The 71,922-nt window shown below is 39.0% G+C and overlaps 3 protein-coding genes across 4 annotated transcripts in view; all 3 read left to right on the top strand.

Annotated features, from left to right (window-relative positions):
* Positions 1–11,408, top strand: part of POGLUT2 (protein O-glucosyltransferase 2) — an 18,147-nt gene extending 6,739 nt beyond the window's left edge. Inside the window, exons 5-10 of the mRNA XM_036758109.1 lie at positions 1,548–1,720; positions 1,901–2,138; positions 4,305–4,514; positions 6,222–6,311; positions 7,706–7,813; positions 11,157–11,408. Coding sequence (XP_036614004.1) covers positions 1,548–1,720; positions 1,901–2,138; positions 4,305–4,514; positions 6,222–6,311; positions 7,706–7,813; positions 11,157–11,174 — 837 coding nt within the window. The 3' untranslated portion in view covers positions 11,175–11,408. The remainder of the gene's footprint in view (positions 1–1,547; positions 1,721–1,900; positions 2,139–4,304; positions 4,515–6,221; positions 6,312–7,705; positions 7,814–11,156) is intronic.
* Positions 11,409–20,131: 8,723 nt separating this feature from the next.
* On the top strand, positions 20,132–35,306 carry TEX30 (testis expressed 30). Its single transcript, XM_036756463.1, has 6 exons — positions 20,132–20,375; positions 28,374–28,447; positions 28,700–28,945; positions 32,721–32,772; positions 33,657–33,862; positions 34,885–35,306. The coding sequence occupies exons 2-6, from the start codon at positions 28,430–28,432 to the stop codon at positions 35,056–35,058; spliced, it is 696 nt and encodes a 231-aa protein (XP_036612358.1). The 5' UTR covers positions 20,132–20,375; positions 28,374–28,429; the 3' UTR covers positions 35,059–35,306.
* An 11,728-nt stretch (positions 35,307–47,034) lies between these two features.
* Positions 47,035–64,642, top strand: CCDC168 (coiled-coil domain containing 168). 2 transcript variants are annotated; one of them, XM_036757731.1, is made up of 4 exons: positions 47,035–47,439; positions 47,712–47,748; positions 47,846–47,882; positions 57,745–64,642. In XM_036757731.1, the coding sequence occupies exons 1-4, from the start codon at positions 47,248–47,250 to the stop codon at positions 64,517–64,519; spliced, it is 7,041 nt and encodes a 2,346-aa protein (XP_036613626.1). In that variant the 5' UTR covers positions 47,035–47,247; the 3' UTR covers positions 64,520–64,642. The 2 variants fall into 2 exon arrangements, with proteins under 2 accessions (XP_036613626.1, XP_036613627.1); XM_036757732.1 differs by having other exon boundaries at positions 47,035–47,124; positions 57,745–64,605.
* The last annotated feature ends 7,280 nt before the right edge of the window (positions 64,643–71,922 follow it).

The following is a 71,922-nucleotide window of genomic DNA, read 5'->3' as shown; positions in this document are numbered from 1 at the left end:
ATAATCAACAAATATATATTGAGTCAAAGGCACCTGTCCTGTTTGATTTCCTTATTGTATAATATAAATGAAATATAACCAGTCAAACAGCAAACATTTATAAAGCACCTTTTATGGGCCAGGCAAATACATTAAAGGATCACAAAGCACTCAACAAAATTTCTGCATGCATGGACCTCTATAGGAAAAATTTCCATCTTTCTTTTATAGAAGAAACATTGAAATTGTTTGCATCGGAAGAGAATCAGGAGACAGAGAGAGAGAGAGAGAGAGAGAGAGAGAGAGAGAGAGAGAGAGCAAATGGGAATAAGAGCCATGACAACAATATTCTACTCCATTGCATTGAATGCTAGGCTGAGTTTCAGTTGTCCCCTGCTACTAACTCAATGCAAATCTTGCTTGGGAAATAAATCTACTTTACAAGTAACCTAAGTATGTAATTAGATGTATCATTTATATTTCTGAGCCTGTTTCCTGATCTACAAAATGGGATTAATAATATCTGTTCTATCAACCCCACCAGAGGTGTGTTAAGGAGCTAATGACATATCTTTGGCAGTGCTTTGTAAATGCTATATAAAAGTAAACTGTTTTTATTATTGACAAAAGGCAAAAGAGAAAGAACCTCTAATTTTATCACCACTGCAAATGGTAATCCTTAATCCTTCTAAAATTTGGTAGGTAAATCTGAGAAACTCGCCTGAGGCTCACAAAAAGTTAATGCCTTGCCTAGGCTTACAGAGCTATTAAGTGTCAGAGTTCAGATTTAAACTGTGGTCCTTTTGACTTCCAAGTTCTTCATTCTATTCTGCCTCATTATTATTAGATAGAGAAAATAGGTTTATATAATGCATTGAGTATAACTTATTTTTCAGTTAGTAGGAAAAGATCAACTGGTTATTTTTTTATGATTTATAGATGAACTGCTAGATCAAAAACTAAAGTTTTAACTTGTTTTCAAAGGGATACCTATGAGTCCAATACTTCTCTCCCCACCACAGTCTCTCTTTCCCTCCCTACTCATTCCATTCCTCCTCCCTCCCTCTTCTTTCCTTCTCCCTTTCCCACTCTTCTTCCCCTGTTTCTCCATCTCCCTCTTTCTCCCTCTGCAGATAATTTTGCAATTTCTTGTTTTATTGTTTCTAAATCATTCTCATTTTTCTTTTGTAGAAGAAATGGATCTCTTTTTTTAGAGAAACATTTATCAATACAAACCAGTAATGACAACTGTGAAATGATAGGTCCCTGGGCCATGATGTGTAGGCTTAAGCAAATTTAATAAGACAAACAATTCTACCTAGCAAATGTATACTGTGCAACACTTTCCAAAATGCTTTCATACACTATATATTTGTTGAGCGGAACCATCCTTATTATGATAATCATAATAACCTGCTTGGTCTCACACATTACAGCCTGACAACCCAACATTTCATTGGATTTTCATTTCTGATTTGACTGGTAAATATTTTTTGAAGAAAGAACTATATAACACACCTAGCTACTCTAATGGCAGTCAGTCACCAGAATTATCTTTGTTTTCTTAGGTGAAAATGCCAGATGTTGAGTTTTTTGTTAATTTAGGAGATTGGCCTTTGGAGAAAAGGAAATCCAATGCAAACCTCCATCCCATATTTTCTTGGTGTGGATCTACTGATTCCAAAGATATTGTGATGCCAACCTATGACTTGACTGATTCTGTTTTAGAAACTATGGGCCGGTAAGTAGTCACTTAGAGTTTTCTCAAAGCAGGGGTTTTATTTCTCTGCTGACTTTTATCCAAATAAAATTATGATCTATGAGCCATCAGTTCTGTAATTACCTAGGATTATGTAATATTCTAATATAAAAAACCTTTGAATTTTAGAAGGGAAAATCTTTTGATTTTTCTGTCTTCTAGAGTAAGTTTGGATATGATGTCTGTCCAAGCTAACACAGGACCCCCATGGGAGAGCAAAAATACTACAGCCCTCTGGAGAGGGCGAGACAGCCGGAAAGAAAGACTTGAGCTTGTAAAACTCAGTAGAAAACACCCAGAACTCATAGATGCTGCTTTTACCAACTTTTTCTTTTTTAAACATGATGAAAGTTTATATGGTCCTATTGTGAAGCACATTTCATTTTTTGATTTCTTTAAGGTAAGACATCAAAAGTTTTTATAACTTCTCAGTGTTTTAATTTTTGTAATTAACCTTCATAAGTCCCAAGCTTTTGCTCTTGTTTAAATTCTGTATTCTGTTTTATTAAAGCATTTTGCCCACAAAGCATTTTACCCCATCCTCTATTTTTCCCAAAGCAACATACATAATATTTACAGCTAGCTCAGGATAAGAATTACTTGGCATCCGGGTGGCTATTCCCAAGCCATCTGGTCGGAAAGATATATTAGCTTCTGGCCAAATGCCACATTACCTCTGTTTTTTTAGGATCAAAAGGGGCTTCTTAGACCTAACATGTGAATTGCTTTACTACCTGGGGAATAGCCCCAACCCACCAAACCCTTTTCCAGTCTGTGGAATGCTTTGCTTCACATTAGGCTACTGCGTAATCTTTGAAAATCCTGTGGTGGTGGTAGAGGTGGGGAGGCAGATGAGCCAAGGCAAGGTAGTAGCCCTACGATTAGGAACATGAATGCATACTGGATTTTCCACTCCAACATGTCTTATTTCTATCAGATTTCTTTTTTGTGTGTGAAATTATCAGTCACCAACAAACACAACATTTTGCTATACAAAGAGTAAAGGGCTTGTATAAGAAACTGAGTTGTAACACTTTGATTATATATTAAATTTAGCAAGGTGATAACAAAACTGTTTTATTTGTATCCCCTTCCGGACTTTTTGTGTTTTCTTCTGTGCATTAAGGAAATGTTTCATTGATGTGTCTTTTTTTTTTTTTTGCATATCTATCACTATCTACTGATCAACCAGCCCCTCACAACTCCCCTATAGAATTCCATGCATATACATATACGCATACATATGCGTGTGTGTGTGTGTGTGTGTGTGTGTGTGTGTTTATTCTAGCAAAACAAATCAACATGTTGGCCATGGCTGTGAATTCCTATGTCAGTTTATTCTCTGTCAAGAGATGGAAGGTATATTTAATCATCAGTCTTTTGAAGTCATTCATTACTTTGAGCAGAGACTGGAAGTCTTTTAAACTTGTTTTCCTTGACATTTTTGCTGCCATTGAGTAAAATGTTCTCTTGATTTTTCTCATTTCATTTCACATCAATTCATTTTTATAATGAAAAATAGGTTTGTTTGGTATTTTTTAAATAGCTCTACTTCTATTTTGTTAATCATTGAATGTTTTGTTGTGTACCTCCTACCACCAACAGCTGCACAAAACATTTATGAAGCACTTTAGATTACGGTACTATGCTAGGTGCCAGGAAAACAAAGAGTTCTTACAAATCTCCTATTTTGCTGAATTCATGTTTGTCATTTCCTATAGCTGCAACATTATTCCATTATGTTCATATACCACAATTTGTTCAGCTATTTTCCAGTTGGTGGCTTCTATTTTCCAATTTTTTTAATTAGAAAAAGTGTTGTTAAAAATAGGCTCATATATATATATATGGATCCTTTATCTCTGATGTTGATCTCTGGAATATATCCCTAGAATTAGTATTTCTGGGTCAGAGGCTATAAAATTTAGTGACTTTTTTTAGTATAGTGACAAATTTTTTTTCCTCAGAGTAGTCAAACCAACTCACAGTTCCATTGGTGTACCTACTTTCCTTCTGATGACTGAGTTCTCAAAGGCCTTTGATATTTTCACATTAACTTTTTTTCTTTGTTTTAATCCAAAGCACTTTCTACATAGTGGAGGCTTCCAATTATGACAGTTCTGCAAGCATTCCAGTTTTCACGCTCTTTTGTCCCAAGGTTTGTTATTCCCAGAAGACATTTGTGTAGCCATCTGGTGTTTAAGAGAGACAGTTAACAGTACAGAACGTGATCTCATTAGGCACACAAGTGAAGTAAATAAACGACTGCAGCCATTACACTCTCACAGATAAACACAACATTCCTTATCCTATCACCTTCTGAGTAAAATCTGCAATTAAAAAAAAATTCTTTCAAAGTTAGCCGTGTTACTGATTCTGTGATCTCCAGGGCAGCATCCAAATTGAACATTTAGTTCCCAATCAGTATGCATGGAGAAATAGAACATTAACACCATAACATTAACTAAAAAGTGAAAGCAGGGAAGAAAATCAGCTGGCCAAACTGTCTCAGGGGATGAGAAGGAAACCTAATTGCAATTCTTGTCTGGTGTATGTTGTTTTACAGCACAAGTATCAGATTAATGTCGATGGTACTGTTGCGGCATACCGGCTGCCTTATCTACTAGTTGGCAACAGCGTTGTGCTAAAGCAAGACTCTATTTATTATGAACACTTTTACAAAGAGCTGCAGCCCTGGAAACATTACATACCAGTGAAAAGCAACCTGAGTGATCTCTTGGAAAAACTTCAATGGGCTAAAGACCATGATGAAGAGGTAAGGCAAAACTTTCATCAACTCAACAAATATGTATCAAGTATTGACTGTATGCATTGTGGTAGGTGAGGAGGTAGAGATTTGAAATGTAGTTAAGATGTCAGTTAACATTTATTATGTGCCAGCTACTGTGCTAAGTGCCAGGGCTACAAAGATGAAAAAGAAAGACAGTCTCTGCCCTCAAGGAGCTTACAACCTAAAGGAAGCTAAAAAGGAGTTGTGTGGGTTGATGCGGAGAAGAAAATGTACTGGCAGAGGGGCCCAATGGAGAAATCCAAAGGAGATGGCTACAAAATTGATCATTTAAATGCTCAGGATCTGGCAAGCCTTTAGGATCATATCGTATAGACCTTCTCCAGAAAAGAATAAACTTTTCCTACTTTAATTTCCCTCCTCTTCCACCCTCAGAGTTTTTACACAAGAGTGGATGCTCAATCTAATTCCCCATTATATACTTGTTTCACAAATAACACATGGAAGGCACTGGAGTTTTTGGACTCCAGCCTCTAACAGGTTCACTCTTAATCTGGTGAGACAAGAAGGACAGGAAGACAGCTTCAGAGGGATTGATAATCTTTCTTTATTCTAGTCAAGTCTTCTCAAGACGGAGTTGCTGATAATGGGAGCACCAGCTCCTACAGCATTCCCTAAATGGCGACTACCCCTATGTCTTGATGGGGTCAGTCAAGACAGGCACAGCTGGTACACTCCCCTAAATCCCCTCAAGCCTTGATGGGGGCCAGTCAAGGTACACACAGATTCCCCTATGGATTCCCCATGGTTTCCTCACTCACTCACCAGTGCCTACTTGCTTTATAGAGCAACAAACAAAGAAGGCATCTTGCCAACATTAAGCTCACAGGTTAACTTTAGCAATATCATCATTCTGTGCAAGTGTAGTAAATATCACATTATGTCACCCCATATCTTATGGAGCAGTCGCAGTAGGACTGCTTATCAGTATGATTCTAGGAATTACTATCTAGGATCCTTGGGACCATTCTGGGAGTTATTATCTAATACCTGGAAACCAGACATGCCATGGCCATGGATCCTGAGAAACTGAACTCTAAAAAGGATAACAAAATCCTCCTTGCTTACAGTACTTGTGGCTGAAAAAGTAGGTTTAGGTTGTATGTTTTTCTATCCATCAATGACTCTGTCTTCCATAAACCAGCAGCAGCTATGCCACCTAATGTAGCAAATGGATGGCTGCTAGTGGCAATAAGAAAATGAAAGGGTCATTAGGACTCCAATAGGGAGCTAGCACTCCTCTATTGTTAAGGGGGTGATTGTAGTTTTCATTAAAATGAGGAGTTTTAGGAAAGCAGCCTCTAAAATAAAAGAATTGAAATTGGATTCTTATTCATTTCATGAGGCCATTGTCTCCTCATTTATTTTATATATCCTTGGGGAGGGAGGTGAGAACTTATTTCTTCCAATTCTTTTTGGGTACTTTTCTCTCTAATTTGAATTCCCAAACCACCTTGCTTTAATATGCCTCTGCTTGGCCTGTGAGGAGAACACTCTATTAAATGTCTTCCTTACCGAATAAGAACCCCATCCATGCCATCTTCTATTTTTCTGGCTTCACCTCATTACTCCGCTGCCGTTTCAAATACACAAATAGGAACATTTTATTCACTTCAAAAAAGAAGCCTCATTGTAAAATTATATAATAATGACGGGTGTCATTTTCCTCCACAGGCGAAGGCAATAGCAAAAGCAGGGCAAGAATTTGCAAGAGACAATCTAATGGGCGATAACATATTTTGCTATTATTTCAAGCTTTTCCAGGTCAGTATTTGCAAAGGTGGTTTGAACATGACTTATGGTTGTAAATGCCTCCATGGTAAATGTGATATTCTGCTGGGTAAGTTGTAAGCACACACACACACACACACACACACACACACGCAATTGTGTAACTATATCTTTTTGCAATTGTGAATGATAGAAAATCAGGGACACGATGTAAATAATCAAAAACCAAAGTACAAATAATGGAAAAGGTCACTTTCAGTTGATAATATGTAGTTACCCAAGGGGGATAGGGGTAGGTAGTGGTCTATTTGTCAGCAAACTGGTCTATAATCACATAGCACTGTACATAGGTTCATATGTGTTCCTTATGAATTATTTCTTACAGTAAGATCTCTTTGTTTAAACACTACAAATTATGTTTTGACTTGTTGCTATGCTTCTTTAAAAAAAAAGAAGCAGAAAGGAACCTAGGAAATTGTTGCCACAGACACAAATTCTTAGGGCTAGTATTCCAAACATAACTGACAATAAAATATGACAGCATGAAATACCTTCTATAGAACAGAGGAATAATAAATAATTTGTATTTAATACTTCTCTGTGTTCAGAATTTGTTTCAGTATTGAAAAATTTGATATAACTTCACTCTAGTGTGCCCTGCTGTAGCATAAAGCTTGGCATAGCCAGGGTCTGTAAGGATGTGCTTCCCAACACCCATTTTTTCTTTGATTTAGAAGATAGTACGTCACACCTGTGGGACAAAGAGCCAGTAAATTTTCATTGTTCAGATTGTGATGGCTTATGAAAAATTGCTGTTTGGATTTCTTCTGTCTCATTCATTCATAAATGTGTGAGCTATTTATTCATTGTTTATTCTATATAGGACATTATGCTACATACTGTGCAGGATTCAAATTCACACAAGCAAACATGCCTGCCCTCAAGGAACTTATACTCAAGCAAGGGAGATAAAGTACACATATACCTATTTATAACATAAGTCAAATCAGTTCTGTGCAGTGTGTAGAGCCCTGTGCTTGCAGCTAAGAGAGATACAAAGTTTGGATAATGTACCACCTTCACCTTCATGGAATCTGTTGCCTAGTTGGAGGATATGACACATACAGAGATAAACAAAGACAAATTATGATACGTGCTAAGTGATATATCAGTGTTAACTATTCAGAGAAAGAAGGAATCAGAAACTAGTACTGTGTGCATGCTCAAAACAGTTGGAAGCTCTCCCCACTCCACACAGAGTGAAGGACCTCATCATAACAGAAGTCTGTAACATGGATCTTGTTAGCATAGGTTCAACTCAGCAAACATTTATTGTATAAAAGTAAAGCTCTAGCATTTTCAGTTCTTTAGAAGGTATTAGGAGTCCTGTATCTTATAACGGAAATGTAGTGTTCTTCTTTAACTAGGAATATGCTAATTTACAAGTGACTGAACCCAAAGTCCGAGATGGCATGGAGAAGGTGGAATCTCAGTCTGAAGATGACCTCTTTCCCTGTAACTGCCATAGAAAAAAAGTAGGTCTGATCATTGTTCTATTTCACCAAACTGTACTTCTCCTAACCTTACTCTTTACTGTTACTGGTACTACCATTCATTTAGTCTCCTGTGTTTGAAACCTTGGTGATATCCTTGACTGTTCCTTCTTATTCATTCCCAAATCCAATTTGCCAAGTCTCTTTAATTATACCTCCACAGTACCTTGTCACATCTGTCCCCTCCTCTCTATTCAAGTTACCACCCTAGGATGGGATTTCATGAATGACTCCTTGGAACATATAACTTCAATCTCTAGTTTGGCATCAGAGTATTAATCATTACATTTTAGGTACTGTTAAGAACTGGTTCTGAATTTGCCCTAAGTAAATGGTCATCTAGCACATCTTCATTTTGTCCCCAAAGAATGTGAGATTTTGTCAAATGCTGTGTAGAATTCAGCTGTGTTATGGCTATAGCATTCCCCTGACATACCTGTGTTAGTAACCCTATAATGTCAGTCTGGCATAGCAGTCATTTATTTCCCCAAAGGCCATCTCTCAGATCAATATGTGGGGTGGGGGGCAGAATCTTTGCAATAGATCAGTCTAAAAGCATAATAGGATGTTTGGGGAGATGACGGGTTTCTCATCACTGGAGATATTAAAGCAGAAGTTTAGTGATCACAATAGCTGTAACTATAATAATAGCCAGAATTTGTACAGTGCTTTAAGGTTTGCCCAAATGCTTTACATTTGTCATCCTGTTTGATTCTCTGGACAACCCTTTGACGTAGGTGCCTTTATTTCCCTATTTTACAGCTGAGGAAATCAAGGCTCACAGAGGGTGAGTGACTTAACCAGAATCACGTAATTAATATATGTCCAGTGTGGGATTTTGATTCAGGACTTCCAGATTCCAAGTCAGGCATTCTATCCAGTACAGTCTAGCTGCCTGCTTAGCTAATCATCTAACTACTTATTTGTTGGGGATGATGTGGAGGGAAGTCTGCTCAGGTTCATTTTGAGCTAGTTAATCACAGAGGTCCTGCTGAAGAGAAATAAGATGATGACTTGAAGGCATGGTATGGTCAAGGGAAATATTTGTTTGTTTTGAAGGATTCCTGAGCTGAGATCGCTTATTTTCAAAAACTGGAAAGGAAGCTAGAAGAAAGGGAGAGATTAGAGATGGTAAAGTAAGATAGAATGATAATTGATATAGAAAGATATTAGAAGGCACAAGTAGAAGGGTTAGTGTTGGCACAGAAAAGGAGTATCTTATCCTCAGAGATTAGAAGGAAGAAGAAAATAGGTAAAGAAAAGTTTTGGGGCGTAGACAAAGGGAAATAAGAAAGTTCATGATGGATGGCCTCAATCTTCTGTGTAAATAGGGCATCTATCTGGAGGGAAAAGGGTTGGACAGGGTGTTAGGGGCAATAATAGAATTAGAGCCTAGGGCTGAAAAAGCTGTGGAGAGTTCATTAGGGAATTAATCAAAGATAAATGAAAGGATTGGTATGCCCTGCTGTATACCTGGACAGCTAGGTGAAGCAGTGGATACAGTGCTGGCCCTGGAATCAGGAAGACCCATCTTCCTGAGTCCAAATCTGGCCTCAGACACTTACTAGCTGTGTGACCCTAGGCAAGTCACTTAACCCTGTTTGCCTCAGTTTCCTCATCTGTAAAATGATCTGGAGAATGAAATGGCAACCCACTCCAATATCTTTGTCAAGAAAACTAAACAAGGTCACAAAGAGTTGGAAAGAACTGAAAAGACTGAACAACAAAATCAATGACAACGAGATACCCAGTTGAAGTTGGATAAAGTGAACATGTGGTGGATCCATTCAGCATACTTTTTCAGTGATTCAGGAGATGGCCAATGATGAGGGTCCCTCATGGGTATTGAGTATCAGAAAGACAGTGTCAAGATAAAGGATTCAGTGGCAGAAGACAGGTCCTTACTGAATACACACACACACACACACACACACGTGCACACACATGCATGATTTATAGATATGGATCTTACGAAAAGGCCAAATAGACTTTATTAAAGGTCCTTGAGATAAGGAAACTGATAAGGGTGAGTTTTGCACGATCTTATGTAAAACCTATTATAGTTTTTCTTTTAATCTAGCTGTGCATATCTCATAGTCTTTTACATTTTTTAAATGAGCAGTTCAGTATACCTGAACTTTATTGAGTTAAAAGTTTATGTGTATATTCATGGAAAGCTTTTTGATATAATTGATTATAGTAAGTCCCTGGAGGTGAAATGCCAATTAATTAGTAAAACATACAAAGACTTCTATTTAAACATGCTTTGAAAGTGAGTAGGTGTCTATTAATATCTATTTTTATTATATTTTTAATGCATGAAGACTATATTTCATTTTAAAAAATAGATTAACTGATTTCCCCTATTAAGTGTTTGTAATAGTATAGAATTGATTTGGGGGGTTATATTCTTAGATTCTCCAAACTTTATTATTTTTTAAAACCTCAATTACAGCGAGAGTGTCTCCTTATGAATGAGTCTTCTATTTCTATATTAGTCTCTCCTTTAGGTCCCTAGCATAATAATAATATAAAAAAGCTGTAATACCCACATTTGCATTAGCTAGTTAATCATCCCTCTGTACTAGCATAATGAAGGACTCAGTTTTTTTAGAGATGATTTTATAATGTAAGATTATTGAAATCCACTATCTACAACTGTTATAATTATTGCATAATCTGTTCTACCACCCACCCCAACCTTCCTAGTGGCTAACTAGGCAAAGACCCAGGAGGTAATTGGTAGGAAAGAAGATAGCTCACTGCTGGTTTTTGGAAGGAAGGAAAAGAAGAAAAGCATTAGCTATTCTACATAACCAGGCTATAATTATACCCTATGTACATTACTTAGGAAAAGTAAAGACTGGGCGGTAGTACTGCCTCTCTTCCACACCCTGCCTTTTTATGATTTGAAGTAAATACAGAAAACCTTAGAGACTGTCAAGTCTGAGACCCTCTTAGAAGGTGGGAAAAGGGAATCCTATACGTTTCAGTTGCCTAAGGTCACACATCCAAGTATTTGGCAAGATTATAATCAAAGCCAGTAGTAAAACCTAGTTCCCCGTATTCCTAATCTCTCTTCCTTCTCTTTCTCTCTGCCATATTCTCTTTTCTCCTTAGTGACTGCTATTGGCATTCATTTCACCCAATTTCTCCTAAACAAAATGTGAGGGTGTCCACAACATTATTTACCTTGGTTCTAGAAACCCCATAGTGAGAGCCCTGCCTCTCCTTCCTTTGTTACACACTGATAAATAATAAAAAATAAGTAATAGGAATGAAAGGATTGTGGAGATATTAATAACTTTGTTCTTTGTAATTTCAGGCCAAAGATGAACTCTGAAGTTAAGAAATGTCTTTTCTTGGAATGTTGGTGCTCAGAATAGTTCCTTAAGGGGAAGAAAAAAGATTATTTTTATTATAATACTTAAGTGAACAAAAAAAACTTTGCGGCACAATATTTCAAATTATGAAAAGACAGTTTTTTCTTTTATTATGCAGTGTTATTCCCAGGACTTTGTTTGAAACACATTTTTACAGTTTTGTAATAAAAGAATAAAATCATCATTATGTTAAAGTCTTGTGTTATATGGAGTGAATTGTTTATTATATCTATAAAATGAAAGATTTCTTTTCCTAGATAACATTTTCAAAAGGTAGATTCAGAGTTTTTCTCAAGATGAATTTGTCATTTCAGGAGATAGACTCATTCTTTCAAGTCATTAGTGATCCATATAGTGCCAAATATTAAAAGATAATTGAATAATGGAATCTTACAATTGGAAGGAATATTTCTTAATCAAATTTAATTTTTTCAGTTAACAAACATTTATTTTTTTCTTCTTCTCAAACCTCCCACCCCCCAAATTGGTTAAAGAAAAAAGAAAGGAAAAAAAATTTTAAAATAAACCCTTGTAATAAATATGCATAGTTGAGCAAAACAAATTCCCTCATTGACAAAAAGTATATGTCTCATTCGGCATTTGAATCCATAATTTCTCTGTCACAGCAGAATTCATCATAGATCCCCTGAAATGGTGCTTGGTCATTGTATTGATTAGAGCTCTTAAGTCATTGAAAGTTTTTTCTTTACGATGTTGTTATTGTATAAATTATTTTCCTAGTTTTTCTCCCTTCACTTTGCATCAGTTCATACAAGTCTCTCCATATTTCTCTAAGCCATCCCTTTTGTCATTTCTTGTAGCATAATAATATTTCATTATGTTCATGTACTATAATTTGTTCAGTATAATAATAGTAATACTAGGTAAAAGAGTGTTTGGTGACTCTGGGGGCATAATTACAAATTGCTTTCCAAAATGGCTCTACCAATGGTGAATTAAAGTGCCTGTTTTCTCAAAGTCCTTCCATCACTTATAATTCTCTTTTGATTTCCTGTAACTCCTATCCATTAACCCAAGTTTTGCTCTCTAGTGCCACACAGTACATAATACTTAATACATTTTGTTTTGTTTTGTTTTGTTCTGTAATTGAAGGTCATGATCTGCTGGAGATAGGCTCAAAAGCTTCCACATTTCAGTTAAGACTCACTGAAACTTCTTCAGTTGCTTTGGTCATTAATCTCTTAGCCTTTTCTTAAAAATTAAATTTATTAATTTATTTTTAGTTTTCAACATTCACTTCCATAAGATTTTGTGTTCCAAATTTTCTCCCAATCTCTCCCCTGCCTTCACGGTAAGACAGTGTATAATTTAATATAGGCTGTACATATACATTCATATTAAACCTATTTTCACATTAGTCATTTTGTAAAGAAGAATTAGAACCAATGGGAGAAACTACAAGAAAGAAGAAACAAGCAAAAAAAAAAAAAGACTCCATAGTTCTTTTTCTGGATGTGGACAGCATTTTCCATCATAAGTCTTTTGGAGTTGCCTTAGATCAACTGGTCATCACACAGTATTACTGTTACTGTGTATAATGTCCTCCTCATTCTGCTCACTTCACTCAGCATCAGTTCATGTAAGTCTTTCCAGGGTTTTCTGAAATCTGCCAGCTCACCACTTCTTATGGAACAATAGTATTCCATTACATTCATATACCACAACTTGTTCAGCCACTCCCCAACTGATGAGCATTCCCTCAATGTCCAGTTCTTTGCCACCACAAAAAGGTCTGCTATATAATACCATCTCTAGGTCTGTATCCCAAAGAGATCATACAAATGGGGAAAGGACCCACATGTACAAAAATGTTCATAGCAGCTTTTTGTGGTGTCAAAGGAAAAGATTGCACATTCTCTTGGGGAGGGGGGTGGAAAAAGGAAGAGGGAGAAAATTTGAAGCTGGAATCTTGTGGAAGTGAATGTCAAAAACTAGAAATAAATTAATTGTTTCAAAAAGAGCTGCTATAAAAATTTTTGTACATGTGGGTCTTTTTCCCATTTGTATGATCTCTTTGGAATACAGACCTAGAAGTGGTATTGCTGGGTCAAAAGATATGCACAGTTTTATAGACCTTTGGTCATAATTCCAAATCACTCTCCAGAATGGTTGGATCAGTTCACAACTCCACCAACAATGCATTAGTGTTCCAATTTTCCCACACCTTCTCTAGCATTTATCATTTTCCTGTTTTGTCATGCTAGCCAATCTGTTAGGTATGATGGGGTATCTCAGAGTTGTTTTTATTTGCATTTATCTTATCAAAAGTGTTTTAGATCATTTTTCATTTGCCTATAGATAGCTTTAATTTCTTCATCTGAAAACTTCCTGTTTATATCCTTTAACCATTTATTAATTGGGGAATGACTTGTATTCTTATAAATTTGACTCAGTTCTCTATATATTTTAGAAATGAGGTCTTTATCAGAGACATTGGTTGTAAAAATTCTTTCCCAGTTTTCTGCTTCCCTCCTGATCTTGGCTGCATCTACTTTGTAAAACCTTTTCAATTTAATGTAATCAAAATTATCTATTTTGCATTTCATTATGTTCTCTACCTCTTGTCTGGTCATAAATTCTTCTGTTCTCCATAAATCTGACAGGTAAACTATACCTTGCTCTCCCAGTTTGCTTATAGTATCAGCCTTCATATCTAAATCCTGTACCCATTTTGACTTTATTTTGGTAAAGGGTGTAAGATGTTGGTCTATGTCTAGTTTCTGCCATACTCTTTTCCAGTTTTCCCAGTAGTTTTTATGAAATAGTGAGTTCTTATCCCGGAAGCTGGAATCTTTGTGTTTATCAAACCGTAGATTACTATAGTCATTGACTACTGTGTCTTATGTACCTAACCGATTCCACTGATCCACCACTCTATTTCTTAGCCAGTACCAAGTAGTTTTAATGACTGCTGCTTTATCTCTTAGCCTTTTTTTATATATAATTTATTTATTTTCAGTTTTCAACATTCACTTCCAAAAGATTTTGAATTCCAAATTTTCTCCCCAACTCTCCCCTCCCCCACCCCAGGACAGCATGCACTCTGACCACTCCTTTCCCCAATCTACCCTCAGTTCTATTACCCCACCTTCTCCCATCCCCCTTTCCTCTATTTTCCTGTAGGGCAAGATAGACTTCTATATCCCATTGCTGTACATCTCATTTCCCAGTTGCATGCAAAAACAATTTTAACATTCATTTTTTTTAAAGCTTTGAGTTCTGCATTCTCTCCCTTCCTCCCTCCCCACCCACCCTCACTGAGGAAGCAAGCAATTAGATACAAGTCATACATGTGTAGCCATGCTCATGTTGCGGAAAGACTAACCACATTTCCCTCTATCCTGTCCTTCCCTCCATTTATTCCATTCTCTCTCCCTTGACCTGTGCCACCACAAAAGTGTTTGTTTCTGATTACCCCTTCCCCCAAACTGCTGTCTCTTCTATTATCCCCCCTCTCTTATCCCCTTTCCCCTACTTTCCTGCAAGGTAAGATAGATTTCCATACCCAACTGAGTGTGTGTTATTCCCTCCTTAAGCCAAATCTAATGAGAGTAAGACTCACTTATTCCCTCTCACCTGCCCCCACTTCCCCTCCATTGTAAAATCTCTTAGACTTTTTTAATGAGATACTATGCACCTGGGCAATATTGTTGTAAGGATGGATGACTTTATATGTCTTAGGTATTATCATTAAATGTGTTTGCTGTTAAATAAGCCAGATGTTCCCCATGCCTAAATGTAACTAGAGAGCACCCCATGTGTGACTGAGACATACTTGGCGTGTTTTGGGAAGACATTTTGTGTATTTATCAGGAAACACTATTTGTTATTGAGAAACTTTGATGTATGATCAAGAAATTGCACTGTGCAACTGAGAGACGTTCCATGTGTCAATGGGAAAGGGAAAATGCCAGAGCAAAAAGAACACTGAACCTGGGAGTCAGAAGACTTGTGTTTTAATATTAGCTCTACTATGTGCTAGCTGTGTGATCTTGGGCAAGTCCTTTAGCTTCTCTGGGACTCAGTTTCTTCATCTGAAAAAACAAAGTGAAATCTTTTTTTCTTTTTTTAATTTGAAGTTAACAAATAAGCTTTCCTTATACAAAGAACAGAAAAATTGGATTGTATGATACTGTGAAATTATATTATTTTGGTTCTCAAAGTATGGTCTGTGGACCCCTGGGGACATACACACACATGTACATATATGATGAGGTTAGGGAACCATATGTTTAGGTTTAGGGTTGCTAGAGACCCCAAAATACCAACATGCCGGGTCCTGCTCAAATGAATTCTACTCAAGTCATTTCACAAAGAAAAACATAGTTTATTAAAGATTCCACCATAATGGGTAGTCTTAAGAAATCTCACCATTTGTGATGCTTGTCTGACAAGCCAGTGAGATTGAATCTGAGCACCTTCATGGAGGCAAGATGACACCTATATACACAGAGATTGTTGGAGGGATCTAAGCTGGTCCTGGGGTGATGGGAGGAAGGGTTTAGGGAGGGTCTTGAGGAGGAGTCTAGGGAGGAGCTTGATGGGACTGGGGTGAGGTCAGACTCCAGGAACCAAGAGAATGAGATTAAAGGTGGGAAGTAGCTGAATGTAGGGCTAGCCTAGTTTAAGGCTAACAGATTTGGGTGAAGACATTTTGGTATGATCAAGGGTGAGAAGTAGCCTGACATGGAGGACTAGGCTAGGTTAAGAGTAACCTAGGGATTTGGACCTAGCTATAACGAAAGGCTTATGGCCTCAGGCAAATGCCTAATCTAGTGGGAAGATTCAAGCAGAGTTCAAGGGAGCTCCCACAGCCTAACCCCATCAGTACTCCCTTAGTTTTAAGTTCTTTGCCAACACAATAAAGAGCTGCCATAAATATTTTTATTCACATGGATCCTTTTCTTCTTCCTTTGATCCTTTTGGACTACAGGCGTAGCAGAAGTAGCACCTGGTCAAGTCAAGTGAGGTCAACGAGTAGAGTCAACATGTGTTTATTGTACTTACTCTGTCAGGCACTGTGCTAAGTGCACGAAATACAAATACAAGAAGAAATACAATCCCTGCCCTCAAGAAGCTTATATTCTAATGGTAGTGATGGGGTATAGGTTACCAATACTGATGGGATATAAACTATGGGAACCCCCTTGTGCTCTCCCTGACTTCTTCCCACTTGACCTGGCTTTTCATTCCCAAATAGCCTAGCCTAGCTTTCTGGTTACCTCTGGATTGCATTCTGGCCATTTCCCATCCTTGATCTTACCAAAATATCTATATTCAAGTCTGTTACCTTAGCCCTCTATTGTCTATCATCTCCAGGTAGCCTTCAGCTATTTCCCACCCTGGAGTCTGACCTCACCCCAGTCCTCCCTAAACCCCTCCTCCCATCACCCCAGACTACTTGACCACCCTAGAACCCTCCCACAACCTTTCTGTACATAAGATCCATCCTGCCTCCATGAACGTGCTCAGATTCCATCTAGCTTTGCTCAGACTGTTCTGGCCCCCTGGCATTAGCATCACAAATGCTCAGGCTCCCTAAGAGTCTATCCATTATGGCTCATCTTTTATATATTTTGTTTTTCTTTGGCTGAGAGAAGATTTGAGTTGAATTCATTGGGCAGGACCCAGTGTGTCAGTATTTAGGGGTCTTGAGCACCCCTAAACCTCAACAGTAGAATGCAACATAAAAAGGAAGCTGAAAAGCAAGGTAGGGAGGGGGAGGGAGATGAAGATACAAGGTTGGAAAAGAAAGTCTAGATATTTAGAAATGCATCTTGGAGAGAAATTAAGACAAGGCTAACCTAGGCATCCTCCTTAGAATGGAGGCTGTGAAGGAACCATAAAATCAAAGGAATGGATGGGTACTTTCAATCTTTGAAATTCAAAGTAAGTATAGTGATCTTCCAGGATAAAGAGGTTTCCATAGAATGAGAGATAAAATCTAGAGAGTCAGGAGTGCAGTCATTTTAGTGACTGGGAAATAATTCTAAATTATTTTCTAGAATAATTGTTCCATTCATTTCTCCACCAACGATGCATTAATGTGCCTGTTTCCCCCGAAGCTCCTCTACTATTTGCCATTTTCCTTTTTTGTCAACTCTGCCAATCTGATAGACATGAGTTAGAACTTCAGAGTTGCTTGAAATTTGCTTTTCTCTATTAGTGATTTGAAGCATTTTTTCCACATAGTTGTCAATAGCTTGGATATTTTTCTTTGAGAACTGTCTATTCATAAAAAAAGTATGTACAGAGACATTTAATTATAGAATCAACTGTTTATTATGTGCACTGCTACTTATACAAATCTTAAGTTATCTGAAGCAATTTTGTAGTATATGGTATGGTTCCCAGCATCATTCAGAAAGTGCTTTAAATTAGAGAAAAGACTGACCTTGAACAACTCAAACATAATGAGGAAGGTAAATTTGTTGTGGTTTCATGGTGTGTTGTGGGGGTCGCCTCAAAGAATTCAGACTCAGACCACCTCCAATCTAAGTGAAGGCATTTATTGATAGTGACACCTCCCCAGTGGGCTAAATTCCAAGAGGAATCAGCAGTTTCAGTAAGACAAGACAGGCAATTTTATAGTATAATGATGCTGATTACACAACAAAAATTATGAATATTAAAAAGGCAGAAGGGGTTTGTCAAATGATTAGGTAATAGGGGAAAGGTCCCAGCCTTGGTGGAACTGCGCATGTGATTACCCACAATGCATTACAGAAAAACCCTTTGTGGGGGGCATTAATATGATAATGATATTGGAATAAGCCTCTCTGTTGAGGGTTGAGGGAGATGAGGTCCAGGAACCCCAAGACTGGAGTTCCCAGACAGGTTAGTTGAGCGGGAGTATCCCTAAAGGACCCAAGTACTAGAGAGGGCCAGGCCATCTAGAATGAATTCATGATCTCAAGCATTCTTTAAGTCAAGGTGGCAAAGATTTATTATGCTTTATAGCAGGCGAGAGTTCTTAGGGAATCTGTAACCTTACAGGGGTGCAGGTAAAGTTTATATAGGCCAAATATGTTAATTAGTTGTTTTGGGGCAGGATTAGGGAGTGGTTAAGGGGTGGTCACTTCTTAAAGGAATATGCACTTTTTGTATCTACTGTGCAGGTATCTTACCCAGAGTTCACTGGGAAATAGCCCATGGCAAGGGGCGCCCCCCTCCCCCCACCTGGAGGTGTGGTATTAGGCCTGAAACATCACATTATCTAAGGACTAACTTTTTCAACCTGGACAGATAAAACAATCTCCTTTGGGACCTTCAACACCATTATTACTAATCTTTGGAATTAGGACTATTTTATGCAGATTTACATGTCAAGAAGTTCAGGACACATTACTGAACAACTAAAGAACATGTAATCTCCTAGTACTTTAAACCCCTGAAAACATTTCCTAAACGCTACCAAATGTTGAAAATCCCTTTATCATTGTCTTGCCCCAGGCCCTTTACAAGCTGTTACAGGGTTGGAGAATCTTGTAGAAGAAAAAAAGAACTCATTTTACCTTTTGGTTACTGTGAAATTTTCCCTGTTGTGAAATTTCATTTGCAAGTTTTTTAGGAAATTTTTTAAAGGATATAATTGCCAAGGCAATTAGCGCATGCCTAAAGGAGACTAACGAATGCTCTCAGTGTACTTCCAAATTTATACCCTGGAATCATCTGTCACTTTCCAAAGTGCTATTTGAAGGTGAAAAAAGTCTGGTAACAAAATGCTTTGGCAATTTTGTTCCTCTATATATACTTCATCCAAGAGAGAAAGAGAGCTGGACCTGGGCCAGGAAACCAGGGGAAAAGCAGTTTTGTTTGCATATTGGGCAGGGCACTCCTGCAGGGAGCCATGGGTATATAGGGAGGAAAAAAACTACCACAAATTTCAGTTTAAAATAAGAGCCCCGCCCCAGGTTGGATCCTTTCTCTGCTATTGCCTATCTGGGTGACTGCCCATTTCCCCTCTCCCAGCATCTTCATCTGCAACATGACCGGTTTCAGCTAGAATCCTTAACCTTTTTGTGGTGTCAGTGATCTCTTTAGTGAAGCTTATGGGACCCCTTCTCAGAATGATGCTTTTTAAAATAAAATGGATGATTACAAAGAAAACCAACTACTGAAACACTGTTATCAAAGTATTTTAAAAGTTCACAGACCCCAGGGTGAGAAACCTTGGATTAGATGACCTCTAATAGATACCATGGGGTCAGGTAGGTGGTGCAGCAGATGGAACACCGAGCTTGGAGTCAGGAAGATCTGAATTCAAATTTGACCTCAGACACTTATTAGCTGTGCGACCCTGGACAAGTCACTTAACTCAATGTTAAGTGCCTCAATTCCTCATCTGTAAAATTCAGACACATTGGAGAAGGAAATGGCAAACTCCAATATCATGGCCATGAAAACCCAACGTGCAAAATGAAACAGGACATAACCGAACAACTAATAGATCCCTTAAGAAGTAGTTTTTCCCCTTTCTTTATAATTTAATTTTATAGGGCGTGGGGGTGGTCAGCGATGGGGCTGCAAGAAAGGGGCCTTTTATGAGTAAGTCTTCCCGGTCGGCAGCAGTGAAGATTAGCGTTTGCTCAAAGAGATCTATGCTGGTGGATTGAGCACTGGTGTCCAGAAAGCCCTTAGTTCAAATTCTAACTTCGACATTTAACTAGCCGTGTGACCTGGGGTAAAATGAGGCTCATCCCTTCCCTACTGTCAAGAGGTTTGGGCAGTGCCGGGCACATAGTAGGTGCTTAAGAAATGTGGGTTCCCTTCTTTTCCTTTTCCCCTTCCATGACTGAATCCCACGAGAGACTTTAGTTTTTTCTCTCTCCGGCGCTGGATGCAGGTCAGGAGCGCCCTTAGCTCTCACCCACTCACCCCACGGATTCGCGCTATTAGCAGCTGAAAACCGAACCTGGCATACAGCGGCCGCTCAAGAAATGTTCACGAACTATTTTATTACTGAGTCGCTGCGGCAGCAAACGTAGATCGCACGCAAGCGGCGCTTTCCGCAGCGCGGGGAGGGGCCAAAATCGAGGAAAAGGCGAAGTAGACCAGGGGTCTAGCATCGGGAAGGGTCGGAGGTGGGGTGGGAAAGCCTAGCGCAGCAAAACCCTCCCGTGTACTCCAAGCTTTTCCAGGTAAGCAGGTTTGGAGCAAAGCAAGTGAGCCCCTCCTGTACACAATTGCGCCTACGTATGCACAATTGTATGGGCGTGCAAACGTGGAAAGGAACCTCCAGGCAAGCGATTGGTGCAACCCGATTCAATGTGTCAATTACCTAGGCGCGTCTTCCCGCCCTTCGCTTCTTCCTGGGCGGATCCTGAAGCCCGTGCTCCGGGTGCTGCGTTTCAACGCCCTGATTGGAGGCATGGTCATCTGGGAGGAAGCTCTCAGTGCTTAATTGCAACTCTTTTAGTGGCCGGGAAAGAGCTGTTAGATAAAACTTTATGCAGTCCGCTTTCCCATGCTAGATTGTAAGCGCTCCAGAGGGCGGGAACAGGGGTTGCTTATGTATTTCCATGCCCAGCGCCCAGCACTGCGTCTGGCCCGTGGTGGTAGCTCCAGGATTGTTTTACTGAGCGTTCCTCCCACGCGTTTCTGCTCTGCGTTCCAGCATTCGCCTGCCTTTACCCTCAGTGTTGCACCAGGTTTAATTTCCCACTCATGGGTGTAAAAGGACATCGAGAACCTCGTGGAGTGTTTAGCTTGCTTTGTTCTCTTACATGGGCGGAGGTGGGGTAACCAAACAGGCTCCTGCGAGGCTGCAGCGGACTTAGCTAGGGGTGTCAAGACCCAGAGGTAAAGAGGGAAAGCGTTCACAGGATCCTAGATTGAGAACTGGAAGTCTTCTATGTAATACAACCGCCTCATTTTACAGATAGGAAAATTGAGGCTCAAGATCGTAGCCATAGTAAGTGATAGAATGGGAATTTGAACTCAGGCCTTCCAGGTAGAGCTCAGTGCTAGTAGTCTTGCCATCCTGCTTTTTTTTTTTTTAAATTTAATTAATAGAAATCTATTTTCTTTCCCTCTTGTCCGCCAGCCCATTGGTTGTTTTAATACTTGATTGTATAGTTAAAATCTGGTATTGCTGTTGCTACCTTTGTTCCCACTTTTCCCATGACTTCCCTTGAGATTCTTGAGCTTTTATCCACTGTATAAATTTTATTTTTTCTAGTTCTGTAAAATAACCCTTTAGTTACTGATTGATGCAGCTTTGAATAAGAAAATTAATTTGGAAAGTATTGTCATTTTATTATATTGACTTTTCCTACCCATGAGCAATGAGCATTTTTCCAGTTATTTAGGTCTATATTTTGTTAAACAGTGGTTTGCAGTTGTATTTATATATCTCTCATGCAGACCCTTGTATATCAACTTTCAAGTACTTTATAAGTTCTGCGGTTATTTTGAGTGAAATGTCACCTTCCATCTCTGCTCCTGCTGAATTTTATTGGCATTATATGGAAATGTTGATGATTTCTGTGGATTTATTTTATGTCCTGTAAGTTTGCTGAAATTATTGTTTTAATTAATTTTTAGTTGACTCTTTAGGATTCTTTTAAGTACAGCATTGTTTCATCTGCAAAAAGGGATAGTTTTTTCTTCTTTTCCCTTCGTTTCTTTTTCTTGTCTTATTGCTACAGCCAGAATTTCTAGTACTGTGTTATTTAGAAATGGTGACAAGAGACATTCTTATTTCACCTGATTTTATTGGAGAGAAACCTAGTTTATGCCTCTTACATATTAGCTATTCGTTATAGGAGGTAGATGGAGCAAGCTGGATGTGAGATAGGAGATAAGACTAGGGAGGGAGGTAACCTGCCAGAAGAGTGATCAAGGCAGACAGTGACCTTTACGCCTTTTCCCAAAGATTTCTCCTGCATAGTGGTTGAGTTGGCAAAATGATTCAGATAAGAATGAGTTCATCCCATTCACATGCACAGTTTTGATTACTAACTGTGTATTTATCTTTAATATAGAAGCAGCTAAATTTTGTGTTATGTTGACTGTGGCTCAATGATATTTGAATTGTTTCTGGCGGCTTGCAACATTTCTCCTTGACCCTGGGAGCTTTGGAATTTGGCTGTAATATCCCTGGGAGTTTTCATTTTGGGATCTCTTTTTTTTAATGTAAATAATATTTTTTTCTAATTGCATGTAAAGATAGTTTTCAACATTCATTTTTATAAAATTTGAGTTCCACATTCTTTTCCCTCTCTCCCTCTGCTTCCCCTCCCCAAAACAGCAAGCAATCTGATATAGGTTGTACATGTGCAATCATGTTAAACATATTTCCACGCTAGTGATGTTGTGAAAGAAGAAACAGAACAAAAGGTAAAAAGAAAATGGGGAAAAAAACCAAAGTGAAAACGATTTGCTTTGATCTGCATCCAGACTCCATCAGTTCTTTCTCTGGATGTGTGAATAGCATTTTCCATCATGAACTTTGTGGAATTGTCTTGGGTCATTGTATTGCTGAGAAGAGCTAAGTTTATCACAGTTGATCATCACACAATGTTGTAACTGTGTACAGTGTTGCCTTGGTTCTGCTCACTTCACTCAGCATCAGTTCATGTAAGTCTTTCCAGATTTTTCTGAAATCTGCCTGCTCATCATTTCTTATTACACAATAAAATTTCATTACATTCATAACAGCTTGTTTAGCCATTCCCTAGTTGATGGGCACCCCTTCAGTTTCCAATTCTTTGCCACTACAAAAAGTTGCTATAAATGTTTTTGTACATGTGAGTCCTTTTCCCTTCTTTATGATCTCTTTGGGATACAGACCTTTTAGTGGTATTGCTGGGTCAAAGGGTATGCACAATTTTATAGCCCTTTGGGCATAGTTCCAAATTGCTCTCCAGAATGGTCTATGATCTAAGGCAATGATCAATTCACAACTCCACCAACAATGCATTAGTGTTCCAATTTTCCTACAGCTTCTCCAACATCTATCATTTTCTTTTTCTGTCATGTTAGCCAGTCTAATAGGTATGAGTTGTTTTAATTTGCAGAAAATTTGCAAAATTGATTTGCATTTCTCTAATTAAAAGTGTATTTAAAGCACTTTTTCATATGCCTGTAGATAACTTTAATTTCTTCATCTGAAAACTACCAGTTCATATCCTTTGACTATTTATCACTTGAGGAATGCCTTGTATTTTATAAATTTGACTCACTTCTCTATATATTTGAGAAATGAGACTTTTATCAGAAACACTTGCTGTAAAAAAATTGTTTCCTTGCTTTCTGCTTCCCTCCTTAGTTGCATTGATTTTGTTTGTGTAAAACCTTTTTAATTTAACGTGATCAAAATTATCTATTTTGTTTTTCATAATGCTCTCTATCTCTTGTTTGGTCATACATTCTTCCCTTCTCCATAGAGCTGGCAGGTAAACTATTCTTTGCTCTCCTGATTTGTGTATTGTATCACCCTTTATGTCTAAATTATGTATCCATTTTGACTTTATTTTGGTATACAGTGTGAGATGTTTGTCTCTACCTAGTTTCTGCCATGCTGTTTTCTTGGGATCTCTTTCAGGAGTTAATTGGTGGATTCTTTCAATGTCTGTTTTACCCTCTGGTTCTAGGATATCAGGGCAATTTTCCTTGATAATTTTTTGAAATATAGTATCTAGGCTCATTTTCTGATCATGGCTTTCAGGTAGTCTAATAAGTCTTAAATTATATCTCCTCAGTGTATTTTCCAGGTCATTTGTTTTTCTAATGAGATGCTGATATTTTCTTCTATTTTTTTCATTCTTTTGATTTTGTTATTTTCTTGATATCTCATTAGCTTTCATTTTCCCAATTCTAATTTTTAAGGAATAATTTTCTTCAGTGAGCTTTTATATCTCTTTTTCCATTTGGCCAATTCAGCTTTTTAAGGAGTTCTTTTCTTTAGTGGATTTTTGTGCCTCTTTGGCCAATACTGTTTTTTAAGGTACTGTTTTCTTCAGTATTTTTTTTGTTTCTTGCACCAAGATGTTGCTTCTCCTTTTCATAATTTTCTTTCATCACTCCCATTTTTCTCCCAGTTTTTTCTCTTTCTTATTTGATTTTTAAAATCTTTCGAACTCTTCCAGGAATTCTTTTTATATTTACATTCAATTCACATTTGTCTTTGAGGTGTTGCATATAACTATTTTGACTTGTCTTCTAATGAGTTGATCCATGAGCCTTGATATTCCCTGTCACCATCGTAACTTCCTGTGGCCAGGTTCTTGTTTTTTGTTGTTTGCTCATTTTTCTAGCCTGCTTCTTGACTTTAAACTTTATGTTAAAATTGAACTCTGCTCCCAGATTGGAGGGGATACTGTCCCAAGTTTCAGGTTTTTGTGTTGCTTCTGTTTTCAGAGCTAGTTCGGGGGGGAGTCTGTAAGTTTTCAGCTCTTCCAAGGTGGTATAATCTAAGGAAAGGTGTGACTGCTGCTCTCCTGGCCTGTACTCTGGTCTGTGAGCAATAAAAAGCACTCTTTTTCACCCAGGACCTCTGACCAGGGCTCCTGCTCCCTTGTGGCCATAAATACTTTTTTCTGCCATGGACCCGACACCAGGGCCCCTGCACCTTTATAAGTGACCACAAGCACTTTTCTCCGCCCTGGAACTGTGACCAGGGTCCCTGCAGTAGCAAGCACTAGTAGGCTAGTTCTCTTCGCCCTGGGATTATGATGGGGCATTGTGTATGAGCAATGCAACAGAACCAACAAAGAATCCCCTGTAATCTCCTTTTGACCAGTTATTTGACCCCCTTACCCTTTGTGGGTTGAGAGCTCCAGAGGCTGTAGCTGTCTATGTAGCCACCTTCAAGGCCTGATGCTGGTTTGCTGGGGCAGGGCCTGCATTACACTGTGCCACAGACCTGCAACAACAATTTGGCTAGCAGCTGTTGTGGGGATGAAAGACCCAACACAAGACCACCAACAAGAAGGCTGCCAGCACAGGTTCTTTCATCTGCTTTACTAAGGAAAGTAACTTTAAGGGGTTAACAATCTCACTTTAATCAAATGTACATACATAACTCACTTAGTTCAGGAGAAAAAGCCAACACCTTGAACTTCAGAGCAGATACAAACAAATATATAAACAGAGCAAATACAAACCAGCATCTGGATTAGCAAAGCTGGGGGGGGGGGGGGCGTGGCTCACAGCAGTTACAACAGCTTGCCCAGAGTGTCAACACTTCTTCCATGAGTGAGCCCCCAAAGGAAAAAAAAAAGCCAACCTCTGAGTTTATATACCTTGTTCAGGGTCAAAGGGTGTCACAACATTTGACTCAAACCCACATGACCTAGAAGTGTCACAAACATGGGACTCAGACCCATGTAGCCTAAAAGCTTCTGGCATCACAAATACGTGACTTAAACCCATGTAAACTAGGCAAGGAGGTCATTAAAGACTCCTAATTTAATCAAAGAAACAAAGGCCAAACTCTTCAAGGGCACTTGATTAAATAAGTGCTCCAAAAGAGAAAACAGTAAGAAAGTCCCACCTTACCTAATATTGCAAGACCCAACTACCTCTCTAGTGAGATAGAACTTTCCTGCCACCCTCCTAAGTTGTCTTGGGCTGGAAAATCATTTCACCCCAACCTTTTGTTGGTTTTCCTACTCCAGGGTTCTAGTCGAGAATTCTATTTTAGGTATTATTTTAAAGTTGTTTGGAGAGAAATTTGGGAGAATTTAGGTGAGTCCCTGCTTTTACTCTGCCATTTTGACCCCACCTCATCAAGGGAGAAACTTAATGAGATTGCTGCCTTCCTTCTGCTGTATATGTATTTGTAGAAGATATGTTATTTTCTCCTTGTGAATGTAAGATACTTGAGGGCAGAGACTATTTTTGCCTTTTGTGTGTTCTCAGCATCTAGCTTGACTTGTCATTTAGTAAGTTCTTAATGAATGCTTGTTCACTACATTCTGACATTTTGTCCCTTTTTATTTTCTTTGTTGTTGAGTTGTTTTTACTGACCTTATTTGGGGTTTTCTTGGCAAAGACACTGAAGTGATTTGACATTTCCTTCTCCAGTTCATTTTACAGATGAGGAAACTGAGTCAGACAGAGTTAAATGACAGAGTCACACAGCTTACTAGTAAATGTCTAAGACCAGACAGTGCTCTATCCATCTAGGTGCCCCTTTCTATGTGTATGTGTGAAGAAACATTTCCGTGATTGACCTTGGACATGTTATGTCTCTTTTCTGAAGCTCAGTTTTCCTTTCTAAAGTGAAAGGGTTGGTCTCCCCAATCTGTCTCCATGTTTATTGGCTAATCGTGTGGACACCTATGTTAACTTTCTGCCACCTGGACAAGACCAGGCCTGTTCCAGTGACTTAAAGACTGTATGGATTACCATTGCCTGCCTACAGTTAATACCACTCCTGAAATATTCTAGAATGTTCCTTCTAACCGTTGCCACAACAAATACTGAGTTCTCGAAGGTTGGGGGGAGAGCAGGAGAAAGGAGAGGTTTAAGTCCCTAGAAAAGGTAAGAAGGGCTGGTTCAACAAGGGAATAGTAGGGACCTTGGCAGTGGTTATGGTATGAACGATAGAAGGTTTTGACAGGTAAATTAGTAATGAAAAAATAGAAGAGGACCATCTCTAAATACTGTCAGGGCACCGAAGCCCTAGTTGCGGTTGGCTGTGACTGGGGTTAATGATCTTTAGACTACTGTTCATTTCAATTCAGCAAACATTTATCAAACATCCGCTACATTCAAGGCACGTGTGTAACTGGTGGGATGTTAAGATTTTTTAAAAATTAAATAGATTTTTATCTTAGAGAGCTTGTATTATTTTGTGAGGTATATAGGCAATTATAATATAAGGATGGGAGTGATGGGGCCAAAGGAATCCAGATGATCCACTCTCTCTAAGGAAAACTTGAGGAAGAAGTATTTTTACCCAAGGCATGGGGTTATTCAGAAAGTGCTTCCTGGAGGAGGGGGCTTGAAGTTGAGAAAAGGGACTCTATCTTATTCATCTGTGAATGCGCTGGTTGAGTGCGATGCCTTCTATAAATTAGATTCTTAATGCATCAAATTAGTGAGAATTAGAAAGTGAAGGACTCTGAAAGTCAGAGATTGGGAAAGACTATATTCCAGGCATGGCCTTCCCAAGATAGTATGTTGTGCGTTCCAATGGAAAGAACATGGCTCTGTATTCAGAGGACATGGTAAAAAATCTTGCACTGACACAACCTGTATGCCTTAGGGCATATCACCTAACCTTATTGGGCCTTACTTTCATTAACTGTGATAGGTGATTAGACTAATTGGCCTCTAAGGTCCTTTTCCATCTCTGGAGCTCTGATTGTATCATGGTAAAATGGTATCACTGATGCAGGATTCTCTCTTTCAACACCAGGTTAGTGGAGTTCATTACATTTATTTGTGCTAGGACTCACTGTTGAGCTTTCACCACAGTCCAAGGTTTTTGTTGAGAGACCTTTTCAGATATCTCTGGGATTCTACTTCTTTTGGAGAGGAAGCAGCCTCTTCCAGCTGGCCCATTTGATCCAAGCTGCCATGTTGATTTTTCAAACCAGTATAACATAGGATCATAGCTTTAGCCCTGGAAAGTACCTTGGAAGCCATCAAAGTCAATTCCCTCATTTTATTAGAAGCTTGATAGTAGATAAATTGCTGGACTGGCAATAAAGGAAGACCAGAGTTTCAAGTCTTCCCTCAGACATTACTGGTTGTGTGACCCTGGGTAAGTCACTTATCTCGACTTCATTTTCACCATCTACAAAATGAGGATAATAGTGCCTCTCTCACTTTGTCAGTACTAGCTGTCATCATCATCATCACCATTGTTGTCATTAGAGATAGGATGGAGTTCCAAAAAATGATTTGAGTAAGGTCCCACAGGTTGAAGGTCACTAGCAAAACTCAACGTTTTCCCATTGTGCCATGTTGCCTTGGTGTCATACTCTGTTCTATTTATTACTCACTCTCCTTGGTCATAAAACCAATGAAGAGTATCCATGGGAACCATGGGAAATGATGAAAAGAACCTTCAATACTTAACATTCAGTGAGGTCAGAGTCAATTCAGAGTGGCAAGTGACTTTTAACGTGTTTGTCTCAGGTGCTCAGTGTTCATTCGCCTCAGTATTTTTTTTCTGATTGCAGGTCAGAGGTGTTTGCTTCAAAGAAATACACGCTGAGTTTCTAAATTGATCCTGAAAATGAGTAATTATACAGAGGTAATGTATGTGTTCATTCATGTACCTTATTTCTCTTTCTCTTTTTTCTAAGATGTGTAACTTCAGGCCATCTTTTCCTTCCAGTTTCAGTCTCCAGTAATAGTCTTACTTGTTTTTAATCTTGTTCTCTCTTGCGACCAGGCGTTGTAGCTCCGTGGCAGATGCCGGGCTATCTCTCAGAGCTAAACAATCTGACTACTGTTACTCAGACTATGAAGTAATTATTTGTCCCTTTGGTCTTTTCCTTTGTAGGTTAAAGTGAAAATACCTTTTGGAAATAAGACTATAGATGCTGTTTGTTCTGTCCCTGACAAGATATTAACTGACCAGGTGTTAATATATGCAGTGATTCTTACCCATGGAGCCGCAGGAGATATGAATTTTCCTCACTTGAAGTCACTGGCAAACCATCTTGCGACTCGTGGGATCCTGTGCCTGAGGTTTACTTGCAAAGGCCTCAATATTACGTACAGAATAAAGGCATATAAAGCAGTTTTGGTAAGATAAGTCAGTTGCTGTGTTTCATAAAGATTCTGTTGAAAAAAGTCCAGTGAAAATGAATATATTCATTTGGTTCAGGTTTTGGCTAGCGTCTTAGGGGTGTTTATTCAACAGACACGTATAGAAAACCTACTATTAGGCGAGATGTGGCCACTTTCCTTAAGACAGTTGCGATAGTTGTTAGAGAGGGCTGAACCCAGAGTCAGGAAGACTTTCAAATCCTGCTTCAGAGATCTGCCTCAGACATTTTGTTAGTGGTGGGCCCTTTGGCAAATCACTTAACTTCTCCCAGCCTCAGTTTCCTCATCTGTAAAAAGAGGATAATAACAGTTTCTACCTCGTAAGGTTGTGTGAAAATCAAATGAGATAATGCATATAAATAAGGCATGTTAAAGAACTTAGAGTACTATGCAAGTGTTCACTATTTTTAAAATTAAAAACAATAATGAAGTGTATACCAGTAACTGAAATACATAGTGTTGTGTCGAAAATGCCATCTGAGAAGTATAAACAAAATATGGGAATTCAAGAGGGGAGCTGTCATTTCTGGCCATAGGTGATTCAGGGAAGGCTTCATGGGGGTGGCCAAGTAGTGAAAGAGGAGATGGTGAATAATAAGGCACAAAGGTATGTTTGGGTCAGACTGTTGATGACCTTGAATACCAAATTCAGGAGCTCTGGGCCCATTTAGTAGAAAATGGAGGGCCGTGGAAGCTATATCCTTACAAATAACTTTTTTGGGGGGCAAATTAAAACTTTTATCAGAAAATTCTCCTGTTTGCTGTGGTGTTTACATGGTGCTGTGTTTCTATGGCGATAAGCCCAGCATCACAATTGCAGCCCAGTGGCATTTCCAAGGAATCTCAGTCTAATGGAAGTATTGCTGTAGCCCTGGAATTCTAAACTGATACTAGAGCATGGGGTTATAGCAAAACTTTGTAGGCTCTGCTTGTGTGATCTGTTCCTTCTTCAGGCTATCTTAACAATACCGTCAGATTATGCTTCTAAAGCACAGCTCTGTTCATGTCACTCCCCCACACCCAAAACTTTCAGTGGCTTCCTGTTGCTTATTAAAGTCTAAAGTCTAAAGCCCACCAACTAGTTGGTTGCCATCCACTTCTCCCGCTTTAGCTCCAGTTACTCACTTTATATTCAGTTCTAGCTGAATAAGACTGTTCACTGTTCGCCATATGTCTTTGGTGCTCTTTGAAACAACGCCACCTTCAACATCTCTCCCAGTTGAAATCCTACACATCCTCAAAGCCTAGCTAAAACGCTACTTGCCCTATAAAACTTTGTTTGATTTAAGCTGAATGGAACTCCTCCCTTCTTTGTTTTGTTTTTTTTTGTAACATTTTGCTTTAACATTTTGTACTTGTGCTCTAGTACTGACTGAAAGTTCCTTAAGGAAGAGACCATGTCTCATGTTTTACATTCATCTTTGTGCTAAGCGTAGTGCTTTGCAATTAATAAGTGTTGTGGAACTGAAAAATGAAAAATACCTTTAGAACCTTGGGTGGTATATTTTTCATGGATTTTCACAGACTTGAAGAGGGCCACAGGTATTCCTAGTAAAGCAGCATCTTGCTATACATATGAAATATTATTTTGATTTGGAACTTCTTACAGAGTCTCAGAGTTGAAAGGGACCTGAGAGGCTGGCTTGTCACCCATCAAACCCATGTTTGAAAGTCACCACCAAGTCTGAGAAACCCATCACCTTCTGAGGCAGCCCATTCTAATTCTGGACAACTTTGATTTTTAGGAAGATTTTCCTTTCATTAAGCCAAAATCTCCTTGAGATTTCTTTTTTTCTGTTTCTTTTTAAAAATTTCTATTTTTTAATTTCTTTTTCTATTTCTTCTTTTTTCTTATTTTCTTTTTTATTGATGTTTTCTGTTTCTTACGTCATCATAGTATCCCATGCATCTTTCCTCATCTCTCTTCCCAAGAGCCATCCCATATGACAAATAGTATTTTGGTATTTTTGGAGAGGAAAAAGAAAGCACAACTGATGAATACATTTAGAAAGTCCAAAAACATGTACAATGTGTAATACCTGTGAACCTCCCATCTTCCTAATAGGTTTTTCTTTTTTTTCTAATATATTTTTTAAAATTTTAAATAAATACAAAATTAGAAAAGAAAAAAAAATGTCATGTACATAGCAGATCATAGGAGAGGATTCAATATAAAAGAATATAAGAAAACCTATATAATATATGCTACATATTGTTTTCAGAGCTGCCCAGCTTTTCTTTATTTCCTTGTCGGTTTTCTTTTGTTCTCTGCTGTACACATTTCACTTTATTTTTCTCCTCCCCCCCAAAAGGCTACAATTAAGCATGTATATATATGGGTGTGTGTATATGTAATATATATATATATATATATATATATACACATACATATACATACATATATACGTATATACACACAGGTATCTATAAACATACACACACATAGATATCTATAAATATACATGTATACACATATATATTCATACACATATATGTAAGACTGTACTATGCTTATTTCCACCTGTCATCTGTTTCTCTGAGGGTGGATAGCATCTTCCATCATAGGTCCGAAGCTTTCCATGTTTTCCTAAATCAACCAGCTCACTTTCTGTGCCACGGGAGTATTCCAACCCAACGACATCCTATCTGAGAGAGAGTCTATGAAACTTTTTACCAATTTCTCATAGTTCTTCTCTGGGGGGTGAAGTAAAACATAATGAACTTGTCCTTATTACAGACATGGTATCCAATACTTGAAGATAGCTGTGTTATTCCCTCCCATCTACCTTAATCTCTCCTTAGTCTTCCCTAGGCTAATCATGCCCTGTTCAACGAAACAAATACATCTTAAGCGCTGTTGTGCTAGGCACTTGGGATGCAACAAATAAAATAATCCCGTTCCTTAAGGTGTTTTTAAATTCTGCTGGAGTATGAGTGATGGATAGCAAATGAATGAAGGTAAGTTAAGTGCAAAATAGGCCTTGATAATGACCAAGGGGAGAACCAGACTCCGCTAGAAATAGTTGGGGTGTGAAGAGTATATGTTTAGGTAGGGGTATTGGGGGGAAAAAGGTTCACTGGAGTAAGTGGTATCTGAAATAAAGACAATAAAGATTAATTTGAGGAGGGAGAATATTCCAGGCATAGGAGATGACAGTCCATATGCATGGAGATTGAAGATGGAGTGTTGGATTTGATAAACAGTCCCTTTTGACTGGAATATAGAAGGCAGGCTAGGGAGTAATGACTTCCTTTTCTCTCACCATCTTGGTTACCCTCCTGGGGGCACATTAAGTCTGTCATTGTCTTTCCTGAAATGTTATTCCTAGAAACAAAGACAATTCAGCTGGGAGCTGATGAGGTCAGAACATAGCACTTCCCTTGTTCCAAATCTTTTGTGTTTATTAATGCAACCTATGGTCATACTAGTTTTTTTTTTTTTTTAAATACAGAGTCAGCCCGTAGTTGAATAGGAAAGCCTCAACAAATAGCCACCCAATCTTTACCTGGAGACCTCTAGGAATGATCAGTTACCGGGCTTTGTCTAGTTCCACACATATTTAAATATTGTTCGCTCCTGACAGCAAACATCGATTAATCTCAAGCTCAAAAGTACACCCAAGTACTTTATTTAGCATGGATATAAGAACCATCCACATTATGTGTTTTCCTGTGGCTAACATCCTACATCACTGCATAGAGGAACGCTTTCGGCATTAATCCCTTCTCCATTTTTGGTTCATTTTTCTTAGGAATACCTGAAGACTTCAGATGAATACAGACTTGCAGGTATTTTCCTTGGAGGTAAGTTGCTGATCTTCTGATTTAGTTGTTGTTTAAAGATTGCCCTCTCTTTTTTTTACACACAGGTGCAGTCCATTACTGAAGAGGTACATTACATTGGCTAGTAGGTGATGAATTTTGGCTCCATAGCAGCTCATAGAGGTGCTGTGGCCTCTTTTGGTGGGAGGACCCACACTGACAAAATGATGGAGTCTTTAAGTATTGAGGAAGTGATAGAAGAGTAACAAAACCACTTTGAACAGAATGCTAATGTTGGGATCCTTTTAAAAATTGTTTTGAGTGATAACTTAGGATCTCAAAGCACTTTTCTGACTTTAATTTTTTATCTGCTGTCTACTTTTCATGAGAAAATGATACAAAGAAAAGGAGACAGGCATCTTCCCTTAATCCATTATTGTTCAGGCATGAAAATCCCTTTGTATTGTCGTCAAAGGGGAGCCAGTGAAAAGAACGCACAATTTAGAGAGGGAAGATCTGGGTTTCGTATCCCAGCTTTCCTGCCTATTACTAATCTATGTAACCTTGGGTAAGTCATTTAACACTTGTAGGCCTCAGTTCCCTTATCCATAAAATGAAAAGATTGGAGTCGGTGACTTCTGAGGTCCCTTCTAGCTCTCCAACTTTGAGCCTCAGACCCTCAGAAAATCATGGCAGCTTGACTTTTTTTTGTATGGGCAAGATTTGTTATTAACCTTCTATCATTTGTTCTAGGACCTTCAAGAGGCAGAGGGCTCTCTAACTGCCATATTCATCGTGTAGAACAAAGTGAAAAATGTCTGCTTTCCCATGGGTGGGAGATGAGCTCTGAAGTTGGATCTTCTTTACAATAGCACTGCTGTCAGTCCTCCTGGCTGACTTTTGATTTTTTTTTTAAATGATTCTAGGTCGTTCAATGGGTTCTAGAGCTGCTGCCTCTGTGATGTGTCAGATTGAACCTGAAGATGTTGACAACTTTATCCGAGGTCTCATTTGCTTTTCGTATCCCCTGCACCGTCCAAAGCAGCAACATAAACTCAGGAATGAAAGTTTGCTGCTTATAAAACGCCCCGTGCTCTTTGTTTCTGGCTCTGCCGACGAGATGTGTGAAAAGGTAAAAACCGTGCTGTAGAGCGTTTATTAGGTGTTGTTCTTCAGGAAGGAAGAAGCTTAACTGGGAAATCCAGAATCCATTCAGAAAAGCGGATCTTATTTGTCAAGCTCATGTTCATTTTATACCCAAGGTACCCTCAGACATGAGAGAAGAGAAGAGCATGGATCCCATAGTTGCACTGGCCCATTTTGTATGGTAGGTAAGGGCTAGTTGGTTGAGTGAAAATGAACGCTGACACACAGGAACGAGAAAAGTGAAATCTGGAGTCTGTTGAGAACTTTCATCTTTTGTTATAGCTATATTATGAGCTCTGTAGATTCTTTCAACTTTTTAGTAATAAGCCATATTAGTCCTTTGTAGTACAGCATAACCTTATACATTGACAAGGACGTTAATATTTAATACATTGACTTCATCCTATAACGTAAAAATGGATCATCTGAAAGGACTTAAGAACTTGAGATCAACTCAGTGATGATCCAGCATGATTCTAGAAGACCGATGATAAAGAACTTGACCCACATCCTGACAGATGATAGATTCAAGATGCAGAACAATACACACATTTTTAGATATTCCAATGCAAGAATTTGTCTTGCTTAACTTTTTTTTTTCAGTAGGTATGGAGGAAGTGAGAGGGAGAGAAAATGTTTATTAAAAAGAAATGCATTTAATATGGTGCTGTAATAATATACCAATAAGTAAAGGTTTTAGCATAGTTCCCCAAACATCCGAATTTGTCTTTGGGAGGTTCCATACACAATTCAACTGACCTACAACTAAAAATTATCAATATCAATAATATTATTATTATCAATTATCAATAATAAATGCTTAGCAAATTGTTGTCCCTCAGGAGCGGAGAGAGATGGGCTGTCTCAGACATTAGATGAGTATCTTTGCATATATTAAAAGAGGGGGAGGTGAGAAAGTCCTAGTAACTTACTTGGTAGTTGGGATGATGGAGCACAATCACAAAATTAACATTCAATTTATTTTCCTCTACATATGTTTTCTTTTAGAAATTGCTGGAGAAAGTAGCAAAGACAATGAAAGCCCCTACTAAGATCCACTGGGTTAAAAGAGCCAGTCATTCCATGACTGTGAAAGGACGATCTGCAGATGATGTTTTGAAGGAAATCAACTCAAGTGTTCTTTCTTGGATCCAAGAAGTCATTGAACTGGGCAAGAAATAGCTCATTGATTAAAAGCCGTGTGTCATTTGGGATTTGTATATTTGATTTGATATGCAAAACAGCAAATCTCTCCAAATTGTCAGGCATGTGTTAGACCTGTTTAATATGTCTTAGTAATATGCTTTGAAAGCAAATGTTACCTTGTTAAAAAATGATATGTGAAAATGTTAAGGTTCTGATAGATCTCAGTGGCTTTTATGAAATCTGCTTTTTCAAAAATTAAATATATGGTTTTTCCCACTTACGCTACTTTGTTGTTACATAATTTGATATTCATCAAATATTTTTTTAGAAATTTCTTTTAAAAAAACCTAAACTATACAGTACACTTGGTGCAATTGCTATTTTACAGAGTGAATAAAATTATCCTTTAGTCTGGCACCTTGTACTGGTGAAATTACAGGTTTGGACAAATAAGTAAAGCCAGTCATATAAGCACGTAACTAATACTTTCTCTGGTAAACAAAGAAGAAGTTATTTTCATATCCCTTAACGTACACCAAAAAAAAAACAAAACAAGCAAACAAACCCGTAAGTGTTTGTCATCTTTTATTTATCTTTACAATAGATACATGCCATGATGAGGTTAATCTGGTGACTGCGAAAAGAGGGAGCTTTTCTTTGAAACAAAAAAATTAAGATATATACAATTCCAAAGTGAATTAACATTTTTTGTCTTGGACTTGGATAAAGCTATAGATTATAAGCTTACCAAATTCGCAGATGGCACAAAGCTAGGAGTTATAGTTAACACTTTAAATTAAACAGGATCCTAGAAGATCCTGACAGGCTAGGCCATTGGACTCAGTCTTGTAAGATGAGATTTAATTAAAAAAAGTATTTTTTTTAGATTTGATACTCTTTTTCACATCACTCAATTTCTAATGTCTCCACCTCCTCACTCTCCAATACAAGCCTTCCCTTATACCAAAAATTACAGCTAAGCAGAAACCAACGCATCAACCAATAAATATAAAGACTTAGATTTAGGTTAGAAAAATTACCTTCACAAATATAAGGCAATGTAACTAGATAGTCATTCATCTGGTGGCTTTAATTCAGTACAATCTGAGTCGTCAGTATGATATGACAGCCAAAAAAAATGAAGGTAGTTGGGATTCATTAAGAGAATCAGTGTCCAATACTAGGAACATGATAATCTTTTACATTCTCTGCTGGGTAGATTGCATCTGGGAATGTTTTGCTTAATTTTCAATGCCTTGTTTGAGGAAATGCGTTGATAAAGTTCTAGATTGAATGTCCTCTGGAGAACAATCAAGAATGATGTAAGACCTCCATATCTTTCCATCTGAGGATTAGTTGAAGGAACTGGAAATACAGCCTGAAGAGGAGATTTTAGAAAGGATGTGACATCTGTATTCAAGGATTTAAAGGGGCTGTTTCTTGTAGGAGGGACTGGACTCTCGTTCTGCTTACCTTTGGAGAAAGTTACAGAGAACCAGATTTTGGCTTCACGTAAAGAAACTCTAATTATTCCCAGGTGGAATGGGCTATTGCTGGAGACAATTTGTCCTCCCTCACTAGTTCCTTGAAGAAGAGACTGAATGACCACTATGGTATAATTGAAAGGGGATATATGGTTGTTCCTTCTGACTCTGATATTCTGTGCTGCTGTGAACTCATAACTTAGGTGTAGAAAAAAGCTCCAATAAAAATATGTTACAGTTCTGGGGGAGTTCATCAACCAAACTTTTTCTCTTGGAAAGGTCCATGTAGTGTTCTGTAGAGGTAGATAAACACAACATTAGACCCAAAGGATTTAGTAGTAGGGGGTTGGGGGGATGGTGGTGGAAGGGAGATGATATAATACAAATATGTTTGGTTATTCATAGGGTCAATTTGATGAGGGACATCCACTGTCAGGGTTAATAATAGCTAATATCCCTTCCATACCATGGGGATTAGGGTGCGGTGGCACCCCTTCCACCTGGAAAATTCCCACAAAATTTTTTTAGCCTTTTGTACCAGGACAATGTCTGAATTTAAATGATATTAATGATTAGTTGATGTTAAGTTGGTATTAAATGATAAAATATGTTGATACCGTACCTTACGATACATATAGTTTTTGCATTTCTGAGTTTCTAAACTTTTTCTATGGCATCTGCTGGCCTTCAAGTGTCATCCGCAGCTTCCACAAAACTCCAACCAAATTCCCATTTAATTTCTTATGCTGACCCCATTTAATTTCTTATTGAAACCACAATGGGGAAAGTCATGATGTGGAAAGTCGAGATGTGGAAGGTATAACTGTATAGCGCTTACTATGTGCTGGGCATTGTCCTAAGGGCTTTAAAATTACCTCATTTGATCCTCACCAGAACCCTTGGAGATTAGTGCTATTACATCCATTTTACAGATGAAGAAACGAAGGAAGGTGGAGGTTAAGTGGCTTGCCCAGGGTCACACAGCTAAGTATCTGAGGTCAGATTTGAACTCAGATCTTGTCAATTCTAGGCCTGACACACTATCCACTGCACCATCTAGCTGCCCCACAAAGTGCATTGTCTCTGAAGTTTATGGTCTTTAAAACTGATTTAAATTTGCAAATACCCACTCTGCTGTTTACTTAAAGTAGGTCATGATTTCTGCCTAGCAAGAGAGAATCTTGAATGACAAGGTAAGCTAAGGGGATACAATTAATAAAAAGAAAAACATTTACTGTCCTCCAGGAGCTACAGTCTAATGAGGGGAGACGTGCAAAGGGAGGCAGGAAAGGAGTGGGGAGAGGGAGATTGGAGGGGGCAGAGGGAACCTGAAGGTGGGATACTCACCCACTGGACCTCCAAGCAAGGGGACTGGTGTCAGGGCTTGAGTTTGCATGGTGATGAGCTTAACCTGGGGTGGCCTCAATCACATAAATATAATAAAGGCAGGAGAATGGGTTTAGCATTTGTTTCTTTGCCTTACCCCCTTCTATTTATTTGCCTAGGAGCCAAAAGAATTTTGGAATTGAGACACTTGAGGACCAGGCCCTAAACAGGCCCCAAGGTGGGGGTGGGGGGTTGTTGTAAAGGCTACTTATAAATGATACTTACTGGTTGTTAGTCCCTCATTTTTGAAGAGGACCAATGACACTATGGAGCAATGTCTTCATTTGCCCTTGAATTGAATTTAAATGTGACAGAGTTGCACAAAGTCATCAGCCTCACTCTATCTTCCAGTCATTGAAGTCCAGGGGCGAGATAAAAGTCACAATGACTGGCAACAGCTGGGGATGCAGTGGATGACCTTAGTGTCTTCAATATCTGGCCAAGGTGTAAGCTCTCTACAGAAGTACTTGCTTCAAACAAATTGTTCTCATCAGTCCGTTCCACTAGGGGGCATCTTTACATGCTTGGGGTAGACATCCCCCTAATTCACTAATGAGGCCATTGGTGACCCTCAACCTGGTTTATCCTGTCCGCCGAGTTGGTTTTACCAGGGCATGGCTGCTGCACATGGTACAACTTCTTGGAGCCACAGTTGAGGGTTGGGTGGTGGATGAGTGGCCCCGAAAAGGGACTGGGAGCCTTCACACCAGAGGTGCTAGTTCTCCCTGAACACTCCCAGACACCCTACTGCTTGCTGGTTATAGTGTGTCAATAAGACATTGAGCAAGTGGCTGCAAAAAACTGCTAATGACATCAACGTGAGATTTCCCACAAGAGACCCTGCCTTTAGAGACCTAAGCCTATGGGCACAAGTTAGCTGGGACTGCTGTATGTGCTCCTAAGAGCTCAACTCCTTTATGGAGTCTCTTGGAGAGAAAACAAATGCCCATTGCTGTCAAAGCTCTGAGAAGGGATACCTCTGCCCCTTCCTGCCATACATTCCCTCCACTCACACACACCTCCTGGTGAGGGACGTCATTGAGGGTTTTCCCCAATCCACTTTTGGGTTCGTGAACGCTCTCTATCTTTTTAGAATCCATGTTAGCAAAAAGCACCTGGCCTTTAAGATAAAAGACAGAAAGAAACCATTCTCCCTCTTATGGTGTAGTAGAGAATGGTGACTAAAGCCAGAAACCTGAAAAAGAGAGAAGCTCTATACCTTCATTCCAATAAATCTGTTCCTGGCAGCAGCATCAAACAGCGGCTATGGGAGACAGGCACAGAAGAGGAAGCCACACCTGGTAGATTCTACACATGGACCATAGGACCAACAGACAGCATGCCTCATTCGACCGGGGGAAGCGAGCCCAGCCAGAGCAGACATCAGCAGCCATGCAGCTACACGTGTCCTTTTAGCCACCTGTGCTCCATATGTGTGTGCCCAGGCTATACCTGGCTCCAAATTTTCCCTACCTATGTTTATTATTCCTAGGGAAGGCATAATTTATTTGTGGAAGAGTGCATCCCATTTTTATAGGGGGGATATTTCGTTGTTACTTTTCTTACTATGCTATCGTGTTAAATGCCTTTGCACGAATGAGAATTCAGAGGAACAGGGTATGAACTGATGTAAAATAAAGAGACGCAAGAGCAGAAAAATATGAACACTGGCTACAGGAATGTCAATTAAGACAGCATTAAAAGGAAGCCGAAATCTGAAGAGTTTGTAATAGACAATCTTGATCTCAGCAGACAGATGATGAAAGCTCCTTCTTTGAGAGTGAAGGGAATATGGGGCAGCATATTGCATACACTTTTAGATGTCATTTTGTTTTGGCTTTGCTGTTTATCTTTGTTGTTCAGTCATTTCAATTGCATCTGACTCTTCATTACCCCATTTGGGGTTTTCTTGGCAAAGATACTGGAGGGTTTTCCCATTTCCTTCCCCAGCTCACTTTACAGATGAGGAAACTGAGTCAAATAGTTAAATGATTTGCCCAGGGTCACACAGCTAGTAAGTGTCTGTGGCTAGATTTGAATTCCGGAAGATGAGTCTTCCTAAGTTCTTGTCCAGCACTCTATCCACTGAGCCACCTAGCTGTCTTGTCTTTGTTACAAGAGTGCTTTTGGTAAAGACCTGGGTGATGTAGGGAAGGGTGGGAATATATCCAAAAATTTCCATGATGTAAAAATAAAGGCCTTAATAAAATGTATTTTAAAAAAAACATGCACAACACCAACAACATTGTGTTATGACCAACTTTGACGGACTTAGCTCCTCTCAGCAATACACTGATAATTCCAAAAGATTCATGATGGACAGGGCTCTCCACACCAGACAAAGAACAAAGAATGCAGATCGAAGCATACTGTTTTCTCTCTTTTTTTGTTTTGTTTTTTTCTTCTGGCTTTTCCCTTTTGTTCTGATTCTTCTTTCACAACATGACTAATATGGAAATATGATTGTACATGTAATAGCCTCTATCAGATTGCTTGCCATCTTGGGGAGGGGGAGGAGGAGGGAGGGAGGGAGAAAAAAATTTGGAACTCAAAATGTTGTAAACCATCTTTACACGTAATTGGAAAAATAAAATACTGTTAAGTGGGGGGAAAACAATAGTGTGGCACTCTAGGGATACTCATGAATATCCGAAATAGGAAAGAACAGGAGAATTGGTCTTGATTTACCCTTGTGTAAAGATAGATCTCAAGCAGGAGGGGGAGCTATTGTTCCTTTTCATTTCTTAAAGGAGTGGTTTCTTCAGTAGTCTAAACTGGAGTTAACCCATGTTAACACATTAATATAAGGAACAAAAAGACATTGTGTCTAGGAGCTAATCCAGCATAAAACATCTCATTGGAGGTAGATACATTTTAGATGGGTCACGCATAAATAGTGATTCTGTTCTCATGAAAGAAAGCTAATAGTCTGCTGACTACATTTATTTTCATGCTACAAAAGGATGAGAACATTAGCGGAAGGAGTATTCGGAAGGTAAGTTATTTCAGCTCTTTGGGTTTCAGTTTCTTCAATTATAAAATTAAGTGGTCAGACTCATTCTTTAATGCTGATTTTGTTCTAGTATTCTGTGATAAATGAAATAATCTCACTAAAAAGAGGCAATTTCTGCCTCCGTAGGTACTGGCTACCATGGGTTGTGAAGCTGCCATGAGATGACCGCCACCTCTCCCTTCTCCTCTCCTCCTTGAGAGTCTCCCAAACTCCTGCTCTACCAATGAAAAACCGTTGCCTCCTGTCTGAGAGTAGATCTCCTGTTAGTCTCTACTCTTCCCAAATTGAGAAGAACTATAAATCCCAAGGGCTTTTGTTTGTTGTTTTTGTAGCCAGCCAACTCCTCACCAGAGGTTGTTACATTCAGATCATAGGATTAAGGGCTGGAAGGGACCTTAAAAATATATTGTGTTTCTTTCAGATTGCCTTAGCACTTAATACCCCTAAGTGGGAGCACGAATGAACTCTTCAGAGGAAAGGCAAGTTGCAAATTCTCAGTCAGGAGCACTGAAGGTCAGAGCCTTAGAGATCACTCAGTTCAATCATTTCATTTCTATAGAAGAAACAGATTGAGAGAAACTTCAACAAAGACACACAACATGTAAGAGATTCACTCCTAGTCTTAAATCTTTTGGTTCCAGTTTCGGTGTTCCGGCAACTTTTGACTAAGGTTGACGATGGTAGGGTTTAGGAGAGTATGTGATCTATAGGGTCTGCAGGCTAGTAAAGGCTTTGAGGGGAGAAGAATCAGAATCTACTGACCACAAAGGTCTCCCTCCATCTCACCCTTAGTTCTGGCTCAACTCAAACAGTTGCTATATGGAGAGACGATAAAACACATTTCGAGCCTTAGGGATGCATCATTGTGTTACAATGGAGCGGTTTACTGGGAAACAGCTGTAGAGAAACCAGTACAGAATAAAGCAATTCACATCGAGACTGATTTTTTAAAAGTTTATTCGTGTTTTTTTAAGTCACTTATTGCCCTTCCCCTCCCTCCTGACTCTAATATTGACTATTCCCTTGTAACAAAGGAAAACAATTAAGCAAAACAAATGGCAAATTGATAATATCTAATAGCATATGCAATATTTCACATCCATAGCTCCCCACTTTTCTCCCAAGAGGGAAGACATTTTATCATCTGCTCTCCAGAACCAAGACTGATCACTAATTAGTCAGTTTGGCTGCCTTTTAGCATTGTTTGCTTTTTACATTATTACATACAGCATGCATGGTGTTCTCCTGGTTCTGCTCTTTTCACTTCACAGGAGTTAATGCAAATCTTCCCATGATTTCTTTATGTCCATGATTTCTTAAAATGCAGTGATATTCTATTAAATACACAGGTTATCACTCAGTCATTCAATAAACATTTATCAACATGCTTATTATGTGCCAGCCACTGTGTTAGATACGAGCTTACAAAGGAAAGAAAAAACAGACTCTATCCCCTTGCCTTCTAGAGCTTGCATTAGAGTAAGAGGAGAAAACATGGAAATAATTATGTATACACAAGATGTAAGCAGTGTTGCTTGAAGGTAATCTTAGAGGAGAAGGCTCTAGAACCTGGGAGACACGGGAAAGGTGTCCTACAAGTGCTGGCATTTGAACTGAATCTTGCAGGACACCAGAGATGGTAAGAGGCAGAGGTGAGGAGGCAGAGTCTTCCATGCGTTAGTGGCATGGAGATGGGAGACAGAATACCTTGTCGAGTTATGAAGAGCTTTAAAAGTCAAATGGAACAATTTATATTTGATCGTAGAGGTAATAAATAGGGAGCCACTGGAGTTTTTGTGTGTTGTGCACGTGTGTGGTGGGGGGAGGTGGGCAGTGTGTGACATGATCAGATCTGTGCTTTAGGAATCATCTTGCCTGCTGTGTGGAGGATGAATTGGAGGAGGCAGAGATTTGAGGCAAGGAGACCAATCAGAAGGCTATAGTGTTATAGAATACTATTGTACTGTAAGAAATGATGGAGATATTTTCAGAGAAACTGTATGAAGAGACAGAGCGAAATGAGCAGAAATAGGAGAAGAATTTATATAATAACAGCAATATTTTAAAGATAAACCACGTAGAATTCTGATCAACACAATAACCACCCACCATTCCAGAGGATTCACATACTGCTTACCTCCTGATAGTGGTGATGGATTCAGAGTACAGATGAAAACTTTTTTTTTGTTTGTTTGTTTGTTTTGCAGGGGGGGAGGGAAGGGCAATTGGGGTTAAGTGACTTGCCCAAAGTCACACAGCTAGTAAGTGTGTCAAGTGTCTGAGGCTGGATTTGAACTCAGGTCATCTTGACTCCAGGGCTGATGCTCTACTCACTGCGCCACCTAGCTGCCCCAAAACTTTTTTTTTTTTTTTACATAGCCAATGTGGGAATTTTGCTGGACTATACATGTTTGCAAGAGGAGTTTTGTTTTTTCTTCCTTTATAAATGTGGGATGGGGGAAGAAGGAAAGTAAGATGGAAAAGAATGAATGCAGATCAGAAAATAAAATAAAAATTTAAAAAGAAAGCTATTGTAATAGACCAGGGAGAGCTGGTAAGGGCCTGAGCTAGAGAGATGTCTGTGTCAATGGAGAGAAGGAGGTGTATATGAGAGATATGGAGAAGGTAGAAATGACAAGATTTGACAACTGATTGGATATGTGTGGCAAGAGATGTTGAGAATTAGAGGGCGACATTAAGGATGTGAGCCTAGGTGAATGGGAAGATGGTGGTAATATTGATAGTAATAGGGAAGTTGGAAAAAATACAGTTTGGGAGAAAAGATAGTAAGTTCTGTTTTATACAGGTTGAATTTGAGATGCCTATGGGAATATAATCTTAAATATTTGGTAGGTGGCTGATGATCTGAGACTCTCTCAAGAGAGAGAGAAAGGCTTTTCCCTCAAGATGGCACTGAAGGCAAAGAAAGAAGTAGTTGTTCCCTCCCCTGCCAAGACAGAAGCCAAGTTCAAGGCACTGAAGGCCAAGATGGCAGTGTTGAAGGGTGTCCATAGCCACAAAAAGAAGATTTTCTTCACTTCCCTTCCAGCGATGCAATACACTAGGACTTCAAAGACAGCTCAAATACCCTCATAAAAGTGCCCCTCAGAGAAACAAGCTTGAACACTATGCCATCATTAAATTCCCCTTGACCACTGAGTCTGCTATGAAGAAGACTAAGGACAACACCCTTGTCTTCATTGTGGATGTCGAGGCCATCAAGCTGGCAGTAAAGAAGCTGTATGACGTTGATGTGGCCAAGGTCAACATGCTGATCTGGCCTGATGAAGAGAAGAAGGCCTATGTCTGACTTGCTGCAGACTATGATGCTTTAGATGTTGCCAAAAAAATTGGAATCATCTAAACTGTGCCCAGCTATCCCACTCCACTTACAATAAAATGTTTTCCAGTGGGGAGCAGGGGAGAGGGAGAGAGAGAAAGAGAGGGAGAGAAAAGGGATGTGTATCTGGACATTGGGATCATCTGCAGAAAGATGATAATTCCCCAAAAAACTCATGATGGAAAATGCTATCCACATCCAGAGAAGGAAATATGGAGTCTGAATGCAGATCGAAGCATACCATTTTCTGTCTCTTTTGTTTTGTTTTGTTTTTTCTTTCCCATGCTTTTTTCCTTTTTGTCCTGATTCTTCTTTCACAAAATGACTAATGTGGAAATATGTTTGATATGATTGTACATGTATTGTCTGTATCAGATTGCTTGCTATCTTGGGGAGGGCCATGAGAGAAGCAGAAAAAAAAATTAGTACTCAAAATCTTAAAAAGTGCATGTTGAAAGCTATCTTTCCATGCAATTGAAAAAATAAAATACGATTAAGAGGAGGGAAAAGGAAAGATGATAACTGAGCCAGTGCAAATTGATACCAATGGATCTGGTACCAGTGGATAATTGAACCAATGAGGTCATCGAGTGAGATCATATAAAAGAAAAAGAGAAGAGGGCCTACAACAGAGCCTTGGGAGATACCTGTGGTCAATGAGCATGACATGGATGAAAGTCCAACTAAAGAGGCTAAGGAGTGGTCAGAACCAAGGGAAGACCCAGAGACAAGAGAGTATTGAGGAAGAGGTGATCAATACCATCAAATGATACGGAAAGGTTGGGACAGATGAAGATTGAGAAAAGGCCATTAGATTTGGGAATTAAGATCCCAACTTTGGAGAAAGCAGTTTCAGTTGAATGAAGAAACTGGAAGCCAGATTTGCAGAGGTCTTAGAAGAGAATCAGAGGAGAGAAAGTGGAGGCACACAGCGTGATGGCTTCCTTAAGGAGCCAAGAAAGGAAGGAGCCATAAAGGAATATAGCTAGGAGGCATGGTAGGACCAAGTGAGAGTTTTTTAAGGATAAATTCTATGGGTGTTTTTATAGGCAACAGGGAGAGTCACTAAACTGGGAGAGACTGAAGATAAAAAAGAATGAGGATAATAGTGGGAGCAATCCGCTGGGGAAAATGAGAGGTGGTGGAATCAAAAGTACATGTAAAGGGACGAGTTTTGGTAAGGACTACCTTTTCATCAGACATAGAAATGAAGGAGGAGATAGTGAGTACTGATGTTAGATGGATATATGTGAGAAGGGGAGCCTCAATTTTTTCAGTGAAGTGTGAAGTGAGCTCTTCGACTGAATAGATGCAGATGGGAAGTGCTTTGGGAGACTTGAGAAGAGATTAGAACATCTGGAACAGCCACTGTAAGTGTAAAGGAATCTCAGTTAGGGAGGAGTAGACTTCTTGGCTGTTCCATAAACAAGACATACCATATTTTGCCTCCAGGTATTTTTTCTTACTGTCACCCATGCCTGAAATGCTGTCACCTGAAATTGCATCTAGGAATCTCAATTCCAAGACTAACTCTACTTCTACCACAGCTGTACAAAATACAGGGCGGCTAGGTGGTGCACTGGACAGAGCACTGGGCTTGGAATCAGGAAGACTCATATTCGTGAGTCCAAATCTGGCTTCAGACACTTACTAGCTGTGTGACCCTCGGCAAGTCTTTTAACCCTGTTTGCCTCAGTTCATCATCTGTAAAATGGGCTGGAGAAGGAAGGAAATGGCAAACCACTCTAGTGTCTTTGCCAAAAAAACCCCAAATTGGGTTACAAAAAGTCAGATATGACTGAAACAACTCAACAGCAACAAACAGCAAAATACAGATGATCCCTGTCAATTCCTTTAATAGGCTCCCAAGCAGAAATAACTAATCGTAACAAAAAAACCCCAACTTTACAATTTCTACCCGTAGAAACTTTTTAGGATTTGACAAGAGAATTAATGGTTGTTCCTAAAAATTGTTTCCCTCAATTCTGACAATTGATACCTGGGTGACCTTCTTCTTCATCAGTTAAATGAAAGGATTGGACAAGGTAACCTTTAACATACCTTCTAGATCTAAATCTATATTCTTATAGAATTTAAGCTGCTTGAAGGCAGGGATTATTTCATTTCTGTCTTTATATTCCCAGAACCTTGTGTTTAATAAATGCTTGTTAATCAGTTTAATGAATGATTAGCCTCAGATACTTACAAGCCGCGTGACCCTGTGCAAGCTACTTACCCTCTATTTGCTTTAACGTGCTGGAGAAGGAAATCGCAAACTACTCCAGTATCTTTGCCAAGAAAATCCCATAAGGGGGTCACAAAGAGTTGTTATACAACTGAATAACAACCAGAAGGCAGCTAGGTGGCACAGTGGATACAGCAGTGGGCCTAGAGTCAAAAAGATCTGAGTTCAAATCCAGCTTCAGAACTTACGAGCTGTGTGACCCTGGGCAAGTCACTTAACCCTGTTTGCTTCAGTTTCCTCATATGTAAAATGAGCGGGAGAAGGAAATGGCAAACTGCTCCAGTTGTCTTTCCCAAGAAAACCCCAAATGGGGTCACAAAGAGTTGGACATACAGAAAACAACTAAAAAACAACAAGAAAAAAGTCTTAGGTTGTTTTCTGAAATCAGTAGGGCTTGTTTTTCGAGATTTTGATAAACCAGGTGGCCAATGGTTCTGAATATCTCTCTAAAATTTAGTTTTCTTAATGGCTAGAGTCACTTGATATGAGCTCATTTAGACCCACTATGACACGTTTCTCATTGAAGTCAAGGCCAAGACCAGCCACTGTTACATTTGATAGCATAATGGGCAGTAGTGATACACCCCCCCTGGCAGAGGACTGACTGTGGTTATGAAAAATGGCTATTCCAACTGTGAGTGTTTTCGGGCATTCTAATTTGAGGGCTTAAAAATGAAACACCAAGCCTGAACTATTATAAGCATCGTATTGCTCTATAAAAACGGATATTGTTGAGTTAAGGAAGGCGAGAAACATAATGGAAGAGGAAGCATTGGCTATGTTATGGGACTATCTTGAGTCCTGGGGTTCTGACTATGACTGGAAGGCTGTCTTTGTCATGACCTTTCTGGTAATTGCTTTTGAACTACTCCTCCTGGAGCTATGTAGGACTTGTCAGAAAAAGATTTCAGGAAGAAAGGTCCAGGAGAGCAGTTCAGATTCTTTGGAGGTAAGTGAAGGAGAGATATTTTATTGTCTTCAATTTTTTAAATGCAACTGTTTTGTTTAACCTCCACATCAGACATCTTGGTCTGTATCTTTTCTTAAAATGTGTAATTTTTGTCATTAATTTTTACTGAAGTACTTTATTTGAGTCTATCATTTGCTAACAAGCCACATGTCTCTACCCCTTTCAGTCCCATACCAACCTCCCATAAAAATAGAAAACAATTAATCACATTGGTTTGCTTTTCTAACCCATCACTTTCTTCTTTGAAATAGGAGGAAGGCAATACTTTTCTGAAAAACTTGGGATATGGTAAATATGGTGCCATTTTAGTAACTTTTTATTTGATACGAAACATACCCTAATTGAGCTATTCTATTGATTGATTTTTCTCCTTATTTACCTATAGAGAATTGGCCGCATACCCAATTACCTCCAAAAAGAAGGTAAGTGAAATATCTCCGCATTAAGCTAGGTTAGCTATTCTTTGTAAAGTCTTATTCATTTTTTTGTTTTCAGAAAATGTTTCCATTTCTAAGAGTTTTGGGTATAATTTTTAAAAACGTTTAATATATAACATAAGAAATAGCAATTGTAAGGATAATGTCCTGCGTAGCTATACTACAACTTTAAAAAAAAAATCAGCCTATTCATTTTTTTAAAAGAAAGCAATATTATTACTTTTTCATCACCTTCTGAGATAGTCTATTACACTGATTTTTCAAACATCTAAATCTACCCCACATTGAAACTTCTATCCACTGATCCTAGCTCTGACTTCTGGCAATAAGCAAACCAAATCTATTTCTGTCCTATTTGACAACCCTTTGCATATTTGAGTACAGCTATCATTTCTCTAAGTCTTGTCTTTTCCAGGCTAGACATTCCCATTCATTCAACCAATTTTCATAAGAAATTCAACTGATCTTTCACTATCATGTTTCACATCTTTCTGTACATTTTCTAGTGTATCCTTGTCCTTCCTAAAATGTGCCTACCTAGAGCGGAAAACAATAGTGCAGATCGGGTCTGATCATGGTAGAATAGTAGAACTTTCTAGTACAAGACACTAGGCCTCTCTTAATGTCACTTAAACTTACCAAAGCTGTTTTGGTTTTTATATGTCATATTAATTGCATTTTACTGAAACAAGAATCAGAGAGGCATAGTCAAGACAGTGTTAGCCTTGGAGTCAGGAAGAGATGTGTTCAAATCTCATTTCTGAAAATTACTAAATGTGTAACTATTTCTCTGTGCCTTAGTTTCTCCAATTGTAAAATGTTTATTAATGATATCTGTATAGTGCTTACTTCACAAGATTATTGTGGGATTCAAATGAGATAGTATATGTAAGATTCTTTTGCAAACTTTAAAGCATTATGCAAATAGCAGTGATTACTATTAAAATGCTCAGATCTTTTCCAGATGAAATGCTACCTAGCACGCCTCTCCATCTTTTGCTTGCAAAGTTGCTTATTTCTGAACACCAACTAAGACTATATTAATCTTATTTGTTCCTATCATAATTCCTTTAATTCCAGACACAGTACTCTTCATATTACGCCATGCTACCTAAGAGAGTAGACAAATGAGTGATAGAATAATAGGGCCAAATGATGTCAGGAAAATTTAGGGGGAAAGAGGATCATTTTAGCTTTAGATATGTTTAATTTTCAGTGCTGGGACTTGGAGAAAAGTTAGCCTGGTGATGTCAATTTGGGAGTACCTCAAGTCAAAGCTGTAGAAATGGATGATGTCACCAAGGGAGAGGGTGTAGAACAAGGAAAGAAGGCGGCCAAAGAAGGAATCATTGGGAACAACTAAGTTCTGGCAGTGATGAGAACCAGCAAAAGAGTTAGAAATTAAATGGTTACATGGATAGGAGAATGAGGATAGATTATCAGGGAAACCAAAAGAGGAATAGAGAGAATCAAGAGGGAGGGGTTGGTCAACAGTATCATATGCTATAGAAAGGTCAAGGAAGATAAGGATTGAGAAAAAGACCACTGAATTTGGCAATTAAGAGTTCATTGGTGACCTCTGAGAGATTAGGTTAAGTAGAGTGAGAGGGATAAGAAGCCAGATTTCAAATATGTGGATAGTGAGAAAATGGAAGCAGTAAGTGTAGACAATTAGTTGAAGATGTTTAGCAGTTAAAGGAAGAAAAGAGAAGAGATGGTAGCTCCTAGTAGGTGACAGGACATTGACTCCTGCTGCAATCTCTGAGGAGATGAGAGCCATCTAAGGGGAGGTCTGTTAGCTTCTACTCCTCTTTATCTTAAAACTCCTAGGACTTTTCCTATCCTTTCCTTCTGGTCACTTGCTTCAGAAGAAGAGATAGCTCTTCTGGTCAAAGTTAACTTGTTCAGTTCTGCTTCAGATTCCAGGACTTCTTCCAAACTTACTAGTAGGCCATCTAAGACCCATAATCATCTGATTTCATCCCCCATTATAAATTCATTTCATATTACTCTACAAGAGCTCTGCTTTCTAGACAAACTAGATTACTTGCTAGTTCTCAAACTTGGCATCTTATCTCCATGCTTTCTGCACAAATGTCTCTGCATGCCTGGAATGAATGCCGTCTTTCTCTCTGCCATTAAAGCAAGAAAAGTTATATTGCAATCACTATTATTTATGACTGTATATATACGTATACATATACACACACATACTTATATACCTGTATGTATATATTTGTGTGTATATACATATGTAGAACCATGATTTACTGATTATATTTGCTGCTCCATGAAGCTTGGATTTCTCATGACAACACCTTATCATTGTTACCTTCTCCCATGCTAACCCTTTCTTCTCTAACATGCTTCTGATATATAGGCTAGGAGGAAGAAACAGCATACTCTTGGCTCTCCATTGCCACTTCCATGCCTTTCCTCCACTATGTCACTCTGCAAGAGACCTCTTCTCCTTAGGAGTTCACAACATCTGATTCTATTGCCCTTTTCAGATTCGTGTTGCTATCATCAACAATCCACGTCATTCTTTGATTTTTTTAATTCATTTTTTTCAGTTCATAAGCATGTACTTTTTTCCCTTTTCTATCCTTCCTCTGATTGAAAAAAGAAAAAAAAAACCTTTGTAACAAATATGCATACTGAAGCAAAACAAAATCCCAAATTATCCACGTCACTCTATGCTCTTTCTTAAGAAGCTCAGTATTTCCTCCAGCCCTCACCATTCCTAACAAGCAGGAACTCAGAGAGCAATCCTTATACTTGACAGCCAGTTGGACATTTCTAGTTTGGAGCCCTATGCGTACTCAGTTCCAGCTCAGCAGCCAACTCAAAGGTTTTTTTTCATCATGTAGACAGGAAAGAGTTGTAGAACATCTGAATGTGTTTTGAAGTGGAAAACTATATTTTGTGGGTTTTGCAATCCTCTGGATAGCCCTGTGATGCAGAGGAGGATATTACTCTTGATTATCTAAGAGACTTCTTTAGAGAAGAGGGAAACAGAGATTGAGAGTGTGAAGGAAGAGGGAGAAGATGAGCTTGAATGGTGAACAAGAGATTTCCCCTGAGCATGGGATCCATGGGCAAAGCTTACCAGAAGTAGGCTTACCAAAAAATGCATGCTTTCAGTACTGGGTCCTCACTGGACAATTCCTCCTTACGCTCTCCTCCCTCACAAAATTTGCTGTCTTTGGTCAGTTGACTGAAGTGCATTTGGCACACAATGCTCCCATTCCCAATCCAGAACAGTCCTCTGAAGTCCTGGGGAGGCATAAGCATTACCCTTTCTCTTGCTTTCCAAATGCTTTATAGGAAACAGTCAGTGTGGCAGATTTTGTATAATCCTAACGTTCTGGCAAAAAGTACAATTGTCCCCACGTGCTGAGTTACACAGATTCAACAAGCAAAAAACATTCTACAAAGTTCACCATGCCGAGTACTCATCAAGGAACCTGGAAATTGTCTTGACCAAAGGTAAATGAAAAGGGCAAATAAAAAAATTCAGCTTTCCAGTTGCCTGTCAGTTTTTCGTGATAACTCAGACCTCTTCCCACAGGTATTGAGGAACTGAGGTCACCTAGAAATCACCTTCTCCCCTTTGGGTGAGAAACCAAAGTGTCTGTGTGAAAATTCTTACATGATTCCCTTAGTGTATCGAGCCAATTTAATGAGAGTCTGGGCAAAATTTTCGGGTGTCCCTGTCTATGCAGGGCACACCAGGGGTGCAGTTTCCTTTGTGGTTAGGCAAATTTCCTAGATTTTGTTTTTTAAAATGCATTCTTTAACTCTTTAATTTTTAATCTGTGAATTCAGGCTATCTCCATTTAATTTTACGTTAAATTTGATTTGTCTTGTTGAGTTTTTTCTATTTTTGTTCTTAGCATTGTCTAGATGAAGTGAACACTTTGGCTTCTTAAAAAGGCTCCCTTTTTTCTTCTTTGTTATTATTTGTGACTATATTGCCAGCATTTTATTTTCTAGAAACTCCTAACACTCTTAGAGGTTCGAATGCATCACAAGAAACAATGGTGATCTTTCCCCTAAACATTTTGAAATATGCTTTTCAAAGTTTTGGATGCATATTTGACCTTGCTCAGCGTGACTTTTCTTTGCTACTATCAACTCTAAGATGGCATGATGACGTTTCTCATTTCCCATCACTGCTACTTTGCTAACCAATTCTTTATTATTGGTCAGAATGAAGTATCTCTATCTTTCAGAAAGGCAACTGGGAGTCAGTCTAGCTGTTGGATCTTAACCAGCTTGGGCCTTTAAACCACAGGAGGAATGGGATTGGAAGGGCCACCCAGGGCCCTCAAAAGGCAACTTCAGGAGCCAAGAAACTATCTTCTTCATCTCTGAACACCCCACACCTAAGACCAAGACTTCTTAATCTTTTTCTCATATCATTGACCCCTTTTTTGGCAGCTTAGTGAACCCAGACTTCTCAGAATAATGTTTGTTGCCTACATTTATAATCAAAGGAAATACTAGCTCTGATTAGGGATTAATGAAAATAAAGATGTATTTTTTCCCCATTCACATTTTTATAGTTGCTCTGAAATCTATCCACGGAATTCTTGGGTTTCTGCAGACCTCAGATTAAAAGTCTCTGCCTTAGACCCATTTCTCCAGCTGATTCTGCATTTTATGCTTTATCTGCTCCCTGGACTTCTGCTTGGATGGGTTTCTTTCTTAACTTGGTAAACTTAACTCATTCTCCCCATTTTTACTGCTTCTCTACCTATGAGATCACTTCCCTTAGTCTTGAGAAAATCTTGGCTTCATAACCTGATATGACTTCTGCCTAGCGATGGCATCTGGAAATCATCCTAGATTAAGGGAGTGGGGTAAGGGGAACTATTTTATTTGTAAGACTTTTTTTTTCTGCTTAACATCCCTTTACTATCTGAAACGTTTGTACGCAACCTCCTTGTGTTGAGAAATTTTTAAACCATATCATTGACACAGGCAAAAATATGCAGGACATAAAATTTAAAAATAGTAATTTAGATAAATCGGGAGGCAGAGGCCAACCTGAAGTAGTGAAAAGTTCAAATAAAACATTAGGAAAGGAAGTACAATTTTATTATTTCCTTTGACTATTTTGGAATGCAAGTAGATTTTTAAAAAATCTTGTACCAAGTATTAAGGCCCTCAGTTTGGAGGCTCTGACTAAGCCCCATTATAATAGCCCAAAACAATGTTTTGGGACCCTTGCATATCTAGTACCCTGGGGATATGGCATTAATACTTTTGGTGGAAGGATTCTGCCTATTGGATTACCAATATTCAAGCAGTAAATTTGGTATCTCCAAAAATTGAAGGTATATGGGACGGTCCTCACTGTCTTCCTAGATTTTGAGAACGGGGTAACAAACTCAGTAAACTCCCAAAGCTTTCGTTAGTTTATCTAGTTGTTAGATAGTTGTTAGTTAGATCATGTTGCCTAGAATCAGGCTTCTTTTGTAGTTAAAGCACAGCATTTCTAAATTAATATCCTTATGGAGAACTTATACAAGTATCTCTATCTTCAAATTAATGGCATCTGTACATATCACTTTCAAGATCTGGAAACCGCTTAACCTATATTTTCACTTAAGATCCTCACAACAACTTTGTGATAAAAAGAAAAATGGGTATTATTATTATCATCGGCATTTTACCGATGAGAAAACTGAGATTGAGAGAGAGTTTGTAACTAGCCTGTCGTCATTCAACTAATAAATGCCAGAGGGAGGATTTGAATGTCGGTCTCTTCTGAATCTAAGTCCAATAGTGTATCATGCTACTTCTCTTATATTTGCGTAATCTGTTCTTCTCTAAATAGGTTGCTCTACACTTGTCCCGATTGAATTTCAACCCATTTATATTTGCCCAGTGCTTTAACTTGCTGAGGTCATTCAATTTTCCGGGATGCTACACATGCCCACCTAACATTCATCAGGCAGACATTCAGTGAGGGCTGATTTGGTTCAAGGCACTGTGTCTTTAATAGTGATGATAAAATTCCTCATTCCTTCACAAACCTTAAATTATCATTTCTCCTCATGGTTAGTGGAGTTAGAAAACTACCTGCTAACCACAGATCTTATGTTTAGGACTTTTAAAAAAAATTATCTGAAGTGTTCATGTGTAATTCCCTGTGCTGAGAGATCTGTCATTTGTACTATATCTGAAACCTGAAGGGTATGAGATTAAATCATTAAATTAATTGTAGGCAGAGGCCAATTTGAACTAGTGAGAAGGTCAAATAAAACATTATGAAAGAAAATGCCTTTTGCAACTTTCTGCTTTATACAATAACTCAAACTAGTCTAGTGGTTCAGCATTCATTCATTATTTCCATTGGTGGCTTTGAGATATCCTTAAGGAACTTGTTTTAATGAATGATTAGTATTTGACATATCAACTATTTGTGTGGTATAGTAAGAAATACACTGAATTTAGAATCAGAAGAATTAGGATTAATTATCAGTTCTTTGACTTATTAGTTGTGTAACATTGGAAAAACATTTGGCTTTTCTATAGCAGAGTGTGGCTTTGAGCCTACATCCTCTGGAGCAGTAGATAGAGCACCAGGCTGGGAGTTAGGAAGACCTGAGCTCAAATCTGGCCGGCCTCAGACTCTTACTAGCTGTGTGACCCCAAGCAAGTCACATAACTCTGTTTGCCTCAGTTTCCTCATCTGTCAAGTGAGCTGGAAAAGGAAATGGTAAACCACACTAGCATCTTTGCCAAGAATACCTCAAATGGGGTCACAAAGAGTCAGACACAACTGAAAAGACTCAACCACCATGACCACCACCACCACCACCACTACCACTACCGCTAGATGGTCTCTAAGGTCCCTTCCAGATCCCCAGGCTGCTTACAATCTCGTCATCTCTTCTGAACACTGATATTTGTAGTTTCTGCCAGACTTTGACTATAATTGCCACTGTCTCTAGCTTTCTGGTCCAGCTTAAACCTTTCCTCAAGAAAGACCCGTCACCACCACTGCTCTTTTTGAAAAGGCACATAACTTGGCCTAGGGTCAACAAAAAAAAGAAAAATCTCCATTCAAATTATCCTACTTTATTTCCTTAGTCTGAGCTTTGAAATTTCCCATCTGTCTCTGCAGGATATCCTCAGGTTCAGGCAGTTCTTTTAGAACAAGGAGCAAGATATCCTCCCAGCTAGTGAATGTGCCCTGGCTTCCTCCTTCCCCCTTGGGTTCTTCCTACTGAAGATCCTTGAGTCTCTCTATCAGAGACCTCACCTGAAAACTTACATGAACATTTAATAGATTTCCCAGACTTTTATCTCTGGACCCTGAACTATAAACCTGGTAATGGCAATTTGTCCAATAACTACCCAATTGCTCTGAGGTTCAACGTTCCCCACTTTTACTACCCTGAGCATCTTCCATTCTCTCACTCAGATGAGTGGAGGGGGAAAAGCACAGAGATCATGCCAGGTCCAAGGGGCAAAGTCATCATGGCTAATTGCTCAGCCCAGATGCAGCCGCTTAAAGCCTGAAAGGAGCTTTGCCCCATGTTCTTGTGATCTATACAGAGCTTTATGGTAAACAAACGCTCATTGTATTATTCAATCCTCACAATAGTCCAGTGAAGTAACTAGCATTGACATAGCCTTTAAGATTTGCAAAGCACTTTAAAAAGGTTACCTCACAGGGCAGCTGGGAGGTGCAGTGGATAGAGAGCTTGCCTTGGAGTCAGGAGGACCCGAGCTCAAATCTGACTTCAGAAATGTGACACTTAACTAGCTTCGTGACCCTGGGCAAGTCACTTAACCCTAACTGACTCCCCTCAAAAAATCATTCAAAATGTTATCTCATTTGATCCTTACAACAATTCTGGGAGTTGGTGCTTTTGTTACCCCTAATTTTCAGATGAAGAAACCGAGGCACACAAAGTTTATGGTGACTTGCCTAGGATTATACAAGTTAGTATAACTTGTTAGTTATACTATAACTATATAACAAGTTAGTCTGTCTGGGGCAGAATATGGATTCAGATCTTCTTGACTCCAAGGCCAGTTCTCTATCCATCACACCACCTAAAAACTACCTTGTAGGTAGGTAATGCAAGCATGACTTGTCTTTTTTATAGATGAGGAAAATGAGATCCTGTAACCAGAATGGCCTTTGTTTTCTTTGAGTGACTCAATTTATCTCAGCGAGCTTTACTAAGTGCTAAGCCACAGGCCCAAACCCCATTAGAAGTTAACGTAATCCATGTGGATGTGAACCTCCCAGGGTCCTAAGGGGAGGGGCCAACTCAAGAACCAATCACCAGAGCCTGAGCTCTGGTGATTCAGATGATGTTTGATGTCTGAAGCCCTATAAGAAGGGAGGACAGAGCCATTTGTGCGGGGCTCTGGAGATGGTGTTGATCAGCAGACTCTGGGCAGCTGTAGCTAAGGAGCCTTCCAGCTTGTAAACCTGGATGCTGAAACTTTGTTGAACTCTGGTTACTGTGTGTTGGGATTTGAATCAGACAAAGTCTGTTGATGTTTGTAATTTGTTTGCATTTTGTTTTGAAGTTCAGTGTGCTGGCTTTTTCCCCTGAACTAACTGAATGATATTTGAATGCTGAATTAAAAGTAAGCTTGTCAACCCCTTCACCTTGCTTTCCTTAATTAAGCAGATCAGAAGAACCTGTGCAGTTGGCAGCTTTCTGGGTGCTGGCTGTGGGTGAATCTTATACCCCCACAGAAGCGGCCAGCCAGATTGTTGAAACAGATCCGCAGAAAAATGACTTATTGAGAGTCATGCAAGTGACAGAGCTAGAATTGAAAACACAGATCTTTTTAGTGCAAGACCATTTCTCTTTCTACCTCACAACACTGTAATTTCCCACTCAAATTCCTTACAGAATTTTTAGTTGTTGTGTAATAATAGCTCACAGGGAGCTAGGTTGCACAGTGGGTAGAGAGCCAGCCCTGGAGTCAGGAGAATCTGAGTTCAAATCTGGTCTCAGACGTATAATAACTGGGTGATCCTGGGCAGGTTACTTAACCATGTTTGTCTCAGTGTCCTCACCTGTAAAATGAGCCAGAGAAGGAAATGGCAAACCATCCCAAGTGTCTTTGCCAAGAAAACTCCAAATGGGGTCATGGAAAGTCAGAAATGACTGAAATGACTCAACAAAAACAATACCTCACATGTATGCAGTGCTTTAAAAGTAAATAAGAACAAAATTTCTGGAAATAGGTAGTCTAGGTGTTATTTCCACTTTACAGAGGAGAAAGTTGGGACTAAGAATAGTGAAATAACTTACCCAGGTAACACAGCTAGTCTCTATCAAAGCCAGAACTTGAACCAAAATGAGGATGATCTAAATGGTGAGAAGGATAGCATAAAATCTGGTTCTTCCTCTTTCCATCGTATCCTCCAAAATTTGTTATGATCAAAAGAAAACTATATAGTAGGATTCTGAAATGTAATCTGAAAAATCAAATTCTATTGAAACCCCGACCTATGATATAAATTAAAGCTGAGTCAAAGTTCAAACTCTAATTTCATTTTCCTACACCTTGCTCCCTTCCCATTCTAAGTCTTAACTCCTATAGTTTTTGAGGGAGAAGGGCTCTAATTCTCCCGTGTTTTTTCTTTAAGACTTTACTGTCTTGTTAGGGGAAAAATAAATTCTTGAAAATTTATAAAAATAATCCTTTTCACCTAGTCAACTGGTTTGTTGAATGAGTAGCAATGCAGTTGAATAAGTGGTAATGTAGCTTAGCTCCTTGCTTTAGTTATTTTTTTTTCCTTAATCAGGAAATATGTGCTAAGTATGACTCTTTGTACACCTTCCGTATTTTCTTATAGGCTTGGAGCTTTATCAAGGAGTCAACTTCTATCTTCACTTGACCCCCAGAATACAGAAGACATCATTAATGAGATGCTTTCAACTTCATATGAAACATGGTCTGGTACTAGTGATAATGAAAGTCAATTAAGTTGGCCTAGTGGCAGTGGAAGTCAGCTGTCATTTTCAAGTGAGGCTATCTCCTCTTCCTCATTTCTAAATTCAGTATATAGGAAGCCCCCTCCCAACTATAGAAGATTTTCTCATTTTATGTTTGAAACACTACCATTGTCATCAAGAAAATTACTACCAATAAGGAAAATGTGTGCAAATAAAAATAAGAACGTACGATTTTCTTCTGATCATAACTTTTTGAAAAAATCCAAGGTGACATTAGAAAATGATGACCTAGATTTGACGCCATGCCCTTCAGCTCATTTATATCTTCCTAGAAACCAAATTAGGCTTCTAGAAGAGAATTTGAGAAATCAAATCCCTTCAAAATCTCAGCCTGTAATAAAGATTAAAACAACTTACCAAAGCTCAAACTTTGCTAAATTGAATCAAGCACCACTGTATCCATCAGAAGAAACTTCTTGTAAAAGAGAGAAAATGCTCCAAGAGCCACTATTTCACTACCAAGATGATACTGGGTCCAGTGTTTGCATCCATCCTCAAGGTTTAGCACAATCTGAAGTTTCAGTACAAGCTGAAGTCCCTGGCCAGGCCCAAGATTGCAACCAGGTCCAAAACAATATTAATATCCAGACTTCAGTAAAAGTCCAAGGTTTGTCCAAGTTCCACAATGCTTTTTATGAAAAGCAGGAACAGTTCACTACTAACATTTTAGATGAAAGTCCACCAATTTTATCGCTGACAAGAGACAAAACAATAAAGCCACACTTATTAAATATTATGGAGAATCTGAACATTTTAAATCCAAAGGAAAAGCACCAAAAATATTCAACAGTACCTAGTACTAGTGTGCCTATTTCATCTCAAACAAGGCACAAAAGTGTAATATGTCCAACAGACTTGAAAAGTACAATGGGTCCCAGAGTTATGAATCTCAAGGCAAAGAAACCATCATTTTCACAGCTACTTAATATCCCAGGCTATGGTACATCAGCCAATAGAAGGAAACTGGAATGGAACATTGCAAAATCAGACAGTGCTTGTGAGATGAATCCATGGAACGCCTTACAAGATTCAGCTCTGAAAGCTATACAGGCTTCTATGCCCAGCTCATTTTTTGGTCATAGTACAGCAAAAACAAAGAGAGATACGCCAATAGTCACAAAAATCAAGTCTCCTCTACAGGTACCGAGCAAAAAGCCACCAGGGAAAATATCGTATGCACAGCCACTTGAGAAGACGCCTCCATCAGTGGAAAATAGAGGTGAATTTAAACAACCAACAGATACCTCTACACTTAGTTCAGAGTATTCAGATAGCAAAACACAGCGAAGTAAAAACTGTGGTATGACCAGAGCAGGATTAACTGTGAACAACAAAGAAAATAGTCGCCTGCCATATACAAATAAGATAGAATTTCTTGCTCTAGAGCAAGATGCCCAGCGATCCAAGTATGTACATCAAACTATTTTGAATTCTGTTTCTTTCCCCAAGAAGTTTTCATTTCAACCTGAGAAGGCAAAGAAAATAAATGAAGCTATTGACCCAGAGACTTTTAAAACGTCAAATTCACTGGGAAAGGAAATACCAAATAAAGCTGACATGCTTGAGTGTGACTGTTCCAGATCTGGAAAACGACTTAAATTGTTTATTTCAAGGCAGCCAAGAGTAGTATTAAAATCTTTTCTCAGTTCTGTTTTTACCCCTGTCAAGTTCCCACTTCAAAGTGAAAAACAGAAGAAAAGTGAAGGTTCAGGAGAAAACATGAACAGAATAATACAAGATCAGTCTCCAGGAGAAGAGATATCATTAACTGAAGTTGAGTGTAAACCTCTTCTTGCCTCACAAACGGTTGCCAGTCTCCAAGTTGTACCTGCCCGAGGAGAGAGATCACTAATTAAGGCACAGTTATTGGAGTGTGATAGCCCAAGAGATTCCACGTCCCAGGGAAACTATGCAAATCAACAGGAATGGTTCGCAATAAAGCAGGAGGGGCAGCAGGATCAAAAATGTTTACCACTAACTATTTCAAAATCTGGGAGTGAACAAACATCAGAAGACGTCTCAGAAGACTCGAAAGACTCAGTCTGTCCTCTAAGTTGTGAAGAAATCAAAAGATCGCTTGAGAGCCACATAAAAGCGACAGACGTTTTACAGTCTATCTATACCACCGTTCCCATTCTCTCTCAAATTAAAATCAAATACGTAAAAATAATGGAAGACAAGGACAATTCAGTATGTATACCTTTAATTTGTGAAGAAATCAAAAAGTCTGAGTCCAAAGTAGAAACTGGAGTTGATTCAAAATGTAGCAATGACACCATACCCAGTCTACATCCAAATACAGCGAAAGTGGCAGACATTAAAAATAAAATTCCTTCTCCAGAAATCAAAAGGTCTGAATCTTATGGAGCTGGTGAAATTGATTCAAATCTAGCAAAATCAGATACATGTCTAAAGACAATTACAGAAGAAACAGTAGCAGATGTTAATAACAATTCAATGTGCAGAGCTCCACATTGTGAAGAAATCAAATCACACTTTGAGGCTCAGGTAAAGCCTGAAGACTCTTCAGAATCAAACATTACCTCCATGCCTTGTCCACGTTCAACTGCAATAGTCCATCCAGTGGAAGACACAAAAGGGGCAGTGGCTTCCCTGGTTTGTGAAGAAATTCAAAAGCCTCCTGATGACTCTCCAGAATCCAGAGATGCATGTTTTTGCAGTTCACCTTCAGTTGAACCAAATTCATTGTCTTTAAATTGTGAAGAAAAAACCAAAAGATCCCTAGAGTCCCACAAAACATCAAAAAGTGTTTTGGAATCTATATTTACTTCTACACCCAGTCAAAATTCTAGGAAAATGAAAACTGTACAAGTAAGAGCAGACATGAGCCATTCAGTGTGTCCTTCAGTTGGTGAAGAAATGCAAAAGTCTGTTGAGAGTCCCATTGTTGTGGAACCTTCAGACACCTCTATTTCCCTTCCCCTTGAAGGTAAAAAGAAATCAGTACAAAGTCTAGAAGATGTGAAAAGATCAGTATGTTCTCCAATTTGTGATGAAATCATAAAGTCCTTAGAGTCTCATATCACTGAAGCGGTTTCAAATTCCATAGATGCCTCCACACATAGTCCATGCCCCATTAAAAAGAAATCAGTAGAAGTAGTATTGGATTTGAAAAAATCATTGTTTTCTCTTCCAATGCCTGTAGAAACCAAAAGGTCCCTGGAGTCTTACATAAAAACTGGATGTGTTACAGAATCTAGAGGCACCTCTATCCCTGGTCCACTTCAAAAGAGAATATCACAATTAGCATCGGACTTGAAAAATTCAGCATTTCCTCCTCCAGTCTGTGGAGAAATGCAGAGTTCCCTTGAGGCTCATATGAGAATTCCTCTTGAGAGTAACTGGGAAATTGATAGAAAAACAGAGAAGTTTCCACAGGAGGATACATTGCTAGTGAATGAGGGTCAAGAACAAATTGTGGCAGATTTAACAAAAGAAATCCAGGTCTCCACACACCCTGGTGGGAGAAAGGAAGCCTTTCTGGAGGCCAGAGGCACTGTAGTAGCTGGGTACTTCAAATCACAATTACGCTCCATCTCTGTTCTTGATAGGCTCACTGCTAATGAAAAAACAAATCTTACTTTTCATTTCCAAAAAAAGAGACTAGAATTGAAACAGGGAACAATCCATGCAATAGTTATTGAATCTTACCAAAAATTACCTTCTGTCATCAAGCCATGTGTTTCAAAAGAAGCTCACAGTGATAGGCGAGTATTTCCAAGATGTAGAAAATTAAACTTCATGTCTCGGGAAGAGGTTGATTCCCTAGAGATGAACTTAAAACACAAATATCTGATGTTTCTTTTTGGACTCCCTTTGAATAGCCAGAGCTCATTAAAAGAAATCATCCCAAAGGCCACAACTCCAACCCCTTCAACGATCTACCAGAAACATAAAGCTAAATATATTGAAAAAAATGTGATAGTAATTAAAAGAGAAGTTAGGGAGGAATTAGAATCACACATCCGTGAAAAACAGAAACTCGGTTTTTCAAAATCAGTCATGAGCTCTCTTCCCCAAAGCTTCATCCCCAGTCCTCCAAAAAACATCTGTGGTCCAGAAGAAGGAAGCGCCGTGAAAAGAGTCATCTGCTCCCTTTTCATTGAGGGTGAAACAAAGAAGAGTCTACCATGCTATTTGAGAAAAATGGCAGCTGAGCAGAAGGGTGACAGCATTCCCTCGAAATTAATGAAATGTGAGAATGCAACAAAAGAATTGTGCCCTGTCAGCAGTATGAAAGCAGTCCTTGTTAATAGACTAAATGTCACAAATTATGTCAATGAGAACATTAAACAAGCTGTAGAGGTCAATATGCAGTTAAGGCTAAAGCAAAAGGCTTCACGTACGCCTGCTGAAAATAAGGGAGGATCACTGCCTCTAGTTTTCCAGAGATTCACAGCCAATGATTTAAGAAAGCTCATTACATATTTTTTAGTGAAAACATTGGAGGTCAAAATGAGCATGATTCCTGGAGTAGTGGAAAAGTCCATTAAAATGGCAGAAAATCAGGTCCAAAGAAAACCTCGATTAGAATCAGTTTATCCTACTAACAAAGTCACAAAGCCAAGGAGCACAAAATTGTCATTCATGGAGCCCAAGTCTCTTCATCAAATAATTCTTAATTTACAACACAAATGTCTTACGTTTCTCTTGGGGCTTCCTATTGAGACAATGTCCCCCAAGCTGATTATGCCTCCCAAGGATCTGCCTAGACCTAAGCTTAATAAGCAATGTAAGACTGTAAATGAGGTTGGAAACCGAGTTTGCTTTTCCATTGATACGGAGAAATTAGAACGACACATCTCTTTCAAAAAGCAGAACCCCTATAAAATCCCTCCATCAATTGTAAAATTACTAAAATCATTCTTACTATCTGTTTGTCCTTCTGAATACATTCCTATAGCAATGGATGACAGGACAATTTTGGAAAAAACCCTTTCTCTGAATTGCTCCAGCATTGTTGTTGATTCTCAACGTTTAACACAGAAAGATGATGGTGAGCTTTCCTTGGGAAATCATCATTGGTCTCTAGGAGAAGAGAAATTCAATGTCCATTTCAAAATATCTCCAAAGTTGACTAAAACTGTCCCTGATCCTCCAAAAGATGCGCCAGCAAATACTGATAGCTTTAAGGACTCAAAAGTATCTGGCTTTCAGAAAGTGGAAATTTGTTCTGAGCCTCAGAAAAGCAAATGTGAATCACCTACTACACCTAAGAAGACAGAGCTTGTTGCTCAGACAAACACTGACATAGTATTGGCCTTACATGAAACATTACCTCAGAAGACTGAAAATGCTCCTGATTTCTTTGAAATCTACAGTGAACATTCGACATCTTCATCTGAGATTTGTAACATTTTTGAAACTAAGAAGGGAATTAAAGCAAATACCGATAGCTGTAGCTTAAAAGCCTCATATCACAAGACTGAAGTTACCTTTCAAAGTCCGGAAAATGTCCAAAGATCTGTTGAGTTAAAGAAATCTCCACCTCCCCCCAAGAAAAGAGAGAAAATGGAAATGCCTTCCCAGAGATCTGTTGAATTAAAAAAATCTCCACCTCCCTCCAAGAAAAGGGTGGAAGTGGAAATGCCTTCCCAGAGATCTGTTGAATTAAAAAAATCTCCACCTCCTCCCAAGAAAAGAGTGGAAATGGAAATGCCTTTCCAGACACCAAATGTGATCTTCAGGACCTTTAAAAAATCCTGGGAAAATGCTCCTTTATCAGATGGTGGTCCTTTAAGGCAGGATCAAAAGGAAATGTATTTTGACATTCCATTTAGGTTAGAGGAATTCAGTCCTTTGGAACAACTCAGCAAGACAAACCAAGTCAGGACCAAAACAAAGCCAGCTTACCAGAAGGGAGATTTAATTCCCCAAAGTATTCAAGCTTCTGGAAGTTATAGCTCCCTTATAACAACACCTTACTATAAAGCTTATCAACATAGAAAAAAGAAATTGTGCCCTAAAATTCATTCTCCTTCCTGGATGTCTGATAGTTCATTAGAAACTCATTCCATGCCATATTCATTACCCAGAGAAGACAAGCTTTCAAGGAAGACATGGAGTCATGTAAGCTGTCCGTTGGCTTCTCTAGCTGACTCAAGCATCAAATTGAAACTTGAAACAAACGATGGGAAAATTATTCTGAGTCTGGAAAATAAAAGTGGAGAGAAGCCCAATGCTGATCTGCCCAAAGACAACACTATGAAACTTGACCCTTCTTGCAATTTTACAGAGAGTAAAGAGAAACAGAAAAAGCAAGAGGGAGCATATGACTCTGGTTTAGAAAGTCCAGAGTGGCATTTCTTAAATGAACCTGAATCAGTTTTGAAACACCAGCAGGAAAATGACTATTTTCATTTTAAGAGAAAAAACACCCAACCTTTTTTTTATGCCTGCACACCAGCAGATACTCCAGGGAATAAATCCAAGACCATTCGCTGGAATATCCCAAAAAATATCTCTGGACAAAGTAAGTTTAGAATTCCCTTGGTAGCAAAGTTTTCAAATTCAGAGAAAATGTGGAGTTCATCAAAGAAGTTTTTGGAGTCAGTCTCAGCGCCCTTTAACTTATGCCCAGTCCATCAAAAATGATGCAAACCAGATCTAGACCTCTCATTGATGAGAAGTAAATGCTGTCAAATTGTGAAATAATAAAATCAAGTAAAATCCATTTTTTTTTCCAGTGGAGTGTTTAATAAATTGATGGTACAAATCACACATGTTTAGTTGATGGTGGGGGCTGATGAGAAAGGCTTTGAGTCTGGGGTTCTTGGACACCATTAGAAGAAACAAATATAATATTGAAAGGACTTCTTGGGAACTCAGATAATTCTGTACTCTAGTGGATACTAGTTTACTCTGAATTGGACTAAGGCCACAAAATGCCCATTAAATTCTATCCGCTGTTGATAACATCTTACCATCCCTGAAATGAGTCAGACATCTAAGTGAATGGCAAAAACTGTAATGGACATAGAGTTCATATTTAAGCCAATTTTATGTTACTATGTCTTACTTTAAACTTTCCTTGCACCTTTGGTCTCATTGGTGTTGGTTTTCTCTCCCCTGATGTGGATTACGACCATTCCATGGCTTCTCATTCTATGTGATTGGCAGCTCAGTCTCATTAAATTCTTTTTTGAGCTTAACCTATGCTGAGTCCTTCCTTTGGTTAATTTATTATCTCACTGTGCAAAACTCATGCAGTCCTTTATCCCTCATTTGACTCTAGCCTCTATTTATTTTTCTGGTCATATATGCCACTGGACATAGTAGGACATAGAAGAAGGACGTAGTAGAAAAGAGCATTGGTTTAATTTTATTTTCCCCCAGTTACATGTAAAAAAATCTAATACTTGTTTTTAAAACCTTAAGTTTCAAATTCTCTCCCTTCCTCCCTCTCCACTCTCTGCCATTGAAAAGGCTAGCAATTCAGTATAGGTTATACATGCGTAGCCATGCAAAACATTTCCATAATAGTCATATTGTGAAAGAAAATATAGACAAAAACTTAAGAAAAATAATGTAAAAAAAGTATACTTCAATCTGTATTCAGATACGTAAGTTCTTTCTCTGGGGATGGATAGTATTTTTCATCACAAGTCCTTCAGAGTTGTCTTGGATCATTGTATTGCTGAAAATAGCTAAGTCATTCACAGCTGATCATCTTACAATATTGCCATTATTTTTTACACAGTACAGTTCACTTTGCATCAGCTCATGTAAGTCTTTCCAGGTTTTTCTGAGAGCATCCTGCTCATCATTTCTTACGGTGCAATGATTTGCCATTATCATCACATACCACAATTTGTTCAGCCACTCCCCGATTGATCTCCAATTTCCCTTCAATTTCGAATTCTTTCCCCCAAGAAAAGAGCTGCTATATATATTTTTGCACATATAGGTCCTTTTCCCTTTTTGAAAAATCTCTTTTGGGATACAGACCTTGATTTCTCACAAAGTCATTAGCTTCCATTTGCTCAATTCTAATTTTTAAGGAATTATTTTCTTCAGTGAGGTGTTGTACCTCCTTTTTCATTTGGCCAATTCTGCTTTTTAAGGTATTATTCTCCTCATTGGCTGAGCATTGGATTTTTAAGCAGAATAGCAGAGGTTTAGTCTCATTTCACGTATGTATTGCTGATACAACCTTGAGCATGGCACTACAGTTCACTAGGTCTCAGTTTCTACAGAATAAGAGGATTAGACTAAGTGACTAAAGAGGTCCTTTCCAAACCTGAATATCCTGTCTTTTAGGACCTTTATCATGCACAATTCATCACTGGCTTTATGCTTGGAGAGAGTGGTCAATAGAGCTCTGGGCCCACAGTCAGGAAAACATGAATCTGGTCTTAGACATGTACTAGATGTGTGACCCTGAGCAAGTCATTTAACCTCTCTCTGTGCCAGTTTCAACATCTGTAAACAGGGATAATAATAGCATCTACTTCCCAGGATTGTTGTGAAAATCAAACGAGATAATATTTGTAAAGCATTACAGCACAATGCCTGGCACGTAGTAGGTGCTTAATAAAGGTTTGTTAAAACAATCTTGAAACAATTTCTAATGTAACGGGAGTTAGATCTGTGCTTTATCGGATGGTCTCTCAGGTTGATGCCACCTGAAATGGCAAATTGTCAAGAGTAGCCAAAGAGGCAGAGAAGTTATATGATTTTGGGATATGTCGAACATGAATTTGAGGAAAGACAGAGAAATTCAAGACGTAGATGGACAAGGCAAATGCAAGAGCAGAGAGAAAATAAGATGGCTATTTGGGCAAGGAGAGTCTTATTCTTCATTTGACCTTGACCATATCTGGATAATCCACTAGTGATGAGACTATTCCAATGACACAGGTCTACTTGCTGTTCCTGGCTGCCCCCATGAATGTTCTTTATCTTTATCTCTGCCTTTTGGCTTTCCTGTCCCAGCTAAAATACAACCTCTTCATGAAGCCTTTCCCTATCCTCCATATTGGTAATGCCTTCCCTTTCAGATTATCATATACACAATACATATGTGTGTGTATTATATGTATATCTATATCATATCTATCTATATACATACATGTATACATGTGTCATTGTATGTAAGTGTGTATATATACATATATGCATATACATATACACATGTTTGTTTGTATTTAGTCATCTAAATGTTGTCTCCCCCATTAGATTGTGAGCTCCTTGAGGGCAGGCACGGTTTTGATCTTTCTTCATTTCCCCAGTGCTTAGTACCTGGCACACATAGCAGGCTATTAACAAATACTTATTGACCTGACTTGAGGAACAAGCCTGTAAGAGTTAGAGGGTGGGGGTAAGAGGATTCTACACAGCTCAGCCAAGAAACAAGAAGTAGTAGAAAGAGGATTAGAGATGCCTGTCTATAATATAACACTAAGCAGAAAAATAATGTGACTCTTTTGGAAAATGGGAAAGGATCAGCATTTAAGAATTATGTTTTACTATATGAACCCCTTTCAATCACCCGTAGAGGGAAAAGAGAGGAACACCTGAAGCAAAGTCTGGGAAATCAGAAGTCCTGGGTTTGAAGCATGTATATAGACTGTTTGAAGACTAAGTTTGCAAGAAGCTCATAACAGTGTTTAAATATGCATAATATGTGAGTGCCTATATTTACAACAAACATGTGGTGTGCATGGCATAAATAGAGACCACTTGTATCAGGATCACCTCTCTCCAAGGGAGACAGCACTGTTCAAATTGCAACTTGAGTGGAGCTGGAGAAAGGCCATGGTTGAGTGTTTGCTCCTTCCAGCATAAATCTCCAAGGATAGTATTGGATTAGAATTATGTCTAATAATGCCCTAAACTTCCCCTAAAATATTGACCATTTCCCTGGTCACTCTTTTTTCTTAACTAATTAAATTTTCTTTTCTTTTCAGATCTTTGTTCTCTCCCTCCTGTCTTCTCTGCTGTCCCCCTACATTGAGAAAACAAGAGAAAGGAAACCTTTATTACAAACACATATAGTCAAGCCAAAGAAATTCCCTCATTGGATATGTTTAAAAAATGTTTTAATATGTTTTCTGAGTCCATCACCTCTCTGTCCGGAGTTGTGTAGCATGTTTCATCTTGAGTCCTTTGGTACTGTGGTTGGTCATTGCGTTGATCAAAGTTCCTAAGCAATCAAAGTTGTGTCAATTGCACTCCTGGTTCCAGTCATATCCTTCTGCATTAGTTCATTCAAGTTCTCGCATGTTTCTCTGAAACAATCTCCATCATTTCTATAGTCAGAGTTTTTTTTTCTGTTATTTGCTCATTTCTCCAGTACATAACTTGACTTTTAACTCTTGGTCATAGTAGAGCTCTGCTTCCAGGGTGGAGGACGCACTGTCTCAACCTTCGTGGGTTTTATGCAGCTATTTTCAGAGATACTTCTAGGGAGTAAGTTTTCACTTCTTCTAAGGTGGTACGATCTAAGGAAAGGTGTTTACTACTCTCCTGGCCTGTGCTGTGGTCTGTGAGCAACCACAGTCTTTTAGGCCTTGGAACTGTGAGAAGGGTCTCCCCTCTACTATGGCTGCAAGCTCTGTTGTGCTAGTGCTCCTCCTCACTCTGGGATGGCTACCCAGAACTGTGACCCAGATCCGAGTATGGGCAAAGCAAGAGTCCCACCTCAGTGCTAATGAAAAGACCCCCGTAATCTCCTGCTGACCAGTTGTTCAACCCCCTTCTTGTCTGTGGGCTGAGAGCTCGGGAAGCAGCTGCTGCTGCCGCCACTGCCACGGCTGCTGATTCAGTGGCTCCCAATGTCTGTTCCTCGTTTGCTGGGGCCAGGGCTGTGCTGGCGTGGCCTGCAATGGACTGCTCTCCACTCTCACCCAGGTTCGATAGATCTTTCCTGCTGACCTTCTAAGTATGACTTAGAGGTCTGGAAACCACCGCTGCTGTCAGTGATTCAGTCACCTCCAGGCTGGCTCTGGGTTTGCTGGGGCCCAGCCTGCACTGGACTGCACTCCTTTTTCACTCTGGTGCATCAGACCTTTCCTGACAACGTTCTAAGTTGTCTTGGGCTGGAAATTTGTTTCACTATGATTTTTTGTGGGTTCTGCTGCTCTAGAATTTGTTTATGGTAATTTTAAAAGATATGTGGAGGGTTTGGGGGGAGAACTCAGCAAGTCCCTGCCTTTACTCTGCCATCTTGGCCCCACCACTCCAAATCTCCATCATTTCTTACAGTAGAATATATTGTATTCCATCACATATGTAGCTGATAACTTGTTCAGCCATTCCTCAGTTTATGGCTACCTTCTCAATTTCCAATTCTTTGCTACCACAAAAAGAGCTACTGTAAATATTTCTATATGTATGTGTCCTTTTCCTCTTTCTTAGATCTCTTTGGTGTATAGATATAGGAATGGTACTGCTGGGTCAAAGAATGTGTACAATTTAGTAGCACTTTGGGCATAGCTCTGAATTGCTTTCCAGAATGGCTGGACCAGTTTACAGCTCCACCAACAGTGAATTAATGTACTTGTTTTCCCATAGTCGCTTCAGCGTGTTTCATTTTCCTATTAATTTGTGTTTCCTGTATGGGGCATTCTGGGTAAGAGAATCCTTCCATTAATACAAATCATAATCTGTTTATGACTTAAGTAAATTCTAGGGAGCTGCTTAAGGTTAAGTGACTTTACTAGGGTAACATGTCCAGTAAGTTTCAGAGGTAGAATCAGAACTCAGGAGCTCTTGACTTCAACATCAGTACTCTATTCATTATGTTACATTTTCTAAGTAAACATGCTTAACAGTGAATGATAGATCATTATAGAAGATCTTCCATATTATAGTGTAAGTCCAGCTTTTCTTCCTTTCCACCATCCCCCAGCTCCTGCAGGATCTTTAGACTTTCCAGCTTGGAATAAAGAATCAGACATCCCTTTCCAACTGATAAACCTTAAGAACAGACCTCTCCGACACTCCACTCTTTAATTGGCCCAAAACAAAAGAATGGAATACACTAGGAGACAGGCCCGAACAAAGAACAGGTAACTCTTAAGACAAAGGACAGGAAATTCTGAAACTGCTTCTTGAGGACCTAGCCAGTTCTCAAAAACAAAATGATTGACAAGATCTTCCTCTCCTGAGGGGAGCAGCTACCCCTTCTGGAGGGGAACATCCGGGACAGTTAGCAGTAGGCCCTCCTTGTTCAGGAAGCTATAAAAGTCCCCACGTGGAACAAGTTAGTGGGGATCGCACTATGGAGAAGAAGCTTCCTGGGATCAGTTTCCCTCTTGGGCCTTGATCGAGCTGGGCTGTGTAAACCGGGACCCCCCCTCAGCTTTGAGAGGATTAAGTGCGGGAGTTCCCCCAAGAGGTGATGAATCTATGTTGTTTGTATCTTTGTCTTTGTTATGTTAACTGTGTTTGTTAGAGTATCTCCCCTGTCTTTCAAAAAAACCATGTTCTCTCAGCCAGTGCTTTATTGCCAGTGAGAATCCGAATCCGAACCTAACTTAGCTTAACTGAACATAACAGCAAAACAGATATGAATCCACAAGGAACTTGAGTGAAGTAGCAATGAAGAAACTCATATGACTAATAGGAAGTCCTCCTATTGTGGATGGATTTGTGGCTTTGCCATGTACCCAGTCTTCAATATTGTCTCCATGCCCTATAGATGTGACCTTAGAGACTCACGCTGCTACTGTTACTGCTCCCCATGAAAAAAAAAAAGATGCCTTTCTCTCATCACTGAATTGCTTTGAATTGCACTGAAGGCTGGCTTAAAAACTGCATTGAGACTTTTGGAACACCCTGCATGTGCCTGCATTTGACTGTATGCAATTGAACTATCTTGTTTCATGCATCTACCTGGGATACCTTGCATGTAATTATGCTATATAATTGGATGGGTAGTGTACGATGTAGAGTGGCTATCAATCATACATATGCTCCCAGGGTAATTTGTATTGGCCACATGACTCCAGCTACTATTCAACCTTCTTGTTACCAGTAAACTTTCCCTATTATTGCATTCCGACCCCTGCTGTCAGTCTTATTGGTCAGTCTTTCTCAAAGGGATCAAATAATCCTTTGCAGGTTACAGACTTCCAAATCCAGCCAGTGACTCATCCCTTTGTTGAACCTAGATTTGCTCCTTTCCTTTCTATGGAGTCATCCCTGAGCAATGCAGAGAGTGCTTACAGAATCTTTAACTGTCTCTGACCTCTGAGACCACGTTGAGTCTTTTTGGACATTTTCCCTTTAGCTGAATCACTTAGGAAAACATTATATGAAGAATGGAAAAATGGGAAAGTTCGTCTGGTACAGACTACAGGGAAGTAAGATTCAGAGACAGCAGAGCAGGGTGGGCTGCAGGAGTGTTGAGGGTAAAACCCTCTATTAGTCACTGCTACTAAAATAGAAGCAGAAATACATCATTGTTAATGAAATGTTCTAGCTAAATGATAAAACCATTCCCACCAAGACCCTTTCTTTCATATCTACTAGATATATTGTGTTGAATTTGTCAGTGTGTACTATGTACACACCTGGGGAAATGGCAATGTAGTTAAGAAAGGGGGTGCTATTTTGTTTGAAATTGCAGTGTTTCTTCTTTATTTCCTTCCAGTTCCCCTTTCCTTCACTTCCCACGTAGGGAAATTTCCTCCATTGATAAAGATCAGCAACTCATCTCTAATCTGCTATTCTAGAATGACCTCAGTGCAATGAGAAGTTAAGTGACTTGACCAGGGTGACATAGCCAGTAGATCAAATGCAAGATTTGAACTCAGGTCTTCCTGGCTCTAAGGCTAGCCCTCTATCTACTACACCATATTGCTTTTCTTAAATTACGATATACTTAGAAATCTTTCTATTGCACAGCACGTCCTGAGACCTTGAAACTTTTAATTTTGCATTTCAATATGGTATCATTGCTGAATGGAACCTGAATCCAGCTTTTTCCTGACTTGAGACACTAAGTAGATAATCCATTAATGAACTGACAAGCAGTTATTAAGCACCTGCTA

Source organism: Trichosurus vulpecula, chromosome 4, assembly GCF_011100635.1.
Source record: "Trichosurus vulpecula isolate mTriVul1 chromosome 4, mTriVul1.pri, whole genome shotgun sequence".
Classification (NCBI taxonomy): Eukaryota; Metazoa; Chordata; class Mammalia; order Diprotodontia; family Phalangeridae; genus Trichosurus; species Trichosurus vulpecula.
Note: the sequence above shows the minus strand (reverse complement) of the source record. Positions and strands in the feature narration are given on the sequence as shown.

Excerpts from the sequence above, each read along its gene's own strand:
- TEX30 (XM_036756463.1), top strand. Across the intron at positions 28,946-32,720 it reads AGGCATATAAAGCAGTTTTG|GAATACCTGAAGACTTCAGA; the intron begins GTAAGATAAGTC and ends CATTTTTCTTAG. Across the intron at positions 33,863-34,884 it reads CCGACGAGATGTGTGAAAAG|AAATTGCTGGAGAAAGTAGC; the intron begins GTAAAAACCGTG and ends GTTTTCTTTTAG.
- CCDC168 (XM_036757731.1), top strand. The coding sequence starts at position 47,248 with ATGGAAGAGGAAGCATTGGCTATGTTATGGGACTATCTTGAGTCCTGG. Across the intron at positions 47,749-47,845 it reads TCTGAAAAACTTGGGATATG|AGAATTGGCCGCATACCCAA; the intron begins GTAAATATGGTG and ends ATTTACCTATAG. Across the intron at positions 47,883-57,744 it reads CAATTACCTCCAAAAAGAAG|GCTTGGAGCTTTATCAAGGA; the intron begins GTAAGTGAAATA and ends ATTTTCTTATAG.